The sequence below is a fragment of the Magnolia sinica genome, chromosome 9 (genome assembly GCF_029962835.1).
Source record: "Magnolia sinica isolate HGM2019 chromosome 9, MsV1, whole genome shotgun sequence".
NCBI classification, from domain to species: Eukaryota; Viridiplantae; Streptophyta; class Magnoliopsida; order Magnoliales; family Magnoliaceae; genus Magnolia; species Magnolia sinica.
Genome location: NC_080581.1, coordinates 19,593,053 through 19,661,577, shown reverse-complemented (window position 1 = coordinate 19,661,577; position 68,525 = coordinate 19,593,053). Strand labels below are relative to the sequence as shown.

The 68,525-nt window shown below is 39.8% G+C and overlaps 3 protein-coding genes and 1 long non-coding RNA gene across 8 annotated transcripts in view; 1 reads left to right on the top strand and 3 right to left on the bottom strand.

Moving 5' to 3' along the window:
• Positions 1-8,017: 8,017 nt before the first annotated feature.
• Positions 8,018-42,943, top strand: LOC131257025 (uncharacterized). 3 transcript variants are annotated; one of them, XM_058258188.1, is made up of 8 exons: positions 8,019-8,295; positions 8,372-8,505; positions 8,735-9,656; positions 10,946-11,037; positions 11,475-11,549; positions 32,392-32,453; positions 38,875-38,944; positions 41,937-42,943. In XM_058258188.1, exons 1-8 carry the CDS (start codon positions 8,169-8,171, stop codon positions 42,783-42,785), a joined length of 2,331 nt encoding a protein of 776 aa, XP_058114171.1. In that variant the 5' UTR covers positions 8,019-8,168; the 3' UTR covers positions 42,786-42,943. The 3 variants fall into 3 exon arrangements, with proteins under 3 accessions (XP_058114172.1, XP_058114171.1, XP_058114174.1); XM_058258189.1 differs by lacking the exon at positions 11,475-11,549 and having other exon boundaries at positions 8,018-8,295; XM_058258191.1 differs by lacking the exon at positions 8,019-8,295 and having other exon boundaries at positions 8,721-9,656.
• Positions 42,944-50,593: 7,650 nt separating this feature from the next.
• On the bottom strand, positions 50,594-52,042 carry LOC131257024 (uncharacterized). Of its 3 annotated transcripts, XR_009177052.1 has the most exons (3): positions 51,653-52,042; positions 51,352-51,427; positions 50,594-51,267 (listed from the first exon to the last, which is right to left on the bottom strand). XR_009177052.1 is itself a non-coding variant. In XM_058258187.1 (2 exons), exons 1-2 carry the CDS (start codon positions 52,023-52,025, stop codon positions 51,423-51,425), a joined length of 378 nt encoding a protein of 125 aa, XP_058114170.1. In that variant the 5' UTR covers positions 52,026-52,042; the 3' UTR covers positions 50,594-51,422. The 3 variants fall into 3 exon arrangements, 2 of the variants coding, with proteins under 2 accessions (XP_058114170.1, XP_058114169.1); XM_058258187.1 differs by having other exon boundaries at positions 50,594-51,427; XM_058258186.1 differs by lacking the exon at positions 51,352-51,427.
• Positions 52,043-55,740: 3,698 nt separating this feature from the next.
• LOC131256161 (uncharacterized) lies at positions 55,741-60,314 on the bottom strand. The gene is made up of 3 exons (XR_009176608.1): positions 60,073-60,314; positions 59,431-59,571; positions 55,741-56,367 (listed from the first exon to the last, which is right to left on the bottom strand). It is a non-coding gene; the product is annotated as an uncharacterized LOC131256161 (long non-coding RNA).
• Positions 60,315-67,097: 6,783 nt separating this feature from the next.
• LOC131257022 (uncharacterized) overlaps positions 67,098-68,525 on the bottom strand; it is a 2,051-nt gene continuing 623 nt past the window's right edge. Inside the window, exon 1 of the mRNA XM_058258185.1 lies at positions 67,098-68,525. This exon is cut by the window's right edge and continues 623 nt beyond it. Coding sequence (XP_058114168.1) covers positions 67,353-68,525 — 1,173 coding nt within the window. The 3' untranslated portion in view covers positions 67,098-67,352.

Below are 68,525 nucleotides of genomic sequence, written 5' to 3'. Positions count from 1 at the left end.
TGTGGGGTGGCCCCACAAAAAGCCAAATGAATGAGTGGCAGGAAATAAAATACATAAATCACGGTGGCTTCATTCACCGCTGTCCAAACAGAGGAACGACTGAGATCATACAGGACCACGGAACTGCTGACGTCGGTACAAAGCTATATAGCTGGTGTGCGGACGTCGGCTAATCCATCCAGCAGGTGGGTCCCACATGGGCCCCACCACACACACACATATATATATGTGTGTATATACACATCTAATATAATATTATATTTACCTTTTTTTTAATTGAAAGAAGTCTAGCGTCCAGACCTGGACACTGGACGGTATGTATAAAACACATACCCCTTGTGGGTCCCACGTTCTGGACCGTCTGACCATCCAGACCATATACAATATGGGTGGGTCCACGCACGTCCAAATGGACGGTGATGATAAACACATGCATCAGGTGGACCCACGTCCGAAGATGAACAACATGAATAAAACCCATACTTCAAGTGGGGTCCACGTCCATGCAATGGACGGTCGTGGATAGGACAAATACATCATGGGGTCTCATGTGCTAGCTGGACGTGGAGATTCCACACGTGCAGGGGGTGGGTCCCATGCCCCAGGACGGACAGCGTGGTTAGAATACATATATCAGGGCCCCACCAAACTTGCTGACGTCACTTACAACAGCAGCTTCCAGCTGCTGGACTACGCGTGTGTTGAGGTGGGTCCAGATAGTGGACGGTGGAGATAAAACCCATACATCATAAGTGGTCCCCACCGTCCAGACCATTGGACGGTGTGGATATTACATACGTCTACTGAGGTGGGGTCCACGTCAGTGTGGCCCACCAGCGATTGAATCAAGCTGGTATCTGTGTTGTTCTGCCATCCAGACGGTCAGCAGTCTGGATGGTGCTACTGTGTTACTAGTGCAGTCCATAAATCACACGGCCTGCACTGATGCAGATGGACGGCTAGGATATAGAGCACATACATTAAGGTGGGTCATGGATGAATCACATGCATCACAGTGGTCCCACGTGGGTGGGCCACACGTGTTGGATCAATCTGATATTTGTTTTCTCCCTTGTCCAGACCAGTCTGGGAATCAGCCAGTGTGGATAGGTGGGGTCTATGCACGTGGACGGCATGAATAAAATGCATTCATCATAGTGGGGTCCACGTGGTGGTCTAGATGTCCTGTACACATCAGGTGGGCCCCACATCATTATTATAAAGAAAGAAAAAGAGAGAGAGATCAGATGGAGAGGGGGCCCCGCCATTCTGGGTCCCTCTTTGAATAATGCGTACATCAAGATGGGTCCCACATATGTGGGCCCTCAAATCATAAATCAAATAATGAAATCACCCACCTTTGATCTCTTCTTACTTCTTCTGTCAACACGATCTAGAGCTCAAAGGGGACGATTTCAACGGTCGAGATATTCTTTGAATGGTGGAGATGGGAGGTAGGAAGTAGGCCACACAAGCTCTCTCCCATGGAAGCTTGGACGTGAGTTGCTTGGAGAATGAGGGAGAGAGAGATGAGAGAGAGTGGCTGTAAGAGAGAGAGGGATAAGTGAGTGATGGGTGAAGTGAGTGATGGGTGTACTTTGTGTAAGAGAGTGTTGACTTTAGGGGTTGCTTGGGGATGGGGTGATGTGTACTTGACATGAAGTGTGATTGGTGGGATTGATGGGATATGATTTGAAATCTTTCTCGGATTTGCAAATGCGCGGTGTTTTTTCTCGAACTGAACGCGGGCCCACATCTCCTTGCCTGGGAATTGCCTCGGCGCGCGAGACGCAGCATCGGAACCGCGACGATGGCGCGGTCGCTAGGGTACAGGTCTCGGATCAAGCCGACTCAGATATATGGGATACGACTCAGGGTCGCGCACAACTGCTGATAATAGATCACGGGTCACCGAAATTCGACCGGGAGGACCGTGGAGACCTACAGAACGGTATGATTTAGGATACGGGTCTTATATATCTGCAAGCTCAAACACTTGATGAAAATTCCATCCCACGATTAGAGCTGACTCTATCATGTGTGCCTGGTAAGAGTGAATTAGGTGTAGCCCTGGCCTCATCCAACGAGGTGCGGCCGTGACCATGGGGCCCACCTTGATTTATGTATTGTATGTCCACATTCGTTTTACAAGCTCATTTTAGGGCATGAACCCAAAAATGAAGCAGATAATAATCTCAAGTGGACCACACCATAGGAATCGGTGGTGATTGGCCATTAAAAACTTCTTATATGCCATGAAAGTTTCGATCACGCAGATATTTATTTTTTTGCCTCCATCCATATCAGTGTGACCTTTAACACGTTGGAAGGCAAATAAACACTAAGGTGGGTGTTGTGGTGCGTCGCCGGAAGTTTTATGGTGGGTGTTCAATCACCAACTCTTTCCTATGGTGTGATCCACCTCATATTTGGATTCACTTCACTTTTTGGAGCTCATGCATTAAATTGAGCTAGCAAAATACAATACCTACATCAAGGTGGGCCCCACGGTCAGGGTCGCACCTAATCTGCTCCCGTGCCAGACATGCACAACGAATATGGCCAGTTAAAAAAATGTTGACCATCTTCTTCAGCTTACACTTGTGGCCCATCCGATAAATGGACCAAAATATGTGGGAGCGGATTAGGTGAGGCCTCATATCCACTAAGGTGGGTGGGCCCTTAATTGTGGGGCCCACTGAGATATATGTGACTACATCCATGCCATCCATCCGTATTGAAAGCTCATTTTAGGGTATGATCCAAAAAATGAAGCATATCCAAAACTTAAGTGGACTATAATACATGAAACAATGGTAATCGACCATTACAAACTTCTCTTGGGCCACGAAACTTTTGATCAAGATGATATTTGTGTGGTCTCTTCATCAATATATTTGTGATCTTATCAACACGTTAGATGGTAAATAAACATTTCGATAGCCCCTGTGAAGTTTATGATGATGGGGATTCAATCATTACAGTTTCTGTGGTATGGTCCACATAAGATTAGGATCTGCTTCATTTTTTAGATCATAACCTAAAATGAGCTTTTCAAAACTAATGTACGGTGTGGATTTAAGGCACATACATCAATGTGAGCCCCACAGTTAGGGGTCCCACATACCTTGGTGGATCTCGGGTCTCACAAAATCCTCCCATAATGAGTAGAGGTAGGAATCAAGTCGAGTTGGACCGAGTTAGGTCCAACCTGACTCGATCCGATTTTGAAAAATGCTTGACCTGAACTCGATCTGACTTGGTACTGAGTCCAGCATGCCTGACTTGATTCGAGTCTGGGTTTGGGCTGGGCTGATCCGAATCGAGTGTGACTAGGTCAGAAATACTGAGTCGGATCGAGTTGGCATCGATTCGGATCGAGTCATCGGGCTAGACGAAGGGGATAAAATGGATGGACGGAGGGGATAAAATACATAAATCATGGTGGACCTCATAGAGTTTACTTAGTCCTCAACCCGCTTCCTTCCATCTCCATCCTCTTAATATATTTTTTTAAAACTTAAAAAAAAAACCCAAACATGCACTTGATGGGTCATTGGTTGCCGCCTGCTAGATGGGAGAGAAAGAGAGAGAGAGAGAGAGAGAGAGAGAGAGAGAGAGAGAGAGAGGAGGAGGAGGAGGAGGAGGAGGAAGGCCGGAGGGTTGCGCCGATGGGTGCCGGATGAGAATGAGTTTTGTTTTTCAGATCGGGACGTGCGGCGGTGTAGGGTAGTGTAACGCCCTGAAATTCGGGAGTCGAGCATAACTCATCTCCCGAGTTTCAAAACATCACTTATGCAACATATTGAATGATAGATGTATGTTCTCTGTATGAGTGCATAAAACATGGAATAGATTAAGCCAAACTGCAAACATAATTTAGGGATAAGTGAAGAACGCAAGCGGAAGACTTAAAGAAATATAAGCGTATATGTGCAAATCCCTGAAATACATATACATATCAGGTCGTATTACAAGTGTTGCTATCAAAATTACAAGTATCCAATTACTTCATTTAATCCCAAAAGAAATCCCAGAATCCTACGCATCAGAACAAGGCTCACTAGAACCCGCCTGAAAACTGCATGAAAGAAAATGCAGCCTCATCATCCTCGATCTCCGGCTCTGCCTCAGAGGTCTCATCAACATCTGCAACTAAGACAGAGTCTGGTGGGTGTTTAAACACCGCCCTAGAACGAGGGGATGAGTGATCAACTCAGTGGAACAATAAAGCAAAGGTTAACATGTTATCAATTTAATCAAGCAGTAATGATAAAGCAAAACAATCAAACATGTCCTAAGTACTCTTGTTAATGCAGGGATGTATGTAGAATGATGCATGCCCTCGCGCGTAGACCCTCAGCGTCTTCATCTTACGTTACGCATGACATTGCCTCAAAGTGCTCCACCTCTTCCAGGCACATGCAATGCGGTGCATGCACATGATTACTAAGTTGTTATTAGTCCTTTTCATGCAGTAGGATTGGAAAGCTAAGGTACCGTCCTCATATCAACGTCCAAACAGTGATCCATTCTAGGGTCGTCAGTCCTAGACAATCTCATACGATCATATGGTTTTAAGTCGTTGCAAAGGGCTCGTCACCAATCAATGTAGGCCGACAGCACGAATATAGTGTCCCATACCACCATAATCAGCTCACGAGTTTGGTTGCTCACTGGTCACTACGGGGAGGCTCGTCACCCCAGCGTAGGCCGACAGCTCGACTACGGTGTCCCATACCACCATGTCTGGCTCATGAGTCTTAGCGGATCAAGGTACAACGGTTTATTGGATTTCATCGGTAAGTTTGGTACCCTAGATTCAAACAATAGCGTCCATACATGGTGAACATACATCAGACAATCGGGTTACTTGACGAACTTGACTAGCACGAGCGCACGTTGGGTTGAACGACATAGAGTGCGCAAACACTCCGTGTGGCCAAACCACTGCCGACAACTCTAATACGACTCGGGTTCATCAAATTACATCCTTTGTGGCGAAAGCAGCCTCGACCATAATCTCAAGGCCGATTACCGATTTCCTGAACTATTCATAGTCCCAAACATATTCCACTACAACAAATATTCATATCAACAATTTATGATAGTAATGGAACAACAACTCAAATCATGTGGTACATGAGCATTTAAAGAATATCAACTTAACATGGATTTTTACATAAGTAATGCTTGAAATTAAACAACAAGGAATGTAACTTGCGTGAAGGAAATCATACACACTAATGGGAGAGTTGAGAATCGCTTCTCAATGCCCATACTAGGTTGATATATTACACTTTAGATCATTCAGACATTTCTACAAACATTTAGAATACATAATACAACATACATGACGTATGTTGAAATACATGCATTTGGACAATTCCTTTTGCCAAGGAGTTGTCACACATACATCTAGCATAAATACACGACAAATAATCATGGCACACACATGTGCATATTTTATACGTATACGGTACTTCCTATATACATATAATACACAAATCGCAATATAACACATGCATATCAGGAACACAAAATAAACATGGTATTTGGCATGTGAAATTTCATCCATAACAAGAATAAACCATTAGCTAATATTGAAAGCCTTGAAAACCATAACCTATACAATTAAAGTCCGCACCTTAAACCAGAAATAGAACACCGAATTGATTCAGACGATATGTCTTCGTCAACGACGACAAGATAACCTAAAACAAGAATAAAAATGAGCTACAATAACACATAGACTCTTCTAAGCTCTAAAACAGATTAGGGTTAGGTTAACTTACCCAAGGATGAACTTAGAATCACCGGAATAACGATTCAAAGGTAATGGTTTAATGATGAAGAAGAACAGGAAAGAATCTAAGATGATTCACCAACTTCTCTCTCACTCTCTCTCTCTTTTCCTCTCTCTTTCTTAGCTAGGGTTAGGAAATTCGTATGGAAAAGAGAGTTAGGGTTTTAAGGTCTATATATAGGCCTAACATTGGTGAAAATAACCTCAGGGCCAAGGTATACTTAGGTTATAACCAAAACAAGCCTCTCTCGATCCAACAGAGCACTTCCGGTGGGCCTTTTTCCACGAGAGGTTGGACTTAAGTTCACTGACCATGGATCTAGGTCAGACTGAGTTTTCGTACCGATCGGATCTACAGATCAGCCGTGGCGGACGACACTCAATTCAACGGTCACCGAAACTCGATCAGGACCACAAGCACCATGACCTGCCTGGGCTATCTTCTCTGATTCGAGGGTGAAATTGGGTCAGAATCCAACGGTCAGATAGCTTAAAATCGTCGCGCAAGCGACACGACTCAGATTTCATAAAATCACATTTAATTTCTCACCGTTCTCACACTCTTCACTCTAGACTCAATCAAATCGACCCAGAACATCATCTGGACTTGATTTTTGAGGTGATGGCCAAGTCCAACATGGTGACCACTACTGCCTAAGATCATCACTATCGGACTTTCGACGCGTGGTCCAGGTCTGATCCAGAACTTCCAAAAATTTCCAAGAGCAACTGGATTTAGCAATGGATCCCAGATTTCAGAGTAAAATAGCGCTAATGATTCTACAAGTTTTGAGTCATGCAGATCCAATTTAAAGTGATTGATGCAAATTTCATAAGTAATTGAGTTTAACACTAAGTAACCCACAAATAACTACTAGGGAAAATAGAGGTAGTACTCGGGTCTTGGCACAAAATTTTCCTGGTCATTACAGGTAGAGTGAATTAGAAATTAGGGTTTATATACACACACACACACACACACACACACCATACCGGAGTTGAGTCGGGTCTCGGATTGGGTCGAGTCTAACGGATCAAGTTTCGGTCGAGTTACTGGGTAACTTGAACTCGACTCGATTTCAGTTTGGATTGGGCGGAGCCTACTCGGTTCGGACCAACTCACCCATTTGGTTCAGGTCGAGTCGGGTCCGAACAAGTTGGACTAGTCGAGTTAGTCGGATCGAGTTGGTTCGTGCCCAACTGTAATAATGAGTGGTTGGGTTACCCCACACATATCCAATAGCTGAAGGGGATTGCCCGTGACCCTGCAACAGGATATCCTTGACAAATCTATTCTGTCCATCTGTATTGAAAACTGAAAGACTATATCTGAACAAGATTCTAAAAATGAGGTTGAGCCAAAACTCATATGGTAAATACCACATGAAACAGTAGGGATTGAACACTTGGGGTGACAAAATTTCTATATAAGGATAATATTTGTTCCTAGAGTTTATCTGAGTGATAATAACCTATGAACGGTTTGGATGTCATATAAACATCATGGTCAGCTTAGGAAGGTTTCAACTGTGGATGTTTTTGTTCGTTGATGTGGCTCAATTGAGTTTTGGGTCTGCCTGATTTTTTAAATCCTGTCCTACTGTGTTCATTCAAAACAGATGAATAGAGTGGATTTGTCAGGGATATCTTCGCGAGCCCACAAAGCCCCGGTCACTGGCATATCTGTGCCCGGGTCACATGCAATCCGCCTGATATGCCCGGCGCTGTTTCTGGCTCACTTGAATAACTGTAAAAAATTCATTCAGGTCATGTGTTTTTCCAGACCACCAACGAACCTAAAAATCAGACGGATCCAAAACTCAGGTGGGCCATGCCACACGAAACGGTGGGGATTGAACGCTTTAGAGACGACAGAAGTTCTGCATCAGTATAGTATCTGTTCCTATAGTTTATTTGATTGGTGAAAACTCCGTGAACGGTTTAGAAGAACGGTTTAGAAGATATATAAACGTGATAGTCAGATCCAGGAAATTTTCAACGGTGGACGTTTGCTTTCCTGCTGTTTCCTTTTGTGTGGTATGCTTGAGTTCTAGAAATGTCAGATTTTTAGATTTTTATCCTATTATGGTCTTTTGAAACAAATGGACGGAGTGGATTTTTCAGGAACTTCTCTGTGGGCCCAACACAGACTCGAGTACAGGATATCTCTGTGCGCGGGTCCCAAGCAATCCGCTTTCTCCCGCGAATCGCCACGCGAATCGCTTCCACCATTGCTCCACCGGAAATAAACCATCGCACGGCACCGTTGCGAGCGGGAGTTCCTGACGAGACAATCCATCTCTCTCTCTCTTCTGTTTTCTCTATCCTGCATCGGGTGTGACGCTTAACAAACCTACGCACGATGGGAAGTGGCAAACGAAGGCTGGCCAAGAACAATCGCGCCAAATCCAATAGATCTCTCTTCATCGGCGGTGGCCTCCTATCAGATTTCCAAATCAACGGCTCTGATCGTCCTTCCTCGAAGCCAGGTCTCTTATCTCTCTCTCGCCTCTTTCTACTCTTCCGACAAAACCCTTGAAAGCTCGATTCCATTTCGAAATGCAGGAAAATCCGCCAAAGAGAGGTCGAAATCCACACCGTTGAATATCGGCAGATCGAACGGTCCCCCATCCACCGACCGCCCCCGGAAACCTTCCTCCAATCCCTTTGGCTATGCGTATCCGACCGTCAATCCTCAGGTTCCTCAATTTCTTGATGATTCTCTGTTTCGATTTGTGCACCCTCTCTTTTTGATGAATTCACCGCTTGTTTCTACTTTCGGTGCTGGAATGATTCAAAAAGTAGGTGTATTTGATACCAGAAGTAGATAAGAAGGGTGTATGTGTCAATTGATGGGGTGTAAACAATCGCTTTCTTTTCTGCTTATATAATTGATTCATGGCCGCGAGATAAGACTCTCGTTTTCAGGAGGTTTCGCATTTGAAGTCACATGTTCTATCTGATTCAAGTCCGATTGTTTTAGTCGACTCAAATGAGACCAAAATTGTCGGGTATGTGGACCGAATGCCGTGTTTGGATCCTGTTGGCGGTGAGACTTTCACCTACGATTACGGTTCGTGTTCAGTCTTGGGTGACAGCTCCCACATAGGGTTGGGATTTTGTGACGAGGATGCGAAGGCGGATGATGGAGAAGGAGAAGGGCTAGGAGTTGTCTCACCTTCTGTCGAGAGCGAGATGTGTGTTGGAAAGTGTGACCACGGCAAGGTAAAGTCAACGGCAAAGGGCTCACCCCCCAAGAAGAATGGTGGGTTCTTGTCGATTGGAGGTGTGAGGTTGTATACAGAAGATATTGAGCTCTCGGAAGATGAAAACGATGAAACTGATGGGGATTTGGTTGATAGTGGAAGTTCAGAGTCTGATGAGATGTCTTGCAGCGTGTCTGCTGAGTCATCAGATAGTGAGGGATCAGAGGATGATGATGAATCTGATAGTGGTTTGGATGTTGACGATGATGTGGCGGAAGACTACTTGGATGGGATTGGTGGTGGGTCGGAACTTTTGAATGCTGAATGGTTGGTGGGGCGGGTTTTGGATGAAGAGGACAGTTCTTCAAGTTCAAACAGAAGTAGTGATGAAAGTCCTGAAAAGTTGGGCAGAACTGCTCTACAGATTGCGTCAAAGGAGTATGGTATGAAAAAGCCCAAGTCAAGGAAGAAACATCTTGCAAACTCGCGCAAGGGTGTGTCAATTATGGATGTTGGGTCCCTTGCTTTGGATGATCTTCCGTTTGTGAAGGATTCGAGGACGGCTTCGGGAAAAAAGAAATATGTTCCTCGACTACCTCAGTCATGGCCCGGTGAGAAAATGAAGAATTTCAAGAATATTCAAGGTAAACTTCTTCTGGTGTCTGTGACTATTTCAAGAAATTAGAAATTGATTACTTTGGACTTCATTTTGCTGTCCTTTGCTGATCTTGGGCTATCTAGTTGTGCTCACACCATACGTTTCTTATATCTGTTCTCTTTGATGTCAGATGTTTCAGTCATGCAGATAATATGGTCTCCTATAAATCGGGCAGCATTCTAAAGTTTATAAATGTTTTCCTTCATGCTGTTATGATGGATCAGTTCGTGATGCTTATTGTTTATGTCATCTTACTATCTTTTTGTCAATTGTATTGTCTTATTATTATTATTTTGTTTTTTAAATATGTACTCTTGTAAACATTCTGCAAGGTGAGATACAACTTATTAAATGGATTAATCAGTGGAGAGATTGGTTTCCCTTTTAATTCGGCTGCGTTCAGATGCACTATTGAATTGAATTGCTATAATTGTTTGAATAACATGGAGGTGACCAGATTGACTCTATTCAGTATTCAAATTGAGGGAATAAGCATTGTCATGTTGAGTAACAATGAAGGTAATTATGGTTGGTAATTTCCTCTCTATTAACTGATTATTGCAATCCAATTCACTAGGGCATCCAAGTGCAGCCAAGGTACTTCTATTCCATCTAGAGTTTCAAACAAAACTAAAAAGCCGACATTGTGGTTTTTTTTTTTTTCTTTTGGGGGGGGGGGGGGAGGGTCAAGGTAGCCTTTTGACTTTCTTACCAGAGATAGATGGTGATTGCACTGTCTTATGGCAGGATCTCTTAAAAAGTAGCACATCGATGCTGCTTGTCTTAAATTGGGTTTACTTATTGCTCATAGTTCTGAAAATCCAACATACAACATCCATTCATCAGAATTGCACTATCCTCTACAATCCAGGATCCAGTAGTATCTAGGAATACCTAATTCTAGGCATGGAGATAACTAGAACATCTTGACATAATTGTGTGAAATAATGTGTAGGGTGGTATTTCTACATTAGTATTCACATATTTGTTAATTATGTTAGTGTTGATGATTGGGTTAACTTTTTGATTCTGAAGTCCATCACCTGTTTTGTTATTTTTTGTTGCTCTAGTTTATCTGTATTATACCATTGCAATGTACATATCATGATACAACAGTCACTTTTTGACGTGAGCTTACCTCTGATGATCTTGCACACATTGATTCATGCAGTTTAAAACATAGAATGTGTTGGTTGTTAATAGAATAGCAAGGATTATTGTGTTTTCCTCATATGCTCACCACAAGCGGCTGGTCATGATTCTGTGTTTATTCAGGTGAGAAAAAGAAACATCGTAAAGAACTGATTGCTGTAAAGCGTAGGGAGCGGATGATCCGTCGTGGTGTGGATCTTGAGCAGATAAATGCAGTAAGATAAACTGTGACCTACAACTCATATCTGATTTTATGTTTCCCGAAAAAAAAAAAACAATGTATCTACTTTTGAAGTGGTCTTACTCTTTAGTATGGCCAATGGTTTTTACACTGTTGCTCATTCTCCTGATGCTTTATTGGTTAATCAATCTCATCACATTGGCATCCTTTTCTAGCACCATTCACTATGCCTTCTATATTTGTCAACTACTAGAATACCATTTCCTTCTAGCATACATGCATCTTTAATCAATTCAGGTTGTATAATTGAGCTGTTCAAATTCTAGTAGGAGCTAATAATGTCCTGATTCCTCCATGTGGACACTAAGATTACTTTTTAATCCATGACTGAGCATCAGACCCTTAGAAGTGTTTGAGGGCTTTAAGTATATTTTCTATAAATCTAATGCTTGCATGCTGCCCAACCTGCAGAAGTTGAGGCAAATGGTCTTGAACAAGGTTGACATGTTATCTTTCCACCCTGTGCACTCCCGCGATTGTTCCCAGGTCTGGTTCATTGATTCATCTCTCTGATGTGGAGTTCTTATGTACTCTTTAAGTCACTTGTTGTTGCTCGTTAAGTGTGTGAACTTCTAAATTCTAATTGCATAATTTCTGGAGGAGTTGTCGTCGTGGTTTCATCAACTATCCAGACTTATGAATCTTCTAATAGCTATGACAATGCACTTAGAAGCAATTCTATGTTCAGATTATGTATCTCGCTTTCAAATGGAAAATATGCAAGAAATGACAATTAGAAAATGATCAAGGAAAGTAGAAAATACCACCGGTGTCCAAAATGTAATACATGGTTATTCTAGCTAACATGTTGAGTGTCCAAATGTAATTTGTGGTTATTTTAACTACTGTTGAGTGCCAAAAAGTAACTCATGGTTAATTTAGATAACATGTTGGTGTTGCATTGTCTCAAATTAGATGATGTCTTTTTTCATGTTTAATTTTTGAAGCATCAGATAGAGGCCGTCACCCATTTTAAGCTTTCAGGTCTCAACTAGTATGTCTGTTGGAGCTCAGTTCTTTTTTCATGCCTTAAAGACACTATCACTCTCGATGAAATTGGTTGGGCTTTCTAAAACCAATTTGCAAAGTAGAAGCATTAATATTTGCATGGGTATGTAAAACTTTGGGGTTTTATGGTGATGACAAATCTTGGGTGAAGACTTCTACTGTAGGACAACATTACCATGATTTGTGAGTCTCAATCTCATATAGCACTTGTTTCCATAAGGGGTAAGGTTTGTGATTGGTAAGAAAGATCATTTTCGCTTCTGTAAAGGCATATAGGTTGAGAAGGAACCCCTAGCGGTAAAATCCCTGAGGTTTTTCAGTGTGTTTGGCAGCAAAGAAGGATGCGTGCGTTAAGGAGCGTCATCAAATGTTGGGAGGAAAGTTGGTATGAAATCCAGCCTTCCAAAGAAACCTTAGGGGTTGTTTGAATTCATAGATGGCTCCACTTAAGACAGTTTTTTTCCCTTCTTCTTCTTCTTTTGAATGACAATAATACATTTATTAACGGAGCAAAAAGAGATCAAAGAAGATATCAATCGCATCCCTGAAGCTCGATATCCGATGAGGTCTTTCCTCTTATGCTTGTCGATCTCACAACCCAAGATACTACATTTCCTTTGGCCCTAGTGCATGCTACTTCACTAGACACAGAACTATTATTGGAAGTACAGTTGTTCCGTCCTCTCCATAGGCACCATAATCTGGCTAGAGAGGAAAGGTGCTGAAGAAAATTTTTCTTTGTTACCAATACTTCACTAATCCATGCATGATAAAAATTCTCAATTGAGTTGGGCATCACCTATTGCAATCCAAAGAGAAGGAACTCTCTCCAAACCATGAATTAAAAGATGATCAATTGATTCTGTGAATCTTATGCATAGGATGCAAAACATTTGTAATCATCATACAAAGGCCACTACATCGCTGGGGGAACCACTGATGATCAAGCTATAATTAGATTTGACTGGAAACTTTTCTGGCGAAGAATACCTCCAATGCCAACTATCAGAGCTAGAAGGAGATGATGAGAAACTATTGATTTGGGAAGCTAAAGCATAAAATTTCAACTTCTCCTCCCCTCAAATTCCTATCAAAATTTAGGGAACAAACCATTTCTCCTGCTGTCAAACAAAAACCCTGCTCGATCATAGCTCCTCAGTCAAAAGAGGCACGATATAGACTAAGAAAGTCCTGCGAGAGTGAGAGAGTCCTATCTACATCTTCCCAAAATATGATCTTGGCTCCATTTGCCACTGCAAATACAATCCTATTAGAAGTCCTCCCAACCATTTTCCATCGCTTTCCAAACACAAGATTGCCTTGTGCTGCAAAGATGGAAGAGTTAGCCATCCTTCTTCAGCAACCCCATATTTGCAGGATATGATTTGCTTCAATAACTAGCATTATCCGAACTAAACCTCCATAGCGATTTTCCCAAGCAAACCTTGATTCATGGCTTAGAGATTCTTCATCCCTGAACCCCCTTCTATTGAGGCTGAGATACCTCCTTCTATCACACTGGGTCGAACCTTTGCCAAAGAAAATCATGCTAAAGCTACTCCATATGATTAATGGCCTCAATCAGCCATTTAGGTAGGGACATGAAGTAGATTGACAAGTTGGACAGCGGTTTTCATGAAGTTTATCCAACTCCTTAAGGAGATACCTACTCTTTCAAGCTGATAATTTCCACACCACCCTTTCCACCACTTCCTGTAGACGCTTTGTTGGCTTGCCCACACACAAAGGAAGACTAGGATAGGACGACATCAACTTTCCAATCCTACAACCATATGTATCAACCAGTGCTCTAAGGCCCTCCTTCCCTAATTGAATCTGATCATCTCGATCATTCACATTTGTTCTCTGATGTGAGACCACTTGAAAAGACATTGATATAACCAATGTTTGAAGTATCGGTATTGCTACAAGTTTCGCTGGTTGGGGATACGGAAACCAATGTTTTAAGTATTGATGATATCGACCGATATATCCCATGCTATATCTTGTATCCCACCCATGCGATACGAAGTCCACAAGTAGTGGGATGTATCCCACATGCTCGATCTAGTGAGCGTTTTCGTTTTTTCAATCCTTTTTTTCTTCTCCTTCTGCAAATCATGTTAATTTAGTGTCAAATTGTTACAAATCTCTTTGACTTTAAGATTTGGGGGAGATGGGCCGAGTTGCGGAAAATTGAAAAAAAAAAACAAAATTTCCTAATTTCTTGCAAATTGGTTGTAATCTTGTGTCCAAACATAAAATCAAACATGTGTGTGACTTGATCTAGTGATTCTTCTTTTGCTTTTGAATGTATTGCTTATGTCTCTACACGTCTTCTTACATTTATAAATTATATGAATAGACTTTGAATATACTTGCATCAATTTAATTAGACAATGCATATATTAGGGCACCATGCAAAGAAAACCTATTACGTGCACTTGTTCTCTCTCTCTCTCTCTCTCTCTCTCTCTCTCTCTCTCTCTCTCTGATTTATGAGTGTGTATTGATCAAGGTGTTTTGTAACGGTAACGGTTGCCATAACGGCCACCACCATTACCTTTACGATACGGGACATAATGGCTGTTACGGCCATTACGGTCTCTCTTTTTTATTTTTTATTTATTAAAAAAACCCCCGAAAAACTTATATCTGCCCTGTAATGTTGATTAAAAAGTATGAAAAACCTATATATGTCTTGTAATAGACCATGAAGGGACTATTATGGCCTTTATAGGAGATGTAACGTGCCGTTAATGGCAATTACGGGTCATTTTTTTAAAATTTTTTTTCCATAACGGTTGTTACAGTTGTTGCGATTCCGTTACGTGTAACGGTTGCCACTGTTACCTTTATGGCCCCGTAACAGCCTTTACGGCACACCATGGTATTGATGTCCTTTTAACAATCACTGAAGTTTCATTGAAAAATTCGACCAATTTCCCAATGTTACCCCGTGTTTCCAACAATAACGATACATTATGCGATACAACCAATATATCCCATTCGATAACCGATACGTATCCATATCCCAAGGGTGTGGTACGTAACACGATACCGATATTTCGAACACTGACGGAAACAATATCGATATCGATGATAATATCGTCGATAATCGGAAAATGTGGGGAAACATGGGGAAAATGGTGGATTTTTTCAATGAAACTTCAGGAGACGCTAAAATACACATATTTACATATTTAGGAATAAACAATTACAAAAAGAATGCATACATAATAAGTTTTCATTTAATGGGGTCCTAAAAGCATGTGCTATTGTAAGAAACCAGTCCAACCATCCCATCCATCAAACCATCCGTCCAATCTTCCATCAAAATATCTGTCGATATTCAGAATATTGACAACACACTATATTTTGTCGAGAAATCGTCAATAACTGGAAAGGAAACGAAAGACAGTGGCCTCGAATTCAATATCGCCCAATGTTGCGATAATGATAATATTGTGATATGAGCGATATTATTGTCGACAATTTGAACACCACATACAACCATTCGGCCATTAAAAAAATTTGAAATGGAAAGTTTTTTAATAAACAAAATTTTGTTAATATCAATATATTAGTGATATTATTGAAATATCGCCAATACATAGGCGATACAAGCGACGCTTGGAATTTACGTAGTTGAAAATATTGGCGATATTAATATATTGGCGATATTAATATATTGGCGATACAAGCGACACTTGGAATTTATATAGTCGAAAATATTGGCGATTCATTGGTGATATCGATACATTGGCGATACTTAGCGATACATTGTTGATACTTGGAATTTCTGAGACTACTGGTGCTATTGGTATCGCTACTAGTGTTATCGGTATCGCCGAGGTAGAGATAGGGATAATATTGGAGATATTTCGATAATATCGGGGATACCCTGAACAATGGATGTAACCAAATTGAAAATAGATGATTTTGAATAGTCATACCTTTTCTGATTGATCAAACCACAATGTTCTTTTTTCCAAATTGAAAGTTAGGCCCAAGATAGAGTGGTTCGCAACATGCGAATAATCTCCCACAATTAATTTGCATGAGAAGGGCATCACATGAGGCAATACATACCTAGAGAGAGAAGCAACACATGCTTTTAATTCAATGAAAAGAAAACTTTTATTTGTATCATCCTTTTTTAATCCGTACTTATGGGTTTGACTTTGAATTTATATCCATGACTACATAGTTGATAAGTAAATGCAAAACCCTTTAATGGAAGTGTGTCAATCTTGTCAGCCATTGCTAAGTTAAATGCCTTATTAGCTCTTGGGTGGAAGTGTTGGGGATCGTGGCTCTGGGAGAGTGCCCTTATGCTGGCAGGACATTTACTAGATTTCTCACAAGGGAATTGAACCATATTAAAATTTCCTCCTACACACTAAGGACCATCCCACCTACTTCTGGACCCATTCAACTCATCCCAAAATATATGCCTGATGCTAGCATCATTAGAACCATAAATTGCAGTGAACAACCATAATCTCCCTGTGCTAAAAGTTTTTAAAAGAATCAGGATGGAAAACCGACCAGACCATCATCTTCCTTAGCCAGCATTTTGTCATCCCAAATGGTAAATATCTGATGAGGACATCGTGCACACGCACGCCCGCACACCACCACCCCTACGCACGTACGCACGCAGAAGGAGGACCCCACCATCGATCTGGCTCGATGACGACGTCCAGGGAGGGCCTCCTAGCTAGAAGACAAGTTTTGGTTCAGAAAAGTGGCCCGATAGTCAAGAAAAGCCCACCATGGGATCTCATGATCGTGGCCCACTCGTCGGAATGGTTTTATATTTTAAGTTTTGCTTATTGTTATTATTTAGAACATCGTGAACGCTTTAGATTTTCTTGTTTGATTTTTATTTTAGTTTACTTCATCGCCAAGTAATAGGTGTCGCACATGGTGCGAGTTTTTGGGTATAGGGTTCTCCCTATAAATAGGCACCCTTTGTAGTTCTTTTCATTTATTGAAGTTAATAAAAAATTTCTGCTTTATTTTTCTGCTCTCTTCGTGAGTTGTGGAAGAATTCAAAAGTGGGTGCGAAGCCCTCCCTTTTCGAAGGGCTAACTACCGTGGTGCGAAGCCACATCGATCCCGATTCACCCCCATCTTCCATCATCTTTTTTCCCATCTTCCCCCACCATCCGTACTTCGAATTTGTCCCTTTGTTGCATCAGATTTCTTCATTGAAGCAGGTTTCCAAATTTCGGCCCGCAGGCGAGCTGAAACTTCGGCGGAGCACCACGCACAAATCGTACATCGGATCGAGCTGAGATTTGGGGGTTTTGGAGTCCATCCCTGGCTGACCAGGGCCAAGGTGGCCTTTTTCTGAATAGTGGGCCCCACACACGTGCGGCCGGGATCACACGCACGTTCGTTTGGGCCATTGTTGTTGTCCACACGCGGGATCATCTTTTGGCTCAGGTTTTTATCCTCTTTATCCTCTCATAGTCATTTTTTCATGAATCCTAACCCTATATTACATGATCCCTAATTGATTTGCCCCTTTTTATCACCTTAGGGTTCCTTGAATTGAAATTAGGGAATCCCTTGGATTAGGGACTGATTTTTATGCATGAGTAGTTGATTTTATTTCCCTTTGACATTGTTTGGTTTATAATTTTATTGGTCCAGTCCTAGCCTGTGTCGGCTTGGACCCGCATAGATTCCCCTTTAATTGAATGTTTGGATTTTCATGTGGGATGTGGAATTTGTGTGATTGTTTCTGAATTGGTGTGATCTAAGCCTGCAATCTTGCATATCATATTTAATTTTCCATGTCCTGCATCAAATTTGGTATCAGAGCCTAGGGTTCTTATAGGGGAATTCACCACATATTTAGGGTTTAGTTTGTTTGAGTCCTTCATGCATTCAGTCCATCATATATAGCTGAATTTTAGTAACAGTGTGTAGTCTCCTTCATATAGAGTCTCGTAGGGTCATTTAGTTTTTAGACGCATATAGTTGTCATAACAGGTCCTTAGGTTGAGCAAGTCAGTGTATGCTCACACGTACGGGTCGCGGCTTCGGTTTGCACCCCACATTAAACATGGAGCAACTACAAGAAACAGTGGCCAAGTTAGCCCAGCAAGTTGAGTCCTTGAATAAGCATTTGGAACAACACATAGATAAACGTCTTGAAGAAATAGAGGCCTCCTTCAGGGCAAACCCCACCACTGGGGAGGATGCCCAATCTCAGGCAGTTGGTCGGGAGGTTAGACCAAGGAATGGAGGCGGCCAAGGAGCTGGTCATGGGCGCGTACCTGTGCACCCATCCCGTGAGGGACATCATGATCAATATGACCTAGATGCACAACTCCTCAAGGGAGTTAGGGTAGATGCTCCTACTTTTGATGGTCACTTGGACCCTAAAGCTTTTTTAGATTGGTTGGCGGATATGGACCACTATTTTGAGTGGTATGATATGTCGGATGCTCGACGAGTCCGATTCGCCAAGATGAAGCTTGTGGGTCAAGCAAAGAGGTTTTGGGCGACGGTTGAGCGAAAAAAAGAAAGAGCGAGGGAACTTCCAATAGTCCATTGGGGAGAAATGAAAGAAACGTTGAAAGAGAAGTACCTCCCTTTCTCTTATCGCATGCGGTTGATTGAGGAGTGACAGTCTCTTCGACAGGGTTCCATGAGTGTTGCTGACTATATTGAGAAATTCGAAGAGTACTCGACCCGCTGTGAGGTTGATGAGGACCCCGTACTCACCCTTGCTCGTTTTAAAATGGGCCTCCGTCCTGACATTAGGAGAGAATTGCTCGCCAAAGACATAAACACTATCGAACAGTTGTACCAACCAGTGTTAGATGTCGAGCAATACCTTAAAGCATCTGTGGGAAGGCGGTTTGACTTTCGCGAATCTGGTACTAAGGCCAATCCCTTTGGGGCTAGACCTAACACGGGATTCCAAAACAAACCTTCCCCTAATGTTCAGCCCAGACCTAAGGATGATAAGGGTAAAGAGATTGTCGGGTCTAGTTCACGTGGAAGTAGGGCCACTAGGTGTTTTAGGTGTCAGGGGTTTGGTCACTTTGCTCACCAGTGCGGCACGAGAGAGGGCACCAAAGTACTCCTTATTGATGGGCAAGTAGAAGTAGTGCCCCCAGAGAGTGATAGTGAGGAGGAGGAATATGAGCCAGTCGGAACCCCTAGTGATGAGGAAGAGGGAGCACAAGAGTCTTTGACCCTCGCAATTGTGCGTTGCGCCCTAGCTCAAGCCAAGAACACTGATGACTGGCGCCGCAACACGATCTTCTACACTTATGCAAAATGTGGGGAAAAGATCTGTAAGATGATCGTAGATAGTGGTAGTTGTGCCCACGTGGCATCGACTAGCACTGTGAGTCGTTTGGGCTTGAAGCTGGAAGCCCATCCTCAACCCTATAGAATCTCCTGGGTTGATGAAACATCCATTCCAGTCTCGCACCGTTGTCTTGTCCTTATTCAGTTCGGATCTTATAAAGACACAATTTGGTGTGATGTTGTTCCTATAGATGTGGGCCATGTCATTCTGGGTAGGCCGTGGCTCTATGACAGGGATGTTACCATATTTGGTCGTTCAAATGTGTGTACATTCTAGTTTTAGGGCAAGAAGGTCAAGCTAAATCCTCTGCCACCCAAGAATACAACTGGAAAAGAGTTCACTACGCAGAGTTGTGTGAGCGGCTCAAAAGAAGTGAAGGCAGCAAGTCCAAATTTTTTTTTTTTTTTTTTTTTTTTTTTTTTTTTTTTTTTTTTTTTTTTTTTTTTTTTTTTTTTTTTTTTTTTTTTTTTTTTTTTTTTTTTTTTTTTTTTTTTTTTTTTTTTTTTTAATATATTTTTTTTTTTTTTTTTTTTTTTTTTTTTTTTTTTTTTTTTTTTTTTTTTTTTTTTTTTTTTTTTTTTTTTTTTTTTTTTTTTTTTTTTTTTTTTTTTTTTTTTTTTTTTTTTTTTTTTTTTTTTTTTTTTTTTTTTTTTTTTTTTTTTTTTTTTTTTTTTTTTTTTTTTTTTTTTTTTTTTTTTTTTTTTTTTTTTTTTTTTTTTTTTTTTTTTTATTTTTTTTTTTTTTTTTTTTTTTTTTTTTTTTTTTTTTTTTTTTTTTTTTTTTTTTTTTTTTTTTTTTTTTTTTTTTTTTTTTTTTTTTTTTTTTTTTTTTGTTTTTTTTTTTTTTTTTTTTTTTTTTTTTTTTTTTTTTTTTTTTTTTTTTTTTTTTTTTTTTTTTTTTTTTTTTTTTTTTTTTTTTTTTTTTTTTTTTTTTTTTTTTTTTTTTTTTTTTTTTTTTTTTTTTTTTTTTTTTTTTTTTTTTTTTTTTTTTTTTTTTTTTTTTTATTTTTTTTTTTTTTTTTTTTTTTTTTTTTTTTTTTTTTTTTTTTTTTTTTTTTTTTTTATTTTTATTTTTTTTTTTTTTTTTTTTTTTTTTTTTTTTTTTTTTGTTTTTTTTTTTTTTTTTTATTTTTATATTTTTTTTTATTTTTTTTTTTTTTATTTTTTTTTTTTTTGTTTTTTTTTTTTTTTTTTTTTTTTCATTTTTTTTTTTTTTTTTTTTGACTCCATTTTTTAAGTTTGATTTTTTTATCATTATACATAAAAGTATACGCATTCGAACGGCCAAAGATCGTGACATCATTATCGAATAGCCACGGTCTACCTAGGATAACATGTCCCACATCCATAGGTAAAACATCACACCACAGGGACTCTTTATATGACCCAAACTCGATGGGGACTAGACATTGCTAGGTGACAAGTAGGGATGTCTTGTCAACCCAAGAAACTTTATACGGGTCTGGATGAGGTGTAGATTTCACATTTAAGCGATCTAAGTTTCTAGTGGAAATCACATTCTGACAACTTCCACTGTCCACTATCACCTTACAATTCTTTTCACCACACTTGGCAATAGTGTAGAAGATAGTGCTTCGACGCCAGTCAACACTACTTCTAGACTGAGCTAACACACGCCTGACTACTGCAAGCGTTGCTTCTCCATCCACTTCTTCTTCATCAGTAAGTCCTCCTTCAGGGTGATACTCTTCAACTTCATAATCACCCTGGTCATCTCCACCCTCGTGGGACTCGCCTATAACTAAGGCTCTCCCACGGCTCTTCGTAGGACACTGATTAGACATGTGGCCAAGGTTGCCACACTCATAGCACCTCACTTGGCTCATGTTACTAGGACCGGCACCAAGAACCCCTTTGCCCTTGTCCTCCCTAGGCCTAGGCGGAATGGTCGCCTGTGCCCTAGGTTGATTACCAATATTAGGTCTAGTTCCTTGGGAACTAGATCTAGCATTGGAGTCTCGGGACTCAAAACGACGAACGACAGGAGCCTTCAGATACTGCTCTAACTCCTGCACGACTTGATATGCTTCATCTAAGTTCGTTAAGGGCCGAGTAATAAGCTCGCACTGAAGATCCGCACAAAGGCCCGTCTTAAAACGCGAGAGCGTTACTAGAGGGTCTTCTCGGATATCACATCGCATCACATACTCTTCAAATTTAGCGATGTAGTCAGCGGCAGGCATTGACCCTTGGCGTAAGGATTGCCATTGGTCAAGGAGCTTCTGACGGTATGAGAGAGGAAGGTACTTCTCCTTCAACTTCTCTTTCATCTCATACCAATGTGTGATAGGGGATCTACCAACTCTCTTTATCCTACGCTCGGTGTTGGTCTAGAAGAGTTTGGCTTGACCCACAAGCTTCATCTTAGCAAACCGCATTTGACGGTTTTCTGACATGCCATACCACTCAAAGTAGTGGTCCATGTCAGCAATCCAGTCAAGGAATGCCTTGGGATCCAAGCGTCCATCAAAACTTGGAGCCTCAACTCTCACACTCTTCATCGCACGCTCATCTGGATCATAACGGTCTTGATGACCACATGTGGTTCGTGCCTCTCGCACCACACCACGACCGTTACCACGATCTCTATCCTCACTACCACCACGTGTGGCAGCACGTTCTTCAATGATTCCTTCCACTTGGGAGTGCGCATCTTCCCCTACAGCGGGGTTTTCCTTTTGGGACGCCTCTAGTTGCTCCACCTTAGTCATGGTGGTGGTAATTTGGTTCTCAAGGCGGGCAAACTCACGCCTTTGACTCGCTTCTAGGGCGGTTATCTTTTGTATCAATTGAGCAAGTTGCTCAGATAACTACTCGTTATTCATGGTAGGTTGAAGTCCGAAACCTCTACCTCTTCTCGTGGGCATACAATGAAGACTTGAACCAAACTCTACCTAACTAGACTACTAGGTGTTATGACTTTCAAGATGAATGCGATGAATGCAAAACTACTATGAACCGACACAATTAAGTTGAAACAAGAAACAACTCAAATCGGAAAATTTTCCAGATTAGGAACTTTCTAAAATTGGAAAGTTTCGAAAATTGAAAACTTTCTAAACTTGAAACTTTCCCAAGTTAAACCTAAAAATCAAAACCCTAATTTGATAACTCGATCTAGACAAAAACCATGCAAGCCTAGGCTTTGATACCAAATTTGACGCAGGACAGCCCTAATTATGATGCATGCTCATGGAGATAATTAAACAGTGGAAATAAAAGGAATAAATGATCTAAAATTCTAACAATAATCATCATAACTCTGAGAAAATCATAAAGGAAACATGCAATGGAGCGGGCCATCACTACAACCATGGAGTATGGAATTCAATTACTACTTAGGTTGGATCCGGAGGATGAGACCTCCCGATCTTGCATGGTCACACCCAATCGATCAATGAAGATCTCTATTCCTAAGAACCAATCAGTTTCTCGTATTTGGGTTTTGAGAATTTGGGGATTTAGGGTTTAGATAGGTTCTCAAGATTTTTATCTAAGAGGAATTAGCCAAAAAAAAAAAAAAATAGAAGAAAGAAAGTTATTACCTTGAGGAAGTTGGAGGGGCACAAGAAGAAATTAGAAGAAGAAGATCAAGGGGAGAGAAGAAGCACCATTAGAGAGAAGAGAGGAAGGAGGCAACCAAAGGGTTTGCTTTTCATTCATCAATAGTTGAAATTCGTGTTTAGGGCTTTACCCCACTTAAATAAGCACATAAAGACATAAAATTATTAAAATACCCCTAGGATAAGCAAATAAAGATATAAGATTACTAAAAGACCGCTAACTAAGTCAAAAAACGTGCAAATAACATAAGTATGGGAAAGTTTGGGCGCTCGGTCCTCTTTCTCCAATCTTCCTTCACATGTGTCTTCCCTAAGTGGGGTCTTCTATATGTCCAATCACATGTGAAAGGTCTTCAGCTCCTCAATATTCGCCTATCCACAAGGACGGCACTTGTGGTTGGCGCTTTCTTCGTTGGTACACCTTGAATGCACCCGTGTCCGCATCAGCCATCCTTCTTCAGCAACCCCATATTTGAAGGATATGATTTGCTTCAATAACTATCATTATCCGAACTAAACCTCCATAGCGATTTTCCCAAGCAAACCTTGATTCATGGCTTAGAGATTCTTCATCCCTGAATCCCCTTCTATTGAGGCTGAGATACCTCCTTCTATCACACTAGGTCGAACCTTTGCCAAAGAAAATCATGCTAAAGCTACTCCATATGATTAATGGCCTCAATCAGCCATTTAGGTAGGGACATGAAGTAGATTGACAAGTTGGACAGCGGTTTTCATGAAGTTTATCCAACTCCTTAAGGAGATACCTACTCTTTCAAGCTGATAATTTCCACACCACCCTTTCCACCACTTCCTGTAGACGCTTTGTTGGCTTGCCCACACACAAAGGAAGACTAAGATAGGACGACATCAACTTTCCAATCCTACAACCATATGTATCAACCAGTGCTCTAAGGCCCTCCTTCCCTAATCGAATCTGATCATCTCGATCATTCACATTTGTTTTCTGATGTGAGACCACTTGAAAAGACATTGATAAAACCAATGTTTGAAGTATCGGTATTGCTACAAGTTTCGCTGGTTGGGGATACGGAAACCAATGTTTTAAGTATTGATGATATCGACCGATATATCCCATGCTATATCTTGTATCCCACCCATGCGATACGAAGTGCACAAGTAGTGGGATGTATCCCACATGCTCGATCTGGTGAGCGTTTTCGTTTTTTCGATCCTTTTTTTCTTCTCCTTCTGCAAATCATGTTAATTTAGTGTCAAATTGTTACAAATCCAGGATTTTTCATGTTTTGCATGAAAAATCATGGATTGGGAGCTTTGACTTTAAGATTTGGGGGAGATGGGCCGAGTTGCAGAAAATTGAAAAAAAAAAACAAAATTTCCTAATTTCTTGCAAATTGGTTGTAATCTTGTGTCCAAACATAAAATCAAACATGTGTGTGACTTGATCTAGTGATTCTTCTTTTGCTTTTGAATGTATTGCTTATGTCTCTACACATCTTCTTACATTTATAAATTATATGAATAGACTTTGAATATACTTGCATCAATTTAGTTAGACAATGCATATATTAGGGCACCATGCAAAGAAAACCTATTACGTGCACTTGTTCTCTCTCTCTCTCTCTCTCTCTCTCTCTCTCTCTCTCTCTCTCTCTTTGATTTATGAGTGTGTATTGATCAAGGTGTTTTGTAACGGTAACGGTGGCCATAACGGCCACCACCATTACCTTTACGATACGGGACATAACGGCTGTTACGGCCATTACGGTCTCTCTTTTTTATTTTTTATTTATTAAAAAAACCCCCGAAAAACTTGTATCTGCCCTGAAATGTTGATTAAAAAGTATGAAAAACCTATATATGTCTTGTAATAGACCATTAAAGGACTATTATGGCCTTTATAGGAGATGTAACGTGCTGTTAATGGCAATTACGGGTCATTTTTTTTCCATAACGGTTGTTACAGTTGTTACGATTCTGTTACGTGTAACGGTTGCCACCGTTACCTTTACGGCCCCGTAACGGCCTTTACGGCACACCATGGTATTGATGTCCTTTTAACAATCACTGAAGTTTCATTGAAAAATTCGACCAATTTCGCAATGTTACCCCGTGTTTCCAACAATAACGATACATTACGCGATACAACTAATATATCCCATTCGATAATCGATACGTATCCGTATCCCAAGGGTGTGGTATGTAACACGATACCGATATTTCGAACACTGACGGAAACAATATCGATATCGATGATAATATCGTCGATAATCGGAAAATGTGGGGAAACATGGGGAAAATGGTGGATTTTTTCAATGAAACTTCAGGAGATGCTAAAATACACATATTTACATATTTAGGAATAAACAATTACAAAAAGAATGCATACATTATAAGTTTTCATTTAATGGGGTCCTAAAAGCATGTGCTGTTGTAAGAAACCAGTCCAACCATCCCATCCATCCAACCATCCGTCCAATCTTCCATCAAAATATCTGTTGATATTTTAGAATATTGACAACACACTATATTTTGTCGAGAAATCGTCAATAACTGGGAAGGAAACGAAAGACAGTGGCCTCGAATTCGATATCGCCCAATGTTGCGATAATGATAATATTGTGATATGAGCGATATTATTGTCGATAATTTGAACACCACATACAACCATTCGGCCATTAAAAAAATTTGAAATGGAAAGTTTTTTAATAAACAAAATTTTGTTAATATCAATATATTAGTGATATTATTGAAATATCGCCAATACATTGGTGATACAAGCGACGCTTGGAATTTACATAGTCGAAAATATTGGCGATATTAATATATTGGCGATACAAGCGACACTTGGAATTTATATAGTCGAAAATATTGGCGATTCATTGGCGATATCGATACATTGGCGATACTTAGCGATACATCGTTGATACTTGGAATTTCTAAGACTACTGGTGCTATTGGTATCGCTACCAGTGTTATCGGTATCGCCGAGGTAGAGATAGGGATAATATTGGAGATATTTCAATAATATCGGGGATACTCTGAACAATGGATGTAACCAAATTGAAAATAGATGATTTTGAATAGTCATACCTTTTTTGATTGATCAAACCACAATGTTCTTTTTTCCAAATTGAAAGTTAGGCCCAAGATAGAGTGGTTCGCAACATGCGAATAATCTCCCACAATTAATTTGCACGAGAAGGGCATCACATGAGGCAATACATACCTAGAGAGAGAAGCAACACATGCTTTTAATTCAATGAAAAGAAAACTTTTATTTGTATCATCCTTTTTTAATCCGTACTTATGGGTTTGACTTTGAATTTATATCCATGACTACATAGTTGATAAGTAAATGCAAAACCCTTTAATGGAAGTGCGTCAATCTCGTCAGCCATTGCTAAGTTAAATGCCTTATTAGCTCTTGGGTGGAAGTGTTGGGGATCGTGGCTCCGGGAGAGTGCCCTTATGCTGGCAGGACAATTACTAGATTTCTCACAAGGGAATTGAACCATATTAAAATTTCCTCCTACACACTAAGGACCATCCCACCTACTTCTGGACCCATTCAACTCATCCCAAAATATATGCCTGATGCTAGCATCATTAGAACCATAAATTGCAGTGAACAACCATAATCTCCTTGTGCTAAAAGTTTTTAAAAGAATCAGGATGGAAAACCGACCAGACCATCATCTTCCTTAGCCAGCATTCTGTCATCCCAAATGGTAAATATCCCACTTGCAGCCCCATTTGAATTAAAAGCCACCCAATCAAAAGAAGTACCTGGCCAAATAGATGTTATCAATCTTCTATCCCACATTTGCATTTTAGTCTCCTGAAGAGTGACTACACCTTTCAGAACTGTTTCACCTGGCCTCTCTTGGAAGTAAGGCCCAAACCTCGTACTTTGTCATAGTTCACTGATGACCAAGTCTGAGGAGTTCTCTCTTACATGGTTTTTTGCTTCTTACATGTTTTCTTTCCCCAATTTTCTTTTCAATACTCTCTCCCTTTCTTCAAGGGCTTTAAAAATAGCAAATATATCATCATTGCCACCTTATAGTTACCCTCACTCTGCTCTCGACTCACTGGATGCAGCCACTGATCCAATCAAGTTCTTTAACACTAACACTACTCTTGAAATTTTGGCACTCCTTGTTTCCTACCTTTCCAACTACCCACTCTTGATTATGGTCTGCTGGCCCCTTGGGTCTCGGGTCTTCAATTGGTAAAGGAGAGATGAGCAACAGCCGCTCCCCTGGGCCAGAGCATTGGGAAATATCCTTGGAGCCCAAGAATCTGTCCCCAGTTATGAGTGCCTCTCTAAGCAGACCTTAATACTAAGGTATTAAAAATGGTTACGTGATGGCCTTTTTGTAATGGTAATGGTTCGGGCCGTTATGCGTTATGGGGTCGTAACAACCTATTCCAAAAAGTTTAGACCATAACAGTTCATTATGGTTTAGTGTAACGGCACAGGGCCGTTTTGTGTATATAAGCCCCCCTTTGTGGGATGTGTTGCAGAATTTTCCATTTCTCCTCTACTTTTTGATATTTTTGATTTTTGGGACTACTTTTAACTTATTTTCAACTAGATTTGTGCAATCCTTGAAGATTAAAACACAAGATTTAAGCCGCTTTCGAAGAATTGAAGATATGGGGCTGAATTTGGGGAAAATAAAAATATGTAATTTTTTTCTTGCCGCAAAGTTATTGACTCAACATTACATTACCAAATCGACCAAAGCTTGCTAGATGTTTGTTCGATTTGGTTATGTTTTTATATTTTTTCTTTTCTTTTTGTATTTTTGCTGGTTTTTATATAATTTTTAGCAATTTTTATTATTTTGTGTAAAATATTTGGTGTGTAGATTGTTCAAATACATGCATGGAGTTTGGATCTACACCTGCATGCACTAAATCAGTTTTTCCATCTATTTTTCTTCTTCTTCTTCTTCTTCTTTTTTTTTTTTTTTTTTTTTTTTGTCATTTTTGGAATGAATAGTCCCAGATTTATTTAAATTTTTTTTTTTTTCCCAAATTCCTTTAGGAAAATGATATCAAATGGTCAATTATATGCATTAATGGGATGAATGCTACGGATTGCGTGAATTTCGACCTGATTTGGGGACACTCTAGTGGTCCCAAATCGGCCCAACGTTGTTCATTCAAATTTGGTTTTTTTTTTCTTCCTCAAATCGTTTAAGAGAAATGGTGTCAAATGATTAGGAATATGCATTAGTGGGATGCTTTCCACAGATTGCATGAATTTTAGGCTGTTTGGAGGGTTTTGTGAGGTCCTAAATCAGCTTGAAACTATTTCTAGATATAATTTTTAGTTTTTTTTTTCCTCAAATTTCTTGAGAAAAATGGTGTCAAATGATCAGGGAAGACATCATTTTATCAGTTATGAGTTCATTTCATACTTCATGCATCAACATCTTATAGATGTATATTCCTCTTCATCTAATTTAGAAAATTAAATATTGGCCCGAGATAACACTCTTACCAGAATGGCCCGTTTCACCATTATAAACATGTTTAAAACCAAAAAAGAATACATATTCGGAATCCACGCTCTATCGGTTCAAGCTTTTAAAGAAAGTGGTTAGTTGTCTTGCATTAGTAGCATACACTGTTGAGTTGGGATCCCGTCACGAGACATAATGATTTCCTCTTATCCATATCCCACTCCCCGACATTGAACTTAGAATAGGATTCAAGTGAAGGGTAGCTATACACAAACGAAGAAGAATGGATAGAGAGGATAGCAAGGGGTAATAACTGAGAAGATGAGTCCCCGGGAACCCGTGCTAGAGTATGCTGATTGAGCAATGGTCTTGGAAGAACTTCTTATTCTTTGGGCACAATGCAATTCTCCTTGATCACTTGCTTCTTTTCGGAGGACAGCCCCGGTTTAGAGGAGGCGAGACTCAGGACTCGACTCCTTATCTATTCCTTGGGTAGGTGAGCTCACTTATTGCATACCCACAGCATGTGTGACTAGAGGGTGAGGCCAGCTATCTTCTGCTTTCTATGGGTTGGGCCCTCAAGCCCTGCTACCCGTCCTCTCTACCAGTGTTCAAAATATTAGTATCGTGTTACGTATCGCATTCTTGGGATACGGATACGTATCGGTTATCGCATGGGATATATCGGTTGTATCGTGTAATGTATCACTGTTGTTGGAAACATGGGGAAACATTGGAAAATTGGTTGAATTTTTTTATGAAACTTCGGTGATTGTTAAAAAAGACATCAATACACACTTATAAATCAAAACATCATAAAAAAAACAAGTACACATAATAAGTTTTCTTTGTATGGGGTCCTAATCTATGTGTTGTCTAACTGAATTAATGCAAGTATATTCAATGTCTATTCCTATAATTTATAAATGTAAGAAGACGTGTGGAAACACAAGCAATACATTCAAAAGCAAAAGAAAAATCACTAAATTAGGTTACAAACATTTTTAATGTGATGTTTGAACACAAAGATTGAAAACGATTTGCAAGAAATTGGGAATTTTTATTTTTATTTTTCAATTTTTCGCCACTTGGCCCATCTCCTCCAAATCTCGAAATAGAAGCTCCCAATCCATGATTTTTCATGCAGAACATGAAAAATCATGAATTTGTAATAATTTGACACTAATTTAACAGGAATTACAGAAAATAAGAGCATTGAAATTCGAAAATGCTCACTAGATCGAACATGTGGGATATATCACACTACTTGTGCGTTTCGTATTGCACAGGTGGGATACAAGATATATCGTGGGATATATCGGCCGATATTTAAAACAGTGCTCTCTACCACTTGGAGACCTGCACATGTCTTGACCCTGGAACGGTATTCCATGAGACATCAGACCAGGTGCACCTTCGTCCGCTAACGCTAATGGAAACTGAGCTAGATGCACCCCTCCATTGACTTCTAACCCTCCTCCTGCTGAGAATCCCTTACTCTTGAATGGTGCACCCTCCACCCGAATATGGAAGGATTCTGTGCTTTCTGAGACCTGAATCTCAATATTATTTGGGAGCGGTATCCATCCCTTTCTACAATTCTTCATACATACTCTGGCGCAGGATTCTATCGGTCTTAAACAGAGATTTGTTGTCTATAGCTAGAACTTCTCCCACATAGGATCTCATTGCCTTGAACACCCACTTGGAGACCTGCACGTGTCTTGACCCTGGAACGGTATTCCATGAGACATCAGACCAGGTGCACCTTCGTCCGCTAACGCTAATGGAAACTGAGCTAGATGCACCCCTCCATTGACTTCTAACCCTCCTCCCGCTGAGAATCCCTTACTCTTGAATGGTGCACCCTCCACCCGAATATGGAAGGATTCTGTGCTTTCTGAGACCTGAATCTCAATATTATTTGGGAGCGGTATCCATCCCTTTCTACGATTCTTCATACATACTCTGGCGCAGGATTCTATCGGTCTTAAACAGAGATTTGTTGTCTATAGCTAGAACTTCTCCCACATAGGATCTCATTGCCTTGAACACCTCTTCTAGTCTTCTTTCCATAGCTCGATTGGGATGCCATAGTTGCTGATCCGCTCCTCCTTAAGCCCCAACAAAGACCAATCACACTACCCGCAGAGTTATTTGATTGGTTCAGTAGCAAAGGCTTCTCCAGCCACCATGATTCTATTCAAGCTGATATGATCTGAAACCTTAATCCAAAACTTTGGTTATTGAGTTTGTATTGCTGGAAATCTCCTTCCAAAAGACCCCATCTCTCCTTCACCCAGGCATCCATCTCTGATTGACATGCGATGCTGCTTCGCACCTCACAAACCAAACTTGAAGAAAACTCTACCCGAGCTTCCTCCACTAGCGATGAAGGTATGGCCACCTTCCATTTGCCTTCTGATTCTGCCACCTAGACAGCCACCTCCTTTCCTGCTCTCTTTAATGACGTTTGAGAGTTCATAATAGCTAGCATCCCCTTCCCTAAGTTAACCCCTGACTTAACGGTCTCATATAGGATTTTCCCGCCACTGCCATGGATGCCTTCTCTACCCACTTAGATGCTAACCCTGGTTCTGAGGGGCCATACTCTGGCCCATAGCTTGCCAAATCGATGAACAATCACTTTTCTGATATCCATCTCAGGTGTAAGTCAGTGATAGCTCTCTCTGCCTATTCATGAAGTTTGAATCGAACAAAAATGAAGGCCCTTATTTCCAATTTTCCTTTCAGGCGAGGGTTCATAAGCTCTGTAACCTTCCCCGATTTACTGAATGATGTTGAAAATCTGGTTCGGGCCACTCCTCTGGGAAATGGCCGATGAACAGGGGAAGCCCCTCTCCCTCTCAGCGACTGCAGCTTTCGGGCCTGGTCTCCTTTTTTTCACCACTATTCTCCACCCCTGTTCCAAGGCACCAATCAACGGATTCTCCGTAGCTGATTTTCCGTTAGCCTCCTCTAACCTTCCATCCTTTCCTGCGATTTCATTTCTCCTTCCTCCATCCTTTTCTCTCTCTCTCTCTCTCTCTCTTCTGTTCACTGCCAGAACATTAATTAACTTCTTATTACTGGTGAAAAAAACCTAAAAATAGACATTCTAGTGGCTACAAATTGAATAAAGAAAGCAAGAAAATAACTCCATTGGCTAAACTTTTCCTAAAATGCCTCTAAACTCTAAAAAGAACTAAGAAAGGCTCCTTTCTTTTTGTAACTTCCTTCACATCCTGCATGTCCTGTAAAACAGCAAGTATAAGTGTACATGCATACGGAGCTCCTTTTCTGACCATATGAACTATGAAATTGTGTTAAAGAGTCCTGCCTTAAATAGAACTCCTCCTATATCCTTCGCATCACCCCTTGTATACAAATGTGTACCTACTTTGAGCTGTACGGCTGCATCTAACACCATCCATATGGAGTTTGTATGCTGTATTTATGTCTATGGTTGTGTGCATGAAGTAGATGCAGTGATATTATGGAAATTGAACTGGATCTGAGCGTCACTGGTGGCCTAGAGTAGGCCAAATAGGATCGTAAATTGTTCGATTCTTCTAAATTTCTGAAAATATATTGGATGTATCATTCAAAAAAAAAAAAAAGGAAAAAAGAAAAAAGAAAAGAAAAGAAGAAAGAAAGAAAATATATTGGATGTAAAAGATCTGAAAGATGTGGAAAAGAAAGATATATCCGAATCAATAGTAGTCTAGGATGCCAAATTAAGCTTTCATCTAGTCATTGACAAGAAGCGAGTTCATTTTTTCTTCATTCAGTCCATAGGATAAAATGAGCTTTAAACCATGGAGGTGAAAATAGCAGAAGTTTCTCCCTTTTGCTTGTTATTATTATTTGTCATATTTTGAGTTCCTCTGATTGCATCAATATTTCATTTATGGTTTGTCATTGATCCTGTATCTTTAGGTACAACGATTGGCGTCAATTTATCGTCTGAGAAGTGGTTGCCAAGGTTCTGGCAAAAAGAGGTAGCAAAGTTTACTCAGTTTTTGTTGGATCAGATGTGCTGGTTAATTCTTTAAGCTTAGCAAACACACATGTTAGAGTTGTCTCTCTCTTTTTTTTTAAAAAAAAAATTTAAAATTTTTTATGGCCAGTCAAAATTTTGTTAAAAGTAAAAGCAGAAAGATACAAATAAGAAACAGGCCAAAGGGTATAAAGCACCAAGACATCCACAGTAAGCCCACCTGCTGCCCAATTTCAGCTTATAAGCGGTTAACAATGCATGGGGATTCCTTTCTCTAATTCCTTTACTAGCTAGGGTATCTGCCACAGAATTTGCCTCGCTGTTGATGTATCTGCCACAGAATTTGCCTCGCTGTTGACATGTGAGAACAGTAAGGTAATGTTAGTGGATAGGTCTCCGAACTCTTCAACTGAGTTTGCAACTATGGACAATGGGCAGGCTTGGCCCTCCGATAGCATTTGCAGAATTCCCTTCTATTATGAGTGAGGCAATCCAATGCTCTAGTTTAATCTTCATGCATTGAAGCATAGGTTCTGCCTCAGCGAAATTTGCATCCTGCTGATCACCTGCCTTGAGGATGAAATAATATGGGTAGGTCTATAAAAATCCTGCTTACACCAGCCGGCCCCAGGTTCCCAAGGAACTATTGAAATTCATCATGCCATCTTTCTTCTTCCCCCCCCCCCAAACCCAACCTGAGTCCAGAGAAATGTGTTTACCTTCAGAGGAACCATTGCAAACTATAGTTGGGAGATGGTACAGGTGTAGAGCCAGCCTTAAGCTTATCCAAAAAGGATTTCATCGAAAAAGTATCATTCTACTCGAGGCCCCATAACCTTTTATTTTCTTATGGAACCAGAATATCACTTCTTCTAGAATGCCTAACAAGTGGGCCAAAACTTGGATCTCCTCATACCAAAGTCCGTCTGAAACAAGGCCCCCATACCACTTCTTCCAATCTTTGGAGAAACTTTTGAGCAGTTGCCCCTTTCTGGAGTGCTTTCAGGTACAACGCCTCATACTTTCTGTGTAAGGACATGTCACCATACCACCAATCTTCCCAAAATCGTACTCTTATCCCCTATTCCAATTCTATACCTGATATACCCAGTGTTCGAAATATCGATACTATCGGCCGATATTATCGTTATCGCACCTTTGCGAGACGATACACTCGCGATAACCCCCGGAAGATACCAAAAACCCCAAAATCCAGATATCGGCCGATATATCGTCGATATCGCACGATATCACGCGATTTCCTAAAAAAATTGAAACTATCATTATCCGAAAAAAAAAAGAAAAAGAAAAAAGAAACTGGATTTCGGTACCTGTACAAGAGATCGTCATCATCGAAAACTTCCATTTGGTGGGCCATTCCAATCGAAGCTTCTTTCGTAGGTTAGTGCAAGCAAAATCTTCGATTTGGGAGAGAAATCCGTCAAAATCCGAAGAAATCAGGATATTTGGGTGACATCGGGGGAAATCCTCGTCGAAATCTGGAGAATCTTCTCCGGAATCCGAAGATTTGGGAGATATTTGGGGCTGGAACCCTCTTTGCTTAGAAAAAAAAGGGCATCCGGCCCTTTTTTTGCAATAAAGTGGTGTACCGCACACCACCGACTGGTGTGTTGACGTCGTCACCGAGTTCTGTGGGTCCCATCATGAGGTATGTGTTATATCCAAACCGTTCGTCCATTTGGCGAGCTCGTCGTAAGGCTTGAGCCAAAAAATAAGATGGATCCAAAGATCAAGTGGACTACACTGAAAACAGCAGTGGAAGATTAAAGGTCTACCATTGAAACCCTTTTGGGGTCACAAAAGTTTTGGATCGATATGATATTTGTTTTTCCTCCTCATCCAGATTTGTGTGACCTAATGAATGGATTGGATGAAAAATAAACGCTATGGTGGGCATTATGGTGGGCCCTACAAATGTTTTAACGGTGAGAATCAGTCCCCACTGCTATTTGTGGTGTGGTCCACTTGAGCTTTGGATATTACTCATTTGATCTAAAATGATCTCTCCAGATGCATGAACGGTATAGATATAATAAATACATTACTGTGGGGCCCATTTAACTTTGAACCGTTCAGACAGCTTGAGTGGGAGGAGCGTCTCCGACGGACGCGGATTTCCTGCGAAAGACTTTCGCATTAAGTTCCTGCGCTGGGAACCCAGGTGGGGCCCATTGTGATGTTTGTGAGAAATCCTATCTGTCCATCCGTTTTGTGAGTTTATTTTAGGACACGATGCCAAAAATGAACCGTTTCCAAAGCTTAAGTGGGCCGAAAACGTGATAATTGAATGTCCACAGTTGAAATATTCATGGGCCATGAAAGTTTTGAATCATGCTAATATTTGTGATTTCAGTTCATCCCTGTAGGAATGAAGTTATTAACGGTATGGATGGCATGTAAACATCACTGTCGAACCCAGGTAGGTTTCAACGGTAGGAACTTCCCTAACCACATTTTCCTTTAGCACAGCCCACTTGAGCTTTATGTACGGTTCATTTTTGGCATATTGTCTTGAAATGAACTCACAAAACTGATGGAAGGGGAGGATTTCTCACAAACATCATAGTGGGCCCCATCTGGGTTCCCAGCGCAGGAACTCCCTGCGAAAGGCTTTTGTAGGAAATCTGCGTCCGTCTGGGTTGGGAACGACGTAGTGAGTAAACTCTGTGGGGCCACTATAATTCATGTATTTTATCCGCTCCGTCCATCCATTTTACCATATAATTTTATGAATTTAGCCCAAAAAGTGAAGCATATCCAAAGTTTGAGTGGCCCACTAATGGTTAATCACCATTGTTTCCTATGATATGGTCTACCTGATTATTGGATGTGCTTAATTTTTTGCATAATGTCCTAAAATGATATAGAAAAACAGATAGATGGGGTGGATACTGGATATAGTTGTCTTAGTTCAATCGGACAACGCGGAGCTTAGGACCCTTTACAAAGGAAACCTATTATGTGCCATTCTTTTTTGAGATTTTATGATTTAAAAGTGTGTATGGAGGTCTTTTTTAATAATCCCTGAAGTTTCATTGAAAAATTCAACTATTTTCTCAATGTTTCCCCATGTTTCCCAAAAAGTGCGATAAATTATGCGATACAAACAATATATCCCATGCGATAACCGATACGTATCTGTATCCCAAGGGTGCGATACATTGCGCGATATCGATATTTCGAACGCTGGATATACCTGCCTCAACTGGCCATATAGCCCTCCATGTAGCAGATCCCATTCTGCAGTTACTGCATTAAATTGCGCAGCCATTCTCTGTCACCCATATTTCTCTGTGAGATTACTCTACTATAATGCACTTTCTGTGTCCCCAATTCGCTACTGCCACTTAAAAGAGCCAGATTTACCTGTTTAACTGACCTCATTCCGAGGACCACCATTCTCCTTGGATTTACGCCCCTCTTTCTAACCAAGTGAATGATACTTATGACAGACTGACTTATCATTTCACAAAATATTCCTTTTGAAATGACCCCAACTTGGCCCCAATCAAATATAGGCATTTAAATGATGACATTAGGTATGTTTCAAAAACGAAAAAAAGAAAAGAAAAGAAAAAAAGATGACCTTAGATACACAGGTACATTTGCAAGGGGAATGCCCGAATGTCAGAGGGCTCTGTTGATCTGAATCACTCTGCATTATTTACTTGGATATATTGAAATCTTTATTACGCCAGTCAATGAAATTCAACCTATTGGTTGCCTAGTAGCTAAAAACATTTCATTGGTTCAATTATAATTTTGTGCTGTTCTCAAAATCCCTTTTTTTTTTTCGTTGAAGAGTAAATATCTTTTCTCCTCATCTTTTTGAAAATTTCATGCTTCTCTTTATGGTTACTGCATGAAAACTACTGCTAATGTAGCTTTACATTTTTGTGACATAAAATCTAATGTTATAGTAGAGTCTAACAGTTGAAGATAACTTGCTGATAGTAAAGCAAATAAAAAGAATAATCAAAGAGGATCCAGTCAATTCTTTAAGTTTGAGGAATTCATTGTATGCTCGAGTAGATGCAAAACAAGCCATGTTGCTGAAGTGCTGCATAAGCTTTTCGAACAAATGGAAATTCATTCCATACTTTGTAACGAACATTACCTTATGTCAATCTTCCGTAAATAAGTGAGAGATCTTGAGCAAAATTTACAAACATGTTGCAGATTTCTATGGTCATTGTTGTCAAATATCATAAGCGATTATATGCAACCCAAGGGGCTTGTGTGCATATGCGATCGCATATGCAATCGCACATCCCTCCAAGAAATTTCCATTTTTTCATCGCACAAGTGATGGCATAATCACATAATTGCATAAGCGATCGCATAATTGCATACGCCATTGCACATGCCATGGCATAGTGCCTAATTGTCTTAAAACTGCATATGCCACCGTGGCATATATGATCTGTGCTCCCAAAATGGCATATTCAATTGCATACCACAACACTAACTGAAGTTATGGGCATTGATAGAGTGGAATGTCTGAACAGGATTCATGTAGCTGACTCCAATTAGTTTTGATAAGGCTTAGATGATGACGACGACGATGATATAGATTACCGTGCAGTGTTTTGCTTTACATAAAATACTTGGTGATACATTACACAGCCATTACTCCCCTCAATAGAAGCCACTCTAGTGCAAGTTGTTATCATCATCAACAGCATAGCCTTGTTGTAGCTGTCTGGGTTTGGCTATGATGATAATCATGACAAGGCTATATGAGGACCGGTGTTGTATGAATCTTGCGATTCACTATATGAGATTCATATTGTACCGTATGGGTGTACGATTCAAATCCTATATTTGTTAATAGTTCTAGGATGGGTATTTCCACCTTCATTTCATGGATGAGGTGCTCATCATGTTCCACACTTCTATTAAACATGTAGAGCATCTTAAGGGTTTCTTTGGTGTTTTAAAGTGGTCTCCGATGCCTTCAGAATAAACAACAGCAGAAGAACTATGGAGGGAGTGGTTTTTGGGACCGAAAATGTCCAAGTTTTGGCAGATTGGATGGGTTGCAGAGGTGCTCAAATTGTCCTTTAAAGGGGACAATGTGAAGGCAATGGTTTTACTATTGAGAGAATGGAAAGTAAGCTGGCAGCATGGAAGAGAGGGTGCTTGTTTTTGGGATGTTGAATTGCTCTCATCAAGGCTGTCACGAACCTTCCAGCTTTCTTTCTGCTAAATGCTTTGGTCGCTCAGTTGAGAATGTGGAATGTATACAAAGAAATTTTGTGTGTGAAGGGCATGGGGTACAAATTCCATCTCATGAATTGGAGTGATGTTAAAAAGTAAAAAAGAGGGGGAGGTTTGGGATAGGAAATATAAGAGAGAAACTGGGCACTTCTTAGCAAATGGTGGATGAGATTTACAGAGGAAAATATGTGCTATTGGGACAGGCATGCTTTAGAAAGGAGTTGCTTCCTCAGATAGGTTCCTAAAGGAGGTAGTTCAGATGTTTGGAAAGCACGAAGTTGGAGTTCTGTCTCAAGCGGAGATGATGCAATCAGCTCCCAGCCTCTCATATCATTTACAGCCTGCTACAGCAGTGTGTTGCAGTGAGGGTACAGTTGCATGTAACAATAACACTACAACACCGTGCTAGAATAATGCTACAATAGCATGCTATAGTAACACTACAGTAACGCTATAGTAATTTAGCATGGTATTTTTGGTATTTTACTATGGAAAGATCCTTTTAACAGCCTTTCTTTCTAAATCTAGAGGTAATTTGAACTTAAAGTTTTTGTATTTCTTTGAAAGGCTCATTATAGTTATTGTTTACTTTTTTTCAGAAATTAGTACTCAAGAGTTAGTGAAAACTGGATCACATAATAAGGAAGCTTGATATCATGTTGTTCTTTGTTGACTATCTTAAAGACTATTTCCACCTTCATTTAGCATGACTGGATCAAGGTTACCTAGATCACCATCTCCCCTATGTTTCTGTTCTGAGTTGCGCAATGCAGGTAATGGGTCACTTACGATCCAGAAAACTGTTTTTACCAATCTGGAATTATGGTTCACACCATTATCTTTGATTAAGTTGTGATTTAAGCTTATGTTTAGAATGTAGAGATTTGCTCTTTGATTTATGTAATATCATGCATATAAATATAATACTAAGCAAGAAGAATTTTCAATTATGATATAGATTATTCCATAGATTAATTAAAATGCCAAATTTGGGTATAGAGTGATCCACATGATCCTATCCTTAGCATAAGAGAGGTTGAATGCAGGACATAAGAAATATGGTTGATATGCTTTCCAATGGAATTTAATTTACTTTTTTCCTAAAACTTATCTTTCCAATCGAATTTTTTCATAATAAATGAAATGTTTAAGTTGCATTCTAAGCTCAGGTGTGTTTTCAGATATGTAACTGTGACACGAACTGGACATACATGCATGCCCTCTTCCAATGATAAACTCTGTTTGGAGAAGGTATGTACATTTGATTAAACTATATCTTCTATTTTGTTTTCTTAATATTTGTATTTAGTTGGTTGAGCATACTGTTTGTCTTATTTTCATGCTTGGTTTATTTATTGAGTTTGACAGTCTTGGTACTCATCAATAGGACCGAAAGCATATCTTATCCATTTACCTATTTTGTCTTGTGACTTGTGAGATCATGTATTTGCCTTTATTTTCTTCCACAAAGTTTTTTTTTTTAAAAAAAAAATCTTTTTTATTCGGCACTGAATACAATCTGCCGTGTTATCCATGGGCACAAAATAGAATATTGTCAATTCACTGCCTTATGAGCCCCTTGAGGGAAATGACTGATATAAGGCTCATGTGTGTAACCAAATCTAAGTTCTCATCACTGTCCTGAATCTATGATCTTGTCAATGGTGTCCATGAACCTCCATGGGCATGTCGTCTTCTCAAGTCCCTATGATACCTGTATACTTGGATATGCTCATCATACCTTGTTGGCCACAAGACGATGCCAACACTAGCTGATACTTGTAGGTTATTTTCTATCTGAATGATATTGCATTGCATTTGACATTGTTGAATTCTTGTCAGTTCTCTAACATAATTATCATAATCTATGTATATGTATGTATTGTATGATAAACATTAAAAGTTTAGTTTAAATTTAACATGATAGGGATTTAGCATGCCTCTCAAGATGCCGTCGTCGTCATCATCGTCTAAGCCTTATCCCAACTATTTGGGGTCAGCTACACAAAAATATGTGACCAAAGTTTCATGCCTTCTGTCAACCTGACACAACCCTCCTTTGTCTGGGCTTGGGACCCGCAATGAAGGGACAAAACTCCCATAGGCATTAAGTTAAATAAATAAAATAACTAACATGCTAGTTTTTAAAAAGGTTAAAAACAATAACTTCTTTAGTAAAACTAAAAAGGTTATAGAATAGGTTCCATATTCAAAGTCAAAATCACAAAACCAAATATGAATGGTTTCAAATGGGATGGTTGTAATGTGTCCGTATCTGTGTACCGGATTTTTTGAGAGACGGAGAGTTATATCCCTGCTCTCTTATCTATGTCCACATCAGTATACATTTCTAGGCCATGAAATAGCATTGGAGGGCCTCTCCGATGAGCCAACTCAACAAAGATAACCTAACAATCTTTATCCTTTATAAAAGCAACTTCAACTTCTATTGTTCTTTCTGTGTGCTTATTTCTCTTTAGGAGGCAACTCCGTGGTATACCCATGGATGGGCTAGTTCTTGTTTGGAAGGCTTCTATTTCTTAACCACTGTCTTTGAGTCTTCCTCAACAGGACTGGAAACTACCAATTTGACTCTTTTAGTTTTTCTCATGGGACCAGAAAAGACCAAGTTAACACCATCCATATCGTTACTCTCCACTGGCCTTCTGTACTGGTCGGTCTTGGAATTCACAACAGACTTCCATTGAGATTTAGTTCCTCTTAATTATGTGATATGGCCTGTCTTTGAATTCTTGATCGGCCTTCTGCCATCAACTTCCAATTAGGAACCACTCTGCATGTTCACATCCCAAGAATCATTTCTGATCGAAGCCCGCTTATGATTGATTTCTTAATTTCTCATTTTCAATCATTTAAGTCAGATATGTGATCTCTAGTAGTGGATTTTTACTCCCCTTGTCATAATACTAGTGTGAATCATGTTTACGTGCCATACTGATCATGCAACACGACTCAAAATAGTAATTGAGCAATTCCCTTGACCTTTTGTCTGTTTTGTGCTTTTATAAAGCTATTCTACTGGATTTTGTTTTCTTTTTCTTTTTTAAATTGGCTTACCGGCATCTAAAGGATTTAATCATTCAAACCACTTGTGTTCAGTTTGAATTTTGTGATGGAATATGTCTGCTATTGGCATATGAGTTTATAGCTTGCATTCGCAGTCCTGTCTGTGCAGTTCAAATCTATTGGTCCATCTAGTCTGGAATCCAGGCGTGGATCATCTGTTCTGTCACAGTTCTGGCCTGTGGTTAAGAGTTAACATCTGTACCTTTTTGTATAGATGACTCTCAACTTGGGTCTTTTCTGTCCTGTTGTAGTCATTGCCTGGGCCATCTGCTCTGTTGTGGTTCCAGTGTGAGGTTAAGAATGGACGTGTTATGTTGAGGAATTATGGGATCCTCAATCTGAGGCTTTGCAATTATAAGGGTTCTCAGTTCCATTTATGACAAGTAGGGCCTATGGTTTGGTATCCAAACCATTTCTGTTGTGCTCAAATGTGGATTTACCACACCTTGAAGTTTCCCAGATTGGAAGATCCTAGCCATCAGCATTGGGACTATTTTCATCGCTTGATTTCTCTTTTTCCGCCATCTATTTGTAGTCAATAAATCAAAGGGTTAAGCTTGTTCTATCCTGGAGATTTTTGGGGCATGGTCCATCCATGATGGAACCCAGCTGATGGGTGGTCTGAATTACTGAAACATGGGCTGTGGTTGTCAGAACTGAGAACCTTAGTATACCGCACAAAGCCTTGGGTCAAGTATCTTATAATTCTTCTTTACTTTTTTGTAAGATATGATCCCATATGTTGTCTTTTGTGATCTGTTAGTTTGTATGTAGTTGCCTGCTTGTCTTCATATAAACGAGTGCATGGACTTGTCAATTCACTGTGCAAGCATCTAGACGGGAGTTGATGTGGGTCTTGCTATGGATCCATGAGTCATAGTGTCAAACTGTGCACTTGAGAAGATTTCATCTTGGTGTTACCATATAAATTATCGAAAGGTCTTGGTATTTCCAAGTGCCATATTATCTAGTTGAGCTTGTCAAAGGATCCTGTCTTGTTTTGCGTTGTCATTAGTTAGAATTGGCCTGTGCAGTCTATGCTTGTTCACACCAATCATATCAGTTAACTCCTTTGTTTCCTTCCTGGTCATCTTCTCTTAGCACTGCCATTTTATGTCATCATGTCTGAGACTGACAATCTTTCTCATGGATTCAGCTGTTAGGAGCAGGTGATGAGTACACAGATTTTGTGGTAAGTCAAGGTGTGAACACAAAAACTCCTGCAAGAGAGAAACACAGAAATAAAATGGCCACAAGATCGTGTGGATCGAGTCCATCATCTCATCCAAGGTCAGAATTACACCAGTCCGCACCAACCCGGCTAATGAAAAATTCATCCAACCATCTTGGCAGAAGCACAGGCGGCGGGAAGAAACAGGGTGGGAGCTGGGCCACCACGTATGCTGATCAGCCGGTGTCATTTGTTTCGAGTGGCATAATGCAAGTCGATCCATTGGAAGAAAAAGTGGCGGTTGATTTGAGTGAGAATGACGTCAATCGTGAAATGAAGACTGTTGTGAGCTCCACCGGCTTGGGTGCATACGAGATGCATACAAAAGGCTTTGGATCAAAGATGTTGGCTAAGATGGGATTTATGGAAGGAGGTGGGTTGGGAAAAGATGGTCAAGGAATGGTTGAGCCCATAGAAGCCATAAAACGGCCTAAATCGCTGGGATTGGGTGTCGAGTTTGGTGAGGCTGGTGACAATGAGGGCAACAGAGCGAGGACACGGCCTGAGACAGTATTCCAGAAGCATACCAAGCGAGCTGGATCAAAGATGGCAAAAGCAGGTTTTTCTGAGGGTGCTATGGCTGGAATCAACAGAAGAGGGGAATCTGAAAGGATTGGGGCATTTGAGAGGCATACCAAAGGATTTGGATCAAGGATGATGACAAAAATGGGTTTCGTTGAAGGCTCCGGTCTGGGCAAAGATGCTCAGGGCATTATCAAACCATTGACTGCAGTCAAGCTGCCGAAATCTCGTGGATTGGGTGCCAAAGGTTAGATTGCCTAATTATCCTTCACTTTATTTTGCTTATTGTGTTTAACTAATACTGTAGTTAATTGTGTTTAAATCAAAATTTATCAACTTACAACATTTCTCCATTTCATGAAGTTGTCTGCTTATGTAGCTGTGAAAGTAGTCTGGCTGTTTATCTTGGATGCCCATTTCAAAGAGTTTTAATGTTTTAATTGTGCATATGGTGGAAAATGGGCTGGGCTGGGCCAGAGCATGTCCCAAGTTCAGTACATTAGCGTTTCACCCCTTTGAAGTGTGAGGCATAAGCTACGCGATACTTGTAGATTTTTAATTAAGGTTTGATGTAGGACCAATGCATGAACTCAAATAATGTGAGAGATCAATCAACAAAATTAAATTAATTAATGAAAATCACAAAGCTTGCCACCAACATCCCTAATACCAAGATTTCAAAAGGAGATCATGCATAGTTTAAGCCTAGGTTGCCAAGCATCATCCTACAAGACCATTAAATATGGGAAACTAGGATCTAATGGATGTAGAAACATCCAAATAGCATAGGGTTAGGCCTATTTTAAAGAGGAATGTCTAATGCTACCTAGGGTTTACTAGATTTGGGTGTGGGTGAAGCAAGCGTTTAAGGAAATTGGGGAAAACTTGAAATTGGGGTTTAATTGGGTAAAAGGATTGGTTGTTTAGGCTTTAATTAGAGGGGAATTAAGATTTTGGATAGTCGGGGGCTAGGGATTTAAGAGAAATGAAGGGAATGTGGGAATTAGGGTTTGGGATTATTGTTGAAATTGGGGATTTTTGGAATCGGATGTTAGGGTTTGGGTTTGGATGGGGAAATGGAGAGGGTTTTGATGGGAAAAGAGAAGGAACCATAATGAATGAAGGGGAACTGTACGGCCAGCCCTACGGGCTCACACGTGTGGACGTACAGTCGCACGTGTGGGTTTGGTAGGGTAGGGTTTTGGCTCGTAAGGTTGGGTTTGATGTAGGAACGATGAAGGAGAAGGTTTGAAAAAGTTTGGAAGGGGTTATGAGGAATCCACCTTGTACCAATATCTTTTTCCAGTCACATGGAAGGCTTCTTCACATCACATGAAGAATAGAAAACACAGTTTTTTTTTTTTTTCAAAATAATGGCATCAGGGCTCCACATACCCCCTTTTCTCTTTTATAGTTTTAGAAAAGATCTTTTACAAAAAGATGCTCTCAGATAAGATTTTCAATATAAAGACGCTTAATAAATTAAAAGTTGTTCCTAACTCCCTAATGTCAACACAATTATAGGCTATACAAAAAATAATGAAGCATGTAAATAATCTAAACAACTAAACTATTCCGTGGCCCATGGGAGTCCACAATCAAGATGTCTGATAATGATGATCTAACGGTCCGATCATCGTGTCTATCAAGCTCCTATATACAACCCACGTGCATCTCCCAGTGTGGGGTCTTCAAAGATGCACAAATATGCACATGGGGTCTTCAACATGAACATGGATACTCGCCTAGCCACAAAGAAATCGGTGTGGCATGCCTCCTGCTCTGATACGTATGCAAAGGTGTGCGTAATGCGATGTCCTCATCAAGGTTTCTCTTGGTTGCACCAATTCATTAGGAGATATCATGTAAACACCTTTATGTATTTATTCCAGACTTCATACCATTCCAAACTTCACTACCCTTATTATGTATTCATTCCAAACTTCATTAGGAGATAAATATCTCAGTTTCTTCATACCATCCAAATCCACAAGCTTGCCTCATATCTCTCGCACAAAAGTAGTACTTTCTCTGTGTTCTTAATCTGTTTTTTTGCATCATCCACTTGCATATCAATGTCAACCCTTGTCTTGAACTCATTCAATACAATTATGTATACCTTCATTTTAAAACTTTTCTTCTTTATGACCCTACTGTCCTAGCTCTAATAAAAAATTCATTAGGGTCTCATCCGTTTTGAAAGTTCGAATGATCTATTTTGTTTTAGATTTCACAACAACATTCTTACCCTTTTCCACACTGCATCCCTAAAAATTGTGTTGCCTTTTGCTAGAAACACATGAAAAGGTCCTTGTGAAATAATTGATATAAGTTTATGATATCATGTGAAAACCTAAAATAACTACACGAGTCCACAAACTTTAAACAAGTATACAATAAGATCCATTGGTGTATATAATAATATCCACATAAGTCTACAATAAAATTTGCTAAGAAATAATTTCTTAAATTAAAGTTAGCAGAGAAACTGTGGATGTGAATTGTTCCATATCCTCATAGCTATATCTTCTTTCGTGGCTCTCTACTCACCCCTTTTCCTCTGTAAGCATGTTCTTAGTGATTTTCCTTGTTATGAATCTCAGTTTCCTCACTTGTTTCATCTGTAATTTCCTCCTCCGCTTGAATATTGATGTTATCACCTTCCGTTCCCTGTATGAAGTCATGCAATATAAATGTTAAAACTATCTTAAGTTGTGTTTTTATCTTAGACCATTGGTTGGGCCTTTAGGGTGGAAAAATGTATCATTAACACTATGTTTCTTCTGAATTGCATAGGAGTGATGACAGATGAATAGTTCTATTTCATCCTAGGGTTGCCTCCTGTTTGAAGTTCTCATTTAGACAATCCTGATTCCTATAAAAAGGAGCTAGAAAACGGTGGGAGTTTGTGTGGACGGTGTGAACAATCAAGTCGTTGTACACCACTAGCAGTTAAGGTGAAGTAGCCAGTCGACATTTCACTCGAGCAGAAAAAGCAGTAGCAGCCTTATATCTAGATCAAGGAAACTTTCCGGTCCAAGAACACCCTCAGAAATAATAGATAATATGAAATAGGGTCCCGATATTTAGGTAATGAAATAATTGCCAATTACACGGTATACTTATAAAGGGGTACAGTCATATATGTTGCTAATTGCGCACGACTTTAAATAGAATTTCATTGGTACTATGGACAGAATACACATCTTAGTTGTTTTTTGTAAACATGCAAGGGAATTTTTGTGATAGAAAATACAATATATCACAAAATGTCATGGTTCCTTGCTTCTTCGACTTGAGTTTTAGTGTGTCCTTATTGGTTGGGAAGGTTTGGCTTTTGACATGCAAGTATTGCTGTCAGCACTTGAAAATAGGCTTGTCATCCCTGATGGTGGTGGATAATTGTCCCTAATGGTAATGTACAAGTTGTAATGGATATGTAATTTAGGGGCATTTTCACACCGGGCTCGAGTGGGGTGGCTTGTGGGATGCAGGGGCACACTCAGGGTGGGCGGCCTGTGTGAGGTGGAACCCATGTGATGTGGAGCCCACGTGGGGGGTTTGGCTGAGGTCCTAACCCATGAGATGTGGGGCTTGGGCTATGAGATAAAGGGATTGATTCACTATGCTCTATCAGCTTGAGCTTTTAGAGCAAGTGGTTAATTGTCTTGTATCAAAGTGGTATTAGAGCGGGAGGTCTCTCATGTTCGAGACTCATCACTGAAAGTGATTAATGTAGGGGCATTTTCACAGTAAGCTCGAGTGGGGTGGCCTGTGGGATGCAAGGGCACACTTGGGGTGGGTGGTCCGTGTGAAGCGGGCCCCACCCGTGTGAGGCGGGTGGCTTGTGTGAGGCAGAACCCATAGGATGTGGGGCCTACGAGGGGGGTTCGGCCGAGGTCCTAATCCATGGGATGTGGGGCCTATGCTATGAGATAAATGGATTGAATCGCCACGCTCTATCAGTTCGAGCTTTTAGAGCAAGTTGTTAGTTGTCTTGCATCAATATGTTAATATGGGCCTTATTTCTAACTGAGGTTAATAATTGAACTAAAACATGATTTCCTGGTGATGTAGAGAAGTATTATGTTGTTGATGTTGGCTATGCCAAATTCTATTGGTTTTCTAGCCTGTTTTTGTCAAACTCAGTGTCACCTAAACGAGTATGGAATTGTAATGAAAACCCAGGATGAAAGAGAACTATATAAATATAGTCACTCTTCTTTACAGAATGCTGTCAAATCTTTGGAGTTTAAAGAAACAATTCCCCATCTTTTCCGTTGAGCTAAAGACACAATTCTTCATTCTTAAAGACAACCACTGTATGAGATAAAAACACAAGTCAAAATATTCTTTACTTTTGTATTGCATAACTTCATGTGGGAAATGAGATATTACAATATCAATGTTGAAGCAGGAGAAGAAATCATATAAATGAAACGAATGAGAAAGCTGGGATCGATAATGCAGCAAAATCACACAATTTGCTTAGAACACGTTTGTAGAGAGACAAGGGATGAGCAGACAATAAAGCGAGAAGAAATCACCATGATTATGTGGAATGATTCACATCCAGTCTCTCTGCTAGCTTTAAATTATAATTTCACATCCACTGTGTGGTCACACATGCGCGTGCACGCACACACACACACACACACACGGGTTTTTGCTGACGCCCTCACCTTCATGAGGACGCCAGCAATGTTCCCGAAGCTTGTAGATGCCTACATGAGATGCTCAATCATCAATGGGGATGGTTAATTCAATAGTACTATTGGGAGCAAGCCATGGAGCACGAATCACGCCGATTGGAAAATAGGGCCAATTTGTTACAACTGTCTATTGTTTGTGGGCCATAGATCAAATGGTTAGAATCCTTAGTCCACAGTTCTTTTTTGGGATCATAAACAATACAAAGTGAGACCTGTCTCAAGATGATGATTGGACCTATTTTGTTTCTCCGATCAATCTGGACCGTCCATTTTTCGTGCTATTGATTGGAGGATAATTTGATTGGTGTGATTTTTTGTACCATGGCTTGTTCCTAGTTGTATGAATGAATGAACGGTTCAAATCAACAATAGGTCATTCCATGTGTCATTTAAAAGCTTTGGAAGAATTGCTAATGTCCTCATGAAGGTGGGGACATTAACGAAACCTCTCTGAGTGTGCATGCGTGTTATCATAGACACCCATGGACATTATCGTGGAGTTGTTTACTTTAGTAGCTTATATGATTTTTTAATAAGACTTAAAAAAAATGTTTTTCTAATAAAAGATAATGCATTTTGAGTTAGTAATGAAGCTTGGAAAAGGTAAGAATATCGCTGATGTGAAATCTAAAACAAAGACATAATTTAGACTTTTCAATTGTATGCAACCATGAAGGAACTCTTATTAGATCAAGTACGATCCACTCATAAAGGAGATACGAGTTTTAAAGGAAAGGTATATGCAACTGTATTCAATAAGTTTAAAGCAAGTATCAGTATTGATATACAGGTGGATAATGTAAAAAAATAGATAAAAGATTCACGGAATGACTACTTTATTGAGAAATATGAATCAAGACAGTGATCGGGATGTGGCGAAGAAACTAAGATATTTTATAGCTTCTGATGAAGTTTGAAATGAATACATAAAGGTATCCTGCTGGTTAATACTTTTGATGATTCACTAGACTTATTTATTTGCAAATATTAGACTTATTTATAGACAAATATTAACATTTTTCTCACTATAGAGTCATTCTCTTGCCAAGCTCTTCAGAAACTAGCTAATTGAGAAAATTAATGAGCGTGGTATGGTCCTTGGTAAAATTCTAACAAATGGGGGGTTCTCCTGCATGGGAGGGAGCAATATACATGAGCAACTCTTAGGCGGATGGATGAAAATAACTTTGAACGGTCATTCCATTTCCTGGAGCCTTGCTGAACATTGGTTTGACAATACCTGTTCCTATTCATGGTATGATATTCTGCATTTGGTTTTCTCGAAAAGAGGCACCGAAGGATCCTCATGGAGGATGAGTTCTGTCTCGGGTGCATGGGGTTATTTACTCGAGAAGAAAAAATAAGCAAAAGGAATGATGAGTTGTTTGGATGCATCATCCTTGTGAATCGGAGAAGTGGCCAAACCAATAGCTGTACCCTATGACTCAATTGGCGAATATGCTAATGAAAAATATATGGATGAGATTAAACGGGTCTTGGGTCTCATCGATGTAAAAATACGAAAGTAAACTTGATTTAACTAAAGTTGAATCAGTGAAGGAGATGTTTATGGCCTGTGCAAGACACAAATGGTGTGATTGATGGTTGATAATTATATCAGGGGCATATACCCAAATTACATGGGCTGCTCACCTTGACTGTGTCCCCGCATCCCACAGGCTACCCCACTCGAGTCCGGTGTGAAATACGCATTAATCACCCTCGGTGAGGAGTCTCGAACATGAGACCTCCCCTGTGGGCCTTATATTACATTGGTCACCCACCCCAAGTGTACCACTGCATCCTACAGGAGACCTCACTTGAGCTCGGTGTGAAAATGCCCCTGCATTATCAAGTTGGAAAGACCCAGCAAGCCATGCATAGTGTTTCAAGTAGTGCTCGTAGCGTAGCTTAGCTAAAATGCTAGGTAGTGTATGCAGGTGGCGTAGCTATCGGGTACACATGTAGCGCAAGCTATTTGAAATCTCATTGTTTTTAGTGTTTCTTCTATGTTAGTTTACAGCCTATTTTAAAATGGTGGTGACTCATCCCCATTACACATGTCTCTACATTAGATTGGCCCTACATTAGATCAATCTGGACCATCCAAATTGTGGTCCATATGGTTAATTTATGATGTTTCAATAATAAAAAAAAAGAAGTCACTCTTAGAGATGTCTAAAGGCAAAGAGCCGGGGTCAACAACTCATAGGAATTATGCATTTTGTAAATTTATCATATTTTTCTATTATTTTAATTAAAAAAAATATTAAGTATCATCTAGCTACGCTACATGCTTTAGAGGTTTAGAGGGCAGAACGCAACATTATATGTACATGCTACACGCTATTTAAAAACACTGGCCATACAACAAGCTGAAACATCTCTCTTTCTCCCTCTCTCTCTGAAACATCTAAACTGAGAACGGCATCCCAAAAAAGGTGTACCCTTCCGCACCCGGATCAATAGCAGTTGGCCAAAATGTTTGCTCTGTTTACTTGTGTGTATGGATGAGATGCTTGCCAAATCTACACTAACGACTGCCAATGAAATGCTACAGTTCTAAGGCCTGGATCATGTTATCCTAGTCTCCTAGGATGGCAAGGTGCTAGATCTACACCTTGGTTGCCATCTGAATGCCATAAAACGTCATTTGCATTGTGGTTCTGGGTGATGTTTTTGCATATGCCGCAGCAAACTGCGGGAACATATCATATCATTGTTGACTGCAACTGTGGTTCTGGGTGATGTTTTTGCTTGTTTGGTTACCACACCATGATCGGGCAATGGCGACTGTCTTCCTCAACTTCGGGTGCCCACATTGATTCCGAAATTGCAATCTTTTGCTTATTAATTTTCTTGTGAGGTTTCGAATATTCACAGATTTCCCTTCAAATATCTGCCTATTCCGAGCTATCAACAATCCCCACAACACAAATGCTAGAGTGGCCTTCTAAAGGAAGGGCAGAGATGCCCCCCTTACTATGGAAGATTTGGGTCACATGAAGTGGATTTCGATTCTGGTGACTTTTGTGGATGAATTTCTGGGTAAGCCAATTCCATACTGGACCGTGAAATTGCATTCCAGGAAAACATGTTCAGAGTCGTCTACCTGGCTTGCCTGGCAGTGAGTGTTAATTTCCAGCCAGTCCCTGGCATGAATTAGTTTCCACAAGAAGATGTGGATCTCCTGCTTGGAATGTGGTATCTTCTGTTTGGTTAAGGGGATGAAAAGAGATCAAGATCTATTTCGTATAATGGGGTGACTCCCACCCATTTGAATCATTAACCAATCCTTATTAATGATTGGTTAATAAGGATTGGTGATGTGTGTGGGTCCCACAGATGTCCGTGTCAAATCCACTCCGTCCATCTGTTTTTAAAGACCACAATAGGATATGATGCTCAAAATCAGCCAGATCCAAAACTTAGGTGGGCCACCAAAAACGAAACAGTGGAACACAAAAGTCCACTGTTGAAACCTTCCTGGAGCTGACCATGATGTTTATATGCCATCCAAAACGGTCATATGATTATTACCACTCAGATAAAACTGTAGGAACAAATCTTCTGTCATCCTCAGGCGTTCAGGCCATCTCCCATCTGAGATGACTCATACATTGCAGTCATGGGGGGAGATGAAGCTTACTTGAAGACCTCTTAGTGCTGGCATTGGACGAATTCTTCAACCTGACCAAGCTTTCCTTCAGGTCTTTAAACGACAACCATCCTATCCTTGTTTCTGTCTCCTTCTCCTCAATCTCCCTCTGCTGCTTCAGCCTCATTGCCTGAAAAGGATAGTTAAAGAAGAATAAAAACAGATGCAGTCAACAGTCCTTATGCAGCATGGAAAATCCATAGATTGGATAGGTGCATTGTTCCATAGCCGATATCTTTGGCTCATCGCCCAACTACAGTGGAGCCAAGGAAATGAACAAGATGGGCAACTGAAAGATGGGACCAAATAGTGCAGGTAATACAGAATGATGCCTGAACAGAAATGTGGTAATTAGGGCAGAGCACTGAAAAAAAATCCATCAGAAACCATTGTTTATCTATGAAAATGCCTCAAAAAATGAAAAGAAATAAGGGAAGAAAAGTATTACAAGATGCACAATAGGAGTGGCATTTTTTCTTGTACCAGCAATGGCACAGGTGGGTACCGTCTTCCAGTAATCTAAGCTGTTCATAAGATGGGCCATACCCCAATATCTCCCTTGATGTTTTCCTCTCAAATAATCCTAGCCCATCCAATTGGTGGCTTGCAAAATAGACAATTACAGACAATGGTCGGCATTTCATGGGCTCCAATTGGATGGTTAGGATCATCCAATGGGGCACATCATCAGGCCATCTCCCATCTGAGATGACTCATACATTGCAATCATGGGGGGAGATGAAGCTTACTTGAAGACCTCTTAGTGCTGGCATCGGACGAATTCTTCAACATGACCAAGCTATCCTGCAGGCTTTTAAACGACTCCCCTCTTATCATTGTTTTTGTCTCCTTCTGCTCAAACCCCCTCTCCTCCTCAATCTTCCTCTCCTCCTCAATCTCCCTCTGCCGCTTATACTCATCCAAATGCCCAAAATTATACGTCTTCACGAACTCCATCCACGCCGCCTGCGACTCCGCCTCCATCTTCACCTCCCCCATCTCCCGCCCGAATATCGACGTCGGCAGCGACCCAGAGCCGATCCCAGAATCTTCCGGCGGCTTCAGCTTCAAGCTCTCCTTCAAGGGCTTCAGAGACAGTGGGCTCCGGATCTCCCCCTGCATCCCCCTCGACCGATCGGTCCCAGCATTGGCGTGGGGCTTGGCAGAGTCTGCATTGGCGTCGGTGCCCTTGCCGATGACGTTGCTCTTGTAGGGATCCTGGAAAGAGATGGTGGGAGGGGAGGAGGAATCCCGGCCGTCGGAAGAGGGTGGGGCAGCGGATCGACGGCGGAATTCGGAGAGGTTTTTGCGGATTTTTTTAAGGGAGGCGATCTTGGAGGGTTTGGGACGGGGAAGAGGAGGAGAAGGGCTTCGAGATCGAGATTGAGGAGGAGGAGATTGGCGGAGACTGTCTTTGATGCTGCTTAAATAGGAAGAAGCGGATGGGGGTTTATCGTCTTCTCCGCCATTGGAGGAGGAAGAAGAAGAGAAGAGATGGCAGAGGCTAGGGTTTTGTATTTGTAGGGTTTTTCTGCAACTGGAGCGGAGCAGCAACGCCATCTGGTGGGGTTTTGGGTTTTGGGGAGGAAGGAGACGGTCTTGGACTTGTTAGGTTTTCTAGGAGGGAAGGGGACGTGAATTGCCTGTCCCCTCGGCCCACAGAAATACATGTGGCCAGAATCTATGTGGGGCCCACAGATATTCCTATGACGAATCTCTTCCGTCCATCAGTTTCTCAAGATCACAATAGGACAGAATTATAAAACTCAGGAAGATTCAAAATTCAGGTAGGCTCCACAACACTAAACAGTGAGGATTGAACACCTACCATTGTAAGCTTTGCAGGCGCCACAGAAGCTCTTTCTCAGGATGATATTTGTGCATACGGTTTATTTGAGTGGTATTTACCCTTTGAACGGTTTGGATGGTATGTCAACATCATGGTCGGCTCCAGGAAGGTTTGAACGGTGGACATTTTTATTCTCGCTGTTTCGTATGGTGTGGCCTACCTAAGTTTGGGATGTGCCTAGTTTTTGGATTCGTTCCTATTGTGGTCTTTTGAAACTGATGGACGGAGTGGATTTGTCACGGGAATCTCTATGGGCCACACATAGCTTCCGACCACCTGAACTTGTGTGCGGAGCCACAGACAAGTCGCGTCCGCGGGAACGAGGTGGAAGGGGGGAGAGGTGCCGCCGAGAATCGAGGCACACGTGCATGGATGGTCATCATCCAGGCCCGGATCCAGGAGGGCTCTGTGGGGACCACAGATATGTATATGTTTTATCCACGCCGTCCATCCAGTTTGAAAGATTATTTTATGGCATGAACCAAAAATAGAGGCAGATTAAAGGCTCAAGTGGACCACACCATAGAAAGTAGTGAGAACTAAAAGCATACCGTTGAAAACTTTTGGGGCACAGGAGTTTTCTATCAAGCTGATATTTATGTTTTCCCTGGATACAGGCCTGTGTGGCCTTATGAACAGTATGGATGGTAAATAAATATCATGGTGGGCTTTAAGTAGTTTTCAAATGTAGGAATTCAATCTTAACTTCTTCCTGTGGTGTGATCCACTTGAGCCTTCGATTTGCCTTATTTAAGGGCTCGTTACCTAAAATAACCTGTAAAAATGGATGACCAGCGTGGATGAAATATACATTACTGGGACCCTATAGATCACTTGACAGGACGGTCTGGCTCTTACAGAGGTAATATCCAATCCCCGCTCGACCTTGTTAAAATGAAGCTTTTAAGATAACAACGGTACCATTTTAATCTGGTCATTATTTCTGCAGCATGAATAAATTATTGTTGGGCTAATTTTAAGCCTCGTGAATTATTTAAAAACTTGGATTTGATGGGATTGATATTCTTTTAGGATAGATGTAAATAAAAGTAAATTGAGAGAGTCGGGAATTGGTATTTAAAGTATATCGGGATTCAAGTAAATGCATAGAAATGAAAGTAAAGTCTCCATTTGAGAGTAGCACAGGTAAATGAAGAATGAAGGTGGGCTACACACATGTCCACCGTATACATAAAGTGCTAGTGATGCTTAGGGCTGTACACAAACCGGCCTAGCCCAGTTAACTCGTTCGACTCAGCTTGAAAAAGCTTGACTTGGCCCAATCCGGAACTGAGTTCGGGCCGGGCCGGGCCATTTTCTTCAGCCCGAAACTGAGTTCGGACGGAGTTCAAAGATGTCCTAGTTCGGCTTGACTCGGTTCTGAAACTCGACTTGACCTGGCCCGACTCCGCCGTGTATATATATATATATATATATATATATATATATATCCTTATTCTAATCATTTGAGACGGAGAAGTGAGAACGCCGTCCGTCCATGTAGATGGAGTAGGCCCGAACTCGGCCCGAACTCGCTCGATTACTGACCGGGGCTAGTTCGAGCTAGATATGTTGGCCCGGTGACCGGGTCGGGCCGGCTTGAGCCCGATTCGACTCGGTTCGGTCTGATGTACACCCCTAGTGATGCTTCAAAACTATTCAAATATCAACTACATTATTAAAATCATGCTGATAAAATGATACAAATCCTGTAAAGGTTGACCATCTAAATGGACGGTTAAAAAGTATTGGCAAGTTGCTTGTTTGTGATCCTTATGTTTGTAGCTCACCTAAGGTTTAAAATTTTATTTTATTTTTGGTTAAATTATATATTTCAATGGTTTTATTACAATCAACCCATTAAATATCACATATGTACACTATGTAAATATATACATCAAAACCTTAAATATAAATAATACAAACCATAAGTTACGATCTTAACCATAAATGGTGTGTAGAGTTTGAATCTAACCATATAATTTCATAATTCATAGTAGAATTCGATAATAAGGGTGCATGCACTTCCTATCGATAATGTAGGTGATTCAACACATAAGGTGATGACCTTTCCCCTTAAACTTTCTGTTTTCATGTTAGTTTAAGTGATAGTTTTTCTTTTAATTTTGATTGATAATTGATAATTTAATTTTATTATTACTTGTGTTAGTTATTGGAATATATCTTCAAATCATATGCTCAACATTTATCTTGTATGATTGCACATGAATATTTTTCATACTTAAGTATTCACTACCAGGGGGAAAAAGCTACGGATAAAAATCGTAGCTAAATTCCTATTGCTATTATAGTCCGTAGCATTACCGTAGCGATTGTTGGTGTGCTAAATGATATAGCTATGGATTAAATCCGTAGAAATAGATATTATAGCTACGGATATAGGCCGTAGCTAAATTTTCTGTAGTGAAATTTACAAACGGCTACAAATAATATTTGTAGCTAAAAGTAGAATGAAATCCGTAGCAAATACTGAAGTTAGCAACGCACATTTTTAGAACAACAACTACGACTAATATCCGTAGCTACTTTGAAATTAAAATAACAATGCTGTCCGTACCATTGCAAGAACCTGCTGTGATTGAACAACTCATCTAAGCAATACAATTAATGTTGAAAACGATGCATTCATGTTGCAAATAGCAATCAAATCATACAATGCATCCTACATTCACATTTCTAAATAAACAAATTTCAGAATACAACAGATCACCGGTTGTAAGTATAATAGGAGCAGAGGACGATGATCAAACAGAGCAAGCTATAGGATCAGACCCAAAACCATCCAGAATTGCTAACAGGTTCGCTGGAACACAACTTTGAGAATAACGACTACAGCCTTACTCTGATATGGTGACACCAAGCACATTCTAACTCTGATTCTCCATTAAGACTTCATCATCTAACTCCTAGATTTGAAGAGAAAATGCTTTGGCCAGCTTATGCTACGCCCATGCCAAGCTTGGGTCAGGCTAGGCTTGCAACCCTCACTAAATAACCTAGTTTTGCCCTGCCTAAAGCTTATTATAGTTCAACGAGGATAAGCACCAACCAAATTCCAAAAAGAGTGCAACATACACAAGCAACTTGTGAATAAACCTATTGATCACATACTGGTCATTGGCACCACAGCTTAAAAGAAAGAGCACACGCACCTAGAGGGCATAACCCACCATCTTTGAAAAAGTTGTAATGGTCACATCTTTTCCTTGTTCTATATGTTAATGGAGGGCATGAGATGAGGAACTTGAAGAAAAATATTAAATTTGCAGATAACGTGTGATGCACTCCAAAAAATCATACCTTAGCTTTTCCTATTGGAAGGCAGAAACTGGAATCAAGAACTTCCGCTGAAACAGGAAAAGACTCTCCATATTTGGAGCATCCCAAAATCAATGCTAATCAAATAAATACTTCAAGTTTCACATGACAAAAATAGTTCCACGTTCGAAAAGCTACTTACAGCAACTCATTTTCAAGAAAAACTACAAGATCAAGATCTCTAATAGCTGCTTTTAAAAGGCCCTGAGCGTCTTTTGATGAGTATGGAGTCAGAACTTTCAACCCAGGAATGTGAGCATACCAAGCTACATAACACTGGATATGATTTCAAAACGAGAACCATCCTACATTTCTTCTAACACACTTTAATGCATTATACAACATATTTAAGTTAAAGTTGCTTTATTAAGCTCTATTCACTAATAATAAATGCAACTTACATTAAACAACAAAGTTTCAAACATCTTAAACAACTAAAAGATCAATCAGCTTGACTCAAATTTCTAGTTTAAAACAACATTTATGACAGTATAGAGAGAATATAGCAACTTACAACTTGCACTTTGCCCATTAGGTAATTAGGATGAAAATTGGTTTTTTATTAAGCCATATTAGGTAATTCAAAATGGTAGAATAGAAGCAGATTAAAGTGCAGTATCACTGCAATAAAAAAATGATAGACTGCTAGTGAAATTGGGTAGATTAGCTTTCCCCATGTGTGTACATATCAGTGCCACATCTAGGTTATATCCTGAGCCATATGCCTCCGTAATAATCCATTGATATTTTTATGAATAACTTATTCTAACAATGACAAGTTTAGCTCTCGTCCAGCATTTTCTTGCACATAAATCAAAGGCCATGAACTTCCTAGATTTGCAAGAGAGTCAGTTTTTATATATTTAGAGGACTGGTGCTACATGAAGAGATTTTGCCTTATCCGGTTGAAGATTCGTTGAAAACTCATTTCATGTTGTTGCATGTACAAATAGAAGGACGCATCGATTTGTTGAGTATGTTTGTCTTGAAAAGTTCAACGCATTTGTTATGTGTTTGGATCATTTTTCATATTTAATCTTGGCATATCCACTATTATTTTGTTTTGCAATAGCTGGTTCTCTTTCTTTTTACGTTTAACCAAGTTCTCTGATTCCAAAGATCATTTGAATTATGAGAAGGTACCACCATATAGTCTGTTCAAGACCCCAGGTAAAAATGGAAGATAGGTGTTCGGTGTCATAAAAGATTTGCCAATCTACCATTCAAAAGCCAACACCGAAGTGTTGGAAGGCTAATGTAAAGATGATGATGAAAAGACGACAACGACATATTGAGAACGGAAAAAGTTCCACTAGTATAGATTACCTTGTTTAAGAAGAAAAGAAGTACAAGAGCAAGGCAGTTCTACGAATCCAAGATTTGAATATAGCATACAAGCTAGCAACTAAGTCTCTCCCTAGCTTTTAACGAAGTGTGAACTTTTATGCAACTCATGAAACTTTAAATATCTCAGGAAATCATAACTCGCAATCCTTTATCTTTCTTTTTTTCTTAACTTAGCATCATTTTAAAGAAAGTTTTACCATACAAAATGAAGCATTTCAAAAGAACTCAACAAAGCATGTATAACAATTCCCATGCATTTCCACAAAAATTCAAGAGATGCATTGTACATTTCAGTCCCATGCACTCCTGCTTTAAAAAAAAAAAAAAAAAACACCCCATGCACCATGGCGTTGGTTTATAGATGTTAACCAATGATTAGTCTAAACAACTCTGATCTTTTTCTTTTTTAGGACATCCAAAACTCAGAAGGCCGAAGAAGTAAGGCTCCTTATCTTTTTCTTTTTCTTCCTTTAATCAAGAAATGGTTAAACAAAAAGACCAGTGAACTAGCATAAATGAGAAGAATAGAATCTACCTTACTTCTTTAGATCTTGATAGCAAGATCCCATTGGAATTACACTTGCACACTCATGATTGTTATCGCTTAAAGCATTCGTCCCCTGCACCTTATGGACACAAAATTACACTAAACTTCGCGTAACTTGCAGATTGGTTAACTTTAGCTTCGCAACCTCTAAAAAACAAAACCAAAATATACATATCATATTGAAAGCCAATAACATGCACACCTGTGTATTTGAAGGCTGCCCATGAATCAGTTGAGATCAATCATTGTAGAGGCGATCTTGCTCGGATCTTCTATGTTAGCGTCTAGCACTGGAACAGGAGAGGACCTGTGGTTTTGCAATTTCTCATTCGTTGTCAATTTAGGCAGCTGCGTCTATTGCCTACTAAATTCAACTGGTTTTATAGGTTGCAAGGCTTGCTCTTCTAAAGGAATGGCTTGGACCCCTGGAAACTATATTGAAACCAAACAGGTATTAGTTTTGTGAGGTCTCCTACAGGCAACGATCCAACCCAATGCTCTCTAGAATAGAAACTAACCTCAAACCTCTGCCTCAACAGTAGATATCTTCCATGGGTTCTTTTACCTCCAACATGTACAGTCATGTCACAGTGCAATTAAAGGGAAATCCCATCTATATCGCAGTAAAAGAACGCTACATCCAGTTTCCAAGAATAAAAATAAGTTCAATTCTTTCTTGAGTTCAAGGAAAAGGACCTTCATGACAAAAAAAAGAAAAAAAAAAGAATGCATATTCAACCATTGCTTGTCCATAAAAAACTTAAGGACATTCCTATTGATACCTTATAGGCACACAGATTCGATTTGACGTCGATTGTCTCTTCGATCTGGGAAGCATATACATGAGGGCAAACATTTTTTGAGCAGTATTGTTTCAAATGCTCCGTCGCCTTTGTCCAACCATGAACTAGAACCTGCAATGGAAGGCCATATAATGCAGTACTTTGAATATTGCACATGTCACAAATGCCAAGTAGAGAACTGGGGAATCTGCTAGAAACAAAGGCATGATTCAACATTGTAAAGGAGAAATCAAATAACTTGTTATTGTCAGCCCACCCATGATTTTTTTTTTTTTAAAGAGCCCAATGATGAGTCTGATATGATAATGTTACAGGATCTGTCAACAGAGAAAGCATTTAAGCCCAAATCAAACCCAAGGTAGAAGTTAAGAAACTTGGGCATTGGAGTATGGCACAATGCTTGTCTCCTCATTGCCCTTGTTTTGACCAAAATGTCCTCTAAATTAAAGGAAGAATATGGAGACAAGACATGACTTTAACTAGAGAACTAAGGTTTTATCATAATACACATAGTAAAATACTAAATCAAGGAATTCAAAAAGCATATTAATAGATTACATAGTAGAAAAGAGTTCAAAATCATCACTGAAAATATAGAGAAACCAAAAATTGAAATTTTATGCAAGAGAACGCTCTACATACCTTTCAAGAAGAAGCATTCAATCTGATGTAGAATGAACCACCAATCTGCTAGGAAGATGGTTTCTGATGGTTGCCACCTTATGTCAATCCAAAAAGCCCCATGCTAGATGATGATGGGGTCCTCTTCTCGCTCTCCAAACTCTCCCAATGAAAGAGCAAAAACAAAACTCAGCTGATAGCTGTTGATAATTGCACAACTTATCATTCAAAGATGACGAAAACCACATCACAATCACTCGATCACATACCTGTTTCAGCAAAAAATCATTTTCTAAAGAGAAAAAAATAAAAATAAAAATGAGAGGATTAGCTTTCTCCATATTCTCTGTTTTTTTTTTTTGGTTTTCATATAAAGAGCGCAACTTCGACTGATAAAAGACAATTCATGGGAATCTCACGCGGTTCACAAAATGTGAAATTTTAAACACCTATTTGGAAATGCATGTTAAGATTCCTCCTATCTGCTATCAGATGGCAAGAGACGTGCAGTCTCCTAGTATACAATGTGCACACAATATCTTCCATGAAAAATACAAAAGTCGTATTTGTGTAAATTAACATAGCAGTGCCAATTTATATTTGGAAGCAACGAACGGTAAGCTTTTGACTCATTCAATAAATAAATGAGAATAAGAATATTACCAAGAGGGAAAAAAAATGCCGCTCCCAAGACTGAACCTAACATCACATTCCTAGCCCACCAAAGTAGGGAACCTGGCACTATAATGAGAAGAGAAAAAGGATTGGATAAAGTGTTGGCTGAGTGGATGATTGAATCAATGCCATTTATCTAATATAAAAGAGTGGTTTTCTCAATTCAGCCTGAAATCTTCGAACATAGTTTATAAGTCATAACAAACCTTTCATAGACATGAAAAAGAATAGCTGCCAACCATGATCTGCCGATCATAATTCTGATTGTAAGTACTGTAAAAGAGTTCAATGAGATCAAGGACTCACAGTAGAGAGTAATAGAAAGTTAGCAGGAAGAATAAAAAAGGAGGATGAAGACCTGTACCAACACATGCTATGTCAGGAACTGCTTGCCATGAGAATATAAATTTCAGACAAATGATATAATGTAGTTAAGCAATAAAGACATGAAAACATTACAATTGTGAGGAAGAGGAAAGTAATGGCAAGATATTCAGACATATGGGAGAAAGGTCACCATCCAAATTCATCCATAATTCACCTGAAACTTAACACAGATTAGTTGTGTTTCAAACTATAACTAATATATGAAGTATCTTGCAAGCTAACAATACCGATATGGTCAACCTCAAAAAATGACTGAATGTCCCAAGAAGAGTTTTCAAATTGTTGTCCTCCAACTTTACCTTCCAAACCATCATGGGAGTCTTTTATTGGCAATTGGCCTCCCTCAAGGTCAGACAGAAAATTCGATTCAAATTCTCCTACATGCTTGCACATCCTACAAAATATAGCTTAATGTTTGTCAAATTAAATGTTCCTCTTCAGATAGCCTCCAAACGGCATAAACAGGTCTCCATCAAAACCAAAGAACTGCCTTTAAGAGTTGTTGAAATAACATTTAGAACAGCAATAGGCCTCCAAAAGGTTGTAGCTAATCCCCAACCTCATTTAACAACTCAACAGAATCCCATAAAACCAGAACTCACTTAACCAGATCGGAAGATCCTTTAAGAGTTGCTGAAATAACATTTAGAATAACAATAGGACCAAGACGTTATTTGCCACAAAAATTATTAAGTTTTTTCAATTTAGGCATTGCATTAATAGGCAAGGCATCATTTTGTTGTCAATGATGTTTACCAAAATTTGCCAACCCCAATACATTTTCCATTCCGGGTCATGCAATCTGAAATATGGACCATTGCAATCTTGGTTAATATTTTTACCAATCCAAAATTACCATCCTATATTCTGAGAAAAGAACACCTTAAAACTGATGCTCCAATCCAACTTGAACGACAGAAATTTGAGAGAGACAAAACTTGAAGAAGCTTGGGCAAATAAGCAAATAGACCACATGAAAGGCTCCAACAAGGATGGAGACAACTTGCATACTTCACCAGGAACGACAAAAACTGGCCCTGCTAGCAAACTAACTAAACAACAAACGAACCAAAAGCTTAGAAGATTAAGGCCCTGCTCGTAGAAAATCTGACCACCCAGAACCCCTGGCTTACTAGAACATTTCACACTCAATAGTTGTTAGCTTTCTCTTGCAGGAAATATCAAAGAAGCTGAAACTTAACATAGTTGCATGCCATCTCTTGCAAGAAATTTCAAATGAGCAGAAATTGGTCCTGCTTCACCATATGCATATACTAGAACATCAATACAAGAATATTTTCATTGGCAAAAAAACAAACTACTGCCATGCATATGATCTTTCAAATGAGCAGAAACATTTCAAATGAGTAACTCTATCAAAATAACATCATTTGTAATAGCTGACCTCTATCAAAATCATCAGCTAACAGGCTTTCATGGTCATAATGCCTAGGTTAAGGATCTATAAATCTTGATATCAGAAAAACACAGGAATTCAATCGTGCCTGTATAACTGTGACTGATCATTTGAAAAATATGGCCAGTCAAATAAACAGGAGCCGAAGAGTGGACTAGCCCAATTTCAGTGAAGAGAGATAAGCCAAGATTTTGTCCTTTTCAGCTCAATACAGAACCTAAGCCTCTGGACCAAGATACATGGCCTGTCCATTGCATCTTTCCCTGTACTAGCTTCCTTTACAATGTCCTAACAGAGGAAAGTTGATCTGAGTAAAATCCTAACTAACACAGCTTACAGCACATGTGTGCGGAGCAAAGATGTGCAAGACCTAACATTCGAAGCGGCTTACCTGTACACATTTGGCGGCACCTACTTGTTCCACCTTGTGTATGAACTGATCAAACGAATAGTAGGGGAGCAAACACGAGTGCCATTGAGCATAGAATCTGATCAGATTCCCCAAATCACTAACTTGTAAAACCCAATTTACAAAAGAAAAGATTAACATAGACTCAAGAAATTGCAAAGATAAAAGAGAATCTGATACAAATGAACAGATCTACAAAATCCAAAATCTATTAACAGTATCAAGAATAATTATCAAAATCAGTGAACCCTAACTGAACATCACAAGATCAGATCTCGATTACTGTCCACATTCGTGTTTAAAACAAGAAGTTTCTTCGGGTAGGAGCTTCACGACTGCTGCAATAGAGAGAGATAGAAGAGACGGCAGAGATGCATTGGAGAGAGAGGGAGGAGAATGAGAGTGATGGAGCAGAGATCGGGAGGGAGAGAGGATTGGGAAATGACTCTGTTTTGAGCGCGCGACCAAATTTGGGCGTTAGTTCTTAAGACGGACTATTGACGGTCCTAATATGGGCTCCGTGGGGCCCACCATGATGTATTTTTTTACTCATTCCAACAATTAATTTTATTAAATTATTTTAATTTATTAACCCAAACTTACGGTAGATTGAAGGCTCAAGTGGACCACACCATAAGAAGACAATGTGATTTAATCTCCATGTTTCCTACCGTGTGGTTTAATTGAGCCTTCGATCTAGCTGATTTTTTATTTCATGCTCTAAAGTAATATTTTGAAATAGATGTAAGGCTTAGGTAGGACACATATATTTTTTTTAAAAGCCCTATAAAGCCTCTTACAACACCGGTAATTGTTAATGGTGTGTCAACTTTTTAGCTACAGATTAAAACCGTAGTATATATAGTACGATTTATATCCATAGCCAAAAACTAACGTGATCTGTATCCTTTACCTTTTTTTGGTAGTGATTGTTTACAAAGCTTGAATTACCATATCAATTAGTAGAAAACTCCACACAAACACACACACACACACATTCATATTTGGGATGTAAAATTGATTGATTGTGATTACAATAGACCATCGAACTAGTGGCCATTTTTGTCTAATGAATTAAATGGAATTTTGTTGTAGACTTACCATCTTGTGTATCATTTGTACTTATGTGGCTTTTTGGGATAATTCATTTTTTTATGGCATCCTTTGATGAACTATTTGCCATGTATGACTTTGATGGAATATTTACCCTATATAGCTTTGATAAAATATTTACCCTACATGGCTTTGATGAATTATTTTCGTATAACCTCGCGATGTTAAGTTTCACTTTGTTGAAGTATAATTGGTCACTAGGTGATGAGGTTACCATTAAACATCCTAGTATTGAAGTCTCGTGAGTCGGGGATGGTGGTATGAACAATACGTCCGATCTGTCGGCTTATGCTAGGTGACGAGTCCCTCATAGTGAGTGACCTTTGAGCTTTCTTAAAATGGTTGTTCACAATTTCAATAATAACGATTGGGTTAATCATATATGCATGACATATAGGTGATAACGGGTTTCTAATTTTGAATGATGTAACACGTATCATCTGTCACGGTATGCTTCGCTAGCCCCCATACTACTAACAGTCGACCTAATTTGTATAAGCTAATCACTTTTAGCACGTACTTTGTGTATTTTCGTTGGTGACTAGCGACTTGTATGTGGGTTTCGCACTATTCATAAGTTTTTCCCAAAAGCCACTTGGATGTGAGCATCTTCAGACTAATGCGCATTCATGTATTCATGCATTTTAATAATATTGTATCGTAGATTGTTTTGTATGTTTTATTGTTTAAACTATACTCAACTAATGCGGTGGTGTGAAATATTAAGGAAAATTTCCAACGAGCTAGCTACTCATGCTTGAATACACAACTATATAGATGATACAGATGATTTGAAAGATACTTGATGTTCATATTAATAAGGAGCATAACATAGATATTAGGGATGTATGGCTGTATTTACACTCAAAAGAAGTTGCGCAATCTTGCAGCTCAAGTCTAGCTGCATTTTATTCTCTTTCATGTATTAAATTGTTTCATTCTCGTAATTGTTAGTAATGAAACATTGGTTTGTACAAGCCATGTGGGCAACCGCTCGTATATTTTAAATGTGTGTGCAAATTTTCCTTTATGTTTTATTTATTTCTCTTTTGTTGAAATGTTTACTCTTGAAAAATGATAAAAAGAAATATGTTTGAAATTTAGACGATCTTTAAAGATTAATACTCAGGGATTTCAGAAAATGAGTAATAGACTTGGATTATGCAAACTGGGGCGTGATAGGAAATCGCTTCCAATTCATTCTCTTAAGTTTTCTATAAGGTTTACTCGATGATGAAAATATGAGTAATTAGCTAGCGATGACTGTAAATCAAACATACAGTATCCCAAGTTACAAACACACACAAAAGCTCGAAAAAACACTTGTGAGCGCAATCTAGCATCGACACCTAGTTCTCCTCCCAATAATAAAAACCTACATGGACAACTTTCCTTGCACATTACTTGTTAAGTTTTCTCCCATGATTAGACTTCATAGCTTCCAACACAATTTCACAAAAACCAAAATTCATACTCTCATACTGTCATTCTAGTGAGATGAACTCAAACTGCAAATATTAGCATGATTGAAAACTCATGTGGCCCCATAAATATTTTAATTATGGGTGTCCAATCCTCACAATTTCGGCCCATTTGAGTACTGAATATGGCTCATTTTTAGCACTATGTCCTAAAATGATCTCATAAAACGGATGGACATGGTGGATTTCATACAAACATCACAATGGGGCTCACTTAGATTTCTAGCGGTGGACTTCCTGGGAAAGGCTTTCCCATGAAATCTGGCTCACACCTAGGGACGTGGTTTGGCCAGTGATAGTACCACTAGCCGGGTGGCTAGTGGTCGGTGCTCTGTGGGCCCACCATGATGTATGTGTTTCATCTACATCATTAATCCATTTTCCAAATCATTTAATAGATCATTGATATAAAAAATGAGTTGTATATAAATATCAAGTAGATCACAACAAAAGAAAACAATAGTGATTAAGCGCCCACCATAAAAAGTCTCTTAGTGACCACTGTAATGTTTATTTGACTTCAAACTTGTTGATTAGGTCATACAGACCTGGATTGAAGGGAAAAATAAATATCATGTTGATATTTGTGTCATCTTTTCATCTAGCTGTTTTTGACCTTTTCAATATGTTAGATAACAAATAAACATTTCGGTGAAATTCATGGAGTTTTTTAAGATAGGGATTCAATCACAATTGTTTCATATGGGTAAATGTGTCAAATTAATATATTTCAAACATTTCAGACATTAGTTAATAAACAAATTATTCTAGATTCACCATTAGTTTTTCGACTTCAGATTTCAGATTTAGATTTCGTATTCGGACTTTTGATTTTAGATTTAACAAATGCCCTTAGACTATAGGTTATCAAGTATCTTTTTATTACCTCCATTCACATCCTGTTGAGCCTTTCCCTTGTCCTTTTGAAGCTTCTAATTATACCAGTTCAGGCCCTCTGATTAAAGTCTACCTTTACTTGTCTTATTATACATTAGTGTTACTTCTAAATTTCCTTAAACATATCCATTTCTAATTCTATAGTTCCTTGTCTTTTCACTCATTTGTCTCAACATCCATTTGACATATATGCTCATTTCATGGAGTATACCCAACATTCTGACCTATATATATATAAAGTATGACTGGTCTTTTAACTTATAAAATTTTCATTTCAATTGTAATTGGGGGCGTTCACCGAGTCAAATCAAGTTGAGCTAGCCTCAGTTCGACTCAGCTCGGCCACTAGCTGACCCCAGCTCAAACTTGGCTTGGCTCGGTCCTTGAGCCTGACTGGCTAGCTCGGCTCGATTCGGTCAACAACTCAGACCAGTTCGAGCCGAGTTCGCATGTACCACATTTTCACAAACACATGGACTACACCTTCAAAATCTCACTGTATGTAAAATAACAGCAGTGGTTTTACAGATATTTTATCAAACACCTTCTAAGTAACATAAAAATGAAGAAAAAAAGGGTAGTTGTTTCATATACATACCTTCCTTACCACCAGCCACACTTCGTTGAGTCATTTCATCAAACACTTGGTGAGCAACATCAATATCAAAGTAACCGAGTCGCTGAACTGGTTTGATCCGAGTTGGGTTCGATCCGAGTCAAGTCGAGTTGAGGCCAGCTCGAACTCGGCTCGAACTCATTTTCGAGCTCAAAAAATCAGCTCAACTTGGCTCGAACTCAGATTTGAACCGAGTTGAATCAAGCTTTTTCGAGTCGAGTCGAGCCAACTAACCGAGCTAGATCAGTTCGTGTACACCCCTAATTGTAATCATAAAAACATCTCCATGGCATGTGGCGAGTCTCATGCGAATACAGTTTGGCAAAATAGGATTTGAAAATCTTGCTCGAACCATGGTTCAAAAACAAAATTTTGGCTTGATTTATTGTCTACCTTGTTTGGATCAACCGGACGACACTTTATATTTTGTTAATTGGGTTTGTAAATGGCATCGATAGACCCTATTACAGAAAGATTTAACACATTATGCAACATGGTTTGGACGGTTAGGTTGATGGTGGAGGTCCCATTGATGACATTTCAGCTTGAGTTGAGCATGCCATCTTACGGTTTAAAATAATAATAATAATAATAATAATAATAAGAGGGAGGAAGAACGTAAATATACACAAGACAGGTAAATGTAATTCATCTATAAGACTCAAAATCATGTATAATTACACCTTAAAACCATGAAAATACACTTTGTAATTTAACCATTCTAGAACCATACATCAACCTCATTTATTTCTTAGCCAAAGGACAGAGAAATTGAGAAGGATACAATACATTCAGTCATACAGGAACTAGAATCTGCTTGGATGAGAGTAGTCTCTGCGCAAAAGTATGTTACATGCCAAAGGTGCAATTCATTGGACGACTGAGATTTCCCTATACAACTGAGGGCATTGTATCACTTGCTGTAGTGATACCAGAAGGTAGAAATTTTCAGTTCTTGAAAGGAGGAGAGAAGGGAAGGGAAGGCATAACAGGCGTTGGCTGATTGATATCATCGTCTGCTGGCGGTAGCAGAGGCAGCGACGGTGGGTTGATATCATTATCTGATGGAGGCGGAAGAGGCAGCGTCGGCCCGACAATACCATCATTACTTGGGGATGGTAGAGGTAGTGTGGGCCTAACAATAACATCATCTGGTGGAGGTGGCAATGGCAGTGCAACGCCACCCGTATCATCGTCTGATGGAGGCGGCAATGGCAGTGTAGGGCCACCAGTATCATCATCTGATGGTGGTGGCAGTGGCAGTGTCGGCCCTACAATACCATCATCTGATGGAGGTGTCAATGGTAGTGCAGGGCCATCCCTATCATTGTCTGATGGAGGTGGCAGTGGCAGCGTCGGCCTGACAATACCATCATCTGATGGAGGTGGCAATGGCAGTGCAGGGCCACTGTCATCTGATGGAGGTGGCAATGGCAGTGCAGGGCCACTGTCATCTGATGGAGGTAGCAATGGCAGTGTAGGGCCACCGGTATCATCATCTGATGGTGGTGGCAGTGGCAGCGTCGGCCCCACAATACCATCATCTGATGGAGGTGGCAGTGGCAGCGTCGGCCCACCAGTACCATCATCTGATGGAGGAGGCATCGGCAGCGTCGGCCCCACAATACCATCACCTGATGGAGGTGGCAATGGCAGTGCGGGGCCAACCGTATCATCGTCTGATGGAGGTGGCAATGGCAGCGGCAGCACCGGGCTACCTGTATCGTCGCTGGATGGTGGCGGCAGAGGTAGAACGGGCGCATCAGTATCATCATTCGATGGAGGTGGCAGAGGCAGGGTTGGCCCATCGATGTTGTCCGCCGGTGGAGGCAGTAATGGCACGATTGGTGGGGGAAGTGGCAGTGGTTGTGGATTAACGGGTGGGATTGTTGGATCAGATGGTGGTGGGAGGAAATCAAACGGGTCGGATGGTGGTGGGAGAACATCGAACGGATCGGATGGTGGTGGAGAAAACATCGGTACGATGGGAGATGTCGGAATTACAGTGGGTGGTGGTAATGTAGGAAGTACTGGTGGTGTAATGACTAGTGGGGGTGGTGGTGAAGGTACGAGAGGCGGCGGTGGGAGAAATATAAATGGTGGTGGAGGCAATGGCAATGA

What these genes read in the sequence shown, in the direction of transcription:
- LOC131257025 (XM_058258188.1), top strand. Translation starts at nt 8,169, where the DNA reads ATGGGAAGTGGCAAACGAAGGCTGGCCAAGAACAATCGCGCCAAATCC. An exon ending in ATCCGACCGTCAATCCTCAG is followed by an intron (nt 8,506 to 8,734) that starts GTTCCTCAATTT and finishes TCTCGTTTTCAG; the next exon opens with GAGGTTTCGCATTTGAAGTC. An exon ending in CAAGGTTCTGGCAAAAAGAG is followed by an intron (nt 32,454 to 38,874) that starts GTAGCAAAGTTT and finishes GTGTGTTTTCAG; the next exon opens with ATATGTAACTGTGACACGAA.
- LOC131257024 (XM_058258186.1), bottom strand. Translation starts at nt 52,025, where the DNA reads ATGCAGGGGGAGATCCGGAGCCCACTGTCTCTGAAGCCCTTGAAGGAG. An exon ending in CAGCACTAAGAGGTCTTCAA is followed by an intron (nt 51,268 to 51,652) that starts GTAAGCTTCATC and finishes ATTTTTTTTCAG; the next exon opens with TGCTCTGCCCTAATTACCAC.